Source organism: Euphorbia lathyris, chromosome 6 (assembly GCF_963576675.1).
Source record: "Euphorbia lathyris chromosome 6, ddEupLath1.1, whole genome shotgun sequence".
Lineage (NCBI taxonomy): Eukaryota > Viridiplantae > Streptophyta > Magnoliopsida > Malpighiales > Euphorbiaceae > Euphorbia > Euphorbia lathyris.
The window spans coordinates 24,162,236-24,234,324 of NC_088915.1; the positions used below are offsets into that span (position 1 = coordinate 24,162,236).

At 36.5% G+C, this 72,089-nt stretch overlaps 4 protein-coding genes across 5 annotated transcripts; 3 read left to right on the forward strand and 1 right to left on the reverse strand.

Annotated features, from left to right (window-relative positions):
* Positions 1-24,063: 24,063 nt before the first annotated feature.
* LOC136233480 (uncharacterized) lies at positions 24,064-26,511 on the reverse strand. 2 transcript variants are annotated; one of them, XM_066023150.1, is made up of 3 exons: positions 26,323-26,511; positions 25,904-26,237; positions 24,064-24,869 (listed from the first exon to the last, which is right to left on the reverse strand). In XM_066023150.1, the coding sequence occupies exons 1-3, from the start codon at positions 26,393-26,395 to the stop codon at positions 24,278-24,280; spliced, it is 999 nt and encodes a 332-aa protein (XP_065879222.1). In that variant the 5' UTR covers positions 26,396-26,511; the 3' UTR covers positions 24,064-24,277. The 2 variants fall into 2 exon arrangements, with proteins under 2 accessions (XP_065879222.1, XP_065879221.1); XM_066023149.1 differs by having other exon boundaries at positions 25,904-26,250.
* A 4,663-nt stretch (positions 26,512-31,174) lies between these two features.
* On the forward strand, positions 31,175-34,010 carry LOC136233623 (uncharacterized). The gene is made up of 4 exons (XM_066023351.1): positions 31,175-31,290; positions 31,455-31,915; positions 32,120-32,144; positions 32,952-34,010. The coding sequence occupies exons 1-4, from the start codon at positions 31,204-31,206 to the stop codon at positions 33,987-33,989; spliced, it is 1,611 nt and encodes a 536-aa protein (XP_065879423.1). The 5' UTR covers positions 31,175-31,203; the 3' UTR covers positions 33,990-34,010.
* Positions 34,011-42,600: 8,590 nt separating this feature from the next.
* LOC136233867 (uncharacterized) lies at positions 42,601-44,029 on the forward strand. The gene is made up of 3 exons (XM_066023586.1): positions 42,601-42,857; positions 42,927-43,158; positions 43,292-44,029. The coding sequence occupies exons 1-3, from the start codon at positions 42,606-42,608 to the stop codon at positions 43,924-43,926; spliced, it is 1,119 nt and encodes a 372-aa protein (XP_065879658.1). The 5' UTR covers positions 42,601-42,605; the 3' UTR covers positions 43,927-44,029.
* A 15,428-nt stretch (positions 44,030-59,457) lies between these two features.
* On the forward strand, positions 59,458-61,205 carry LOC136233410 (uncharacterized). Its single transcript, XM_066023055.1, has 4 exons — positions 59,458-59,911; positions 59,988-60,037; positions 60,139-60,370; positions 60,444-61,205. The coding sequence occupies exons 1-4, from the start codon at positions 59,530-59,532 to the stop codon at positions 61,067-61,069; spliced, it is 1,290 nt and encodes a 429-aa protein (XP_065879127.1). The 5' UTR covers positions 59,458-59,529; the 3' UTR covers positions 61,070-61,205.
* The last annotated feature ends 10,884 nt before the right edge of the window (positions 61,206-72,089 follow it).

Here is a 72,089-nt window from a genome sequence, read left to right on the forward strand (position 1 = left end):
TTGTATAAAGTTTTCTCTAAAATGAATCCGATTGGAGTATCCATATATGGTTGAGGAGAAATTGATCCTATTGGACCCTAATACATAAATAATAGGGTAATTAATTTATTAGTCCCTATATTTTGACAAAACACACTGTTTAGTCCCTGTATTTTCAAAAACACATGGTAAGCTCCCTAACCTTTTTATCAATGAACTGTTTAGTCATTCCGTCTGTTTGTTATATTTTTTTTACCGTTTATGACTTCAGAAATGACTAAATTACCCTTTACTATTTACCTTCAAACTTTAGAAGAGAAAGTCTAATTTAAAAGAAGCTATTTGTATGGAGAACAAGAAAAAGAAAAGACCCAATGCATACGAATTTGAACGATTAAGAAGAAAATCAAGAAGAAGAACATTCAAAGTTGATTTCAGATGCATTAGAGTTTAAAGGAAAGAAAAAGAAGAACGCAAATCCAAATTGACTAACAAAATCTTCATGAGAGTCTAACGGTAGGGACTAAACAGTTCACCGAGAAAAATATTAGGGACTAAACAGTTCATTGAGAAAAAAGTTAGGGACTTTATCATGTGTTTTTGAAAATACAAAGACTAAACAGTGTGTTTTGTCAAAATATAGGGACTAATAAATTAATTACCCTAAATAATAAAGAGATGAAAGAAATAGGAGCCAAAATTGAAATATTTATGATCAATAAACACATAATTTAACTTAGTCAAACTCTCATCTTTCTTCAACTTCTTTGTTTATTTGTAGCAATTTCGCGTGCATATGCCTTATCCTTTGGATGCCATCCTTATACATATATAAAAAATTAATTTTTGACCATCAATGGAATGAAAAATGCCCTATTCATTACATATCACATGGCCCCTTTTCATTCTATTGTTTGTCAAATATATATAAAATAAAATGCAAATGTTATTCAACGGGTCTATGATCGAAATCTAGGATTCAGAACATTGTTTATGATAAGTGAAATTATACTCTAATTCGTATTATGAGAGGACTATATTAAAGTTTATGGAATCCCAAGTACACTACACATACTCTTGTCAATCTATTTACTTTATCCGTTCTTGAGAAAGATATTGGCTTAGGCATTAGAGGATGAGCCAGCCTCCGGCAAATTATACTGGAGTATTGAAAAAACTCATATAAGCAAAAAATTTCAAATAGCCTTGATCATGAGACATATAATTATCACTATAAAAAAGAACCATAATTCCAACTGTCATCATAGCAATCTGATACTCTTGGTCATTGGTGGTGCTTCCTTTTTGCCCCTGAAACTGATCCTTCTACGAGCCATTGAGAGAAACCTGATAAAGCTTGCCTAATGCTTGGACACCAGCTTACGAATGCATGAACTCCAAGTGGATTTTTGGAAATGATGAAACTTCCGAAATCACCTTTATTAGGTAATTTCAACAATGCCTTTCCTTTTTTTTTTTATTTCAGCATATTGATTAAGTCAATCTAAGAAGAACCGAAGGGCGAGTAGAGCAGTTACCAAAGAAGAAAAGCAAGAATGACTGCCTTGTGGCGCTGAAAATCTTTCAATTCATTCGGACTATTTGACGGACAAAGCTCCAACCTTGAGGTAAGGATAGTAAATACCTGCATTCCCTCCCGCCTCTGACTTCCATTGCTAGCCATCGAAATGTTGAGAATTTTTCTGGATTGCGATAATTTAGCGGAAGCGATAAAACAATTTTATTGAATTTATGAGGTTTACAAGAGGGTGTTCTCTAAAAACTTTCTAGAGTTACAACGAGATAAAACAAAAATAGTAGCACTCGGGTGTTTTCCAAAAATACCCAAAATAATTATCTTTACTATTTTTATCTCTCCCCAAAATAATTAGACTACCCTCTAAATAAACTCTCAAAACTCACAAGGCACAATTGTGCCTCCTCTCATTATAGCCAATGATCCACGTCGTGAAAGGTGAATGCTTATTAATTTGATGGGCGTATCTTTCAGCATTCTAGTTTCGCCTGAGCATTTCTTGCTGGACTCGTGCTTCCATTGCATCATTGTACCGTCTGGTGAAATCGATCCTTGATCTCGCCCTTTATAGTTGTCATGACGGGGATCTGGCGAGTGCCTTAAACAGTAATGAGATTTATCTCTATATTGATGTGGATCTCGACGATATTCAGGCGAACGCTCTGGGCGTAATTGGGATCTTCTGTGGTTTCCAGGATTCTCAGTTCCTGCAACATGAGCAACATCATCTGCAACCTGTCTGGCTGCCGTATCTTGTGTTTAGGGACCCGCTGCACCACCAAATAAATCTCTTGGTGTAATAGTAGGCCCTGTTGGGATGTAAGTTGCATTAATTCTGCCACGTTTGTATCGGGAAGTTCCTCCTGGCTCCAAAAAGGAAGAATACTCAGCTCCTGTGCCTAAGATATATCCTCAGGATCCTATATTTGTTAAGCCCTCCCATAGATACTAATAATTCCCGAGTACGCCGAATTGTCCTTAATGGCCGTGAGCCGGGGTCTTCCAGTTGTGTTTCCTTCGACGGACGGGTTATGCAACATTTCTCTTGCCCGTTCCACTGATTCTGGTCCCAAATCATGTCTAACATATTCTACGATTTGCTCGAGAAAAAACACCGGTGAGAATTCATGTGCCGGCTGGACCGTTACGTCTTATGGAAGGGAGAAACATCATGTGTAAGTTGTGTTATTTCCAACTGAGATTCCTACGGTAGATGGTGCTACTGAGGTTCCTACAGTAGATGGTGTTGCGGGGTCCCTCTAGTGAGTGCTGGTGTAGAGGTTCCTCTAGTGGAAGGGTTAAGCCCTTCCGATGATATTCTATATTCGTGGTGCAAATTCTATTAATCTTAGAACTCCACGCTCACCGCACCAATTGATAACTTGCAGGTTTTTCTTCACCGAAAAGTGTCCCTGTGAGACGCCGTTAGGATCAGACGGGGACACTCTGATGCCAAAGTCAGTAATATTCTTAGAGGATAAACAATAATCATGAAGTAGAGTTTAGAATAATGTGCCCAGAATACCTCGTAATAGGGGGTATTTATATTTGATTCTGTAACCATCGGAGTAATCCTTCATTTAATGCCATTTAATGTAGTTTAATGCTACATCCTTTATATCTGACTGTTATTGCTTTTAAGGAACCATTTAATGCTATTAACGATAGCAGTTTCCAAGATAACGGTTTGATAACATTTATAGGCGGATCTACCCTGGGATGGTGTGTCCCTACTGCCTGGCGGGCGTGGGTCCTTTAGGTGGAGAATGGTATCCACGTGGCAAGGCTTCCCATGACGTATAACTTCTGACATACGCCGCCGCCTTGTTTTGGCGGATCTTAAAATCTTCGTTTCCATTTGATCCTTTTAGTTGTGGATTATTATAGATTTGCCACATGGATAATATCGAGATGTTATCATTATTTATTGCGAAAAAATGCGAAGAAAGAAAAATTAAGGCTCAAAGTTCGATGAGCTAGCAAATTGAAATTTTATATATGGTTAATAAACAAATAATTAAACTTAGTCTTCAGATTTATTTTATTTCTTTATTTGTTGTAAGCATGCCCATACCTTATCCTCTGTTAAGGTATTTAAGGTTGAATATTATATACATGATGGATTGAATTCTGAGTTCTTTGAAAAACATAAAACCAATCCCAGAAGACAAGTTACCATATATCGTGCTGTGTTGCACTTTCATATATATATATATATATATATATATATATATATATTTCTTTGATTTGTTCCAAGAGGATTTAGATATTTATTGTTCAACTTGTAACCCTAGCTCTACTATATATACACTAAAACGGTAGAGTTGATGTGAAACCAATATATATAGATATAATCATATAACTTATAAGTATAAGCTTTTAAATTGTCAAACATGGCAGCAATCAATTCGAATTTATTAATATTGCAGAAACTGTCAAAGCTAGGGGTGGGCAAAAAAACCGGTCAAACCGGTAACCGAACCGAAAACCGGTAATCTGAATCGGAAAAAGTGGTTAACCGAACCGGTGGTTTTCTTAATGGTTAAAAAAATAGATAGGTACCGGTTTCGGTTTCGGTTTAGGGTTAGAGTGTTCAAAAACCACGGTTAACGGTTAACCGAACCATTTAATAAATATAAATAAAAAAAAATATAGGCCATTTGACGACAAAGGCAAAGAAAATATAAATATAAATACATAGATTATACTGCTTAATATAAATACATAGCTTATAATATAGATTAATATAAATATATAACATAGATTATACTGCTTTATGTTGTAATAAGTACTTTGACAAAATATTATTTACATTTCTTTATGTTTTAAATGTAAACTTGATGAATTGTTTTTTAGTTCGGTACTTATGTTTGAATTCTAAACTTTTATATGAATTCGTTTCGTTTGAATTTTTGAAATTATGTGTATTTTAATATTGTTTAAAAATTTAGGTTTGGGTAAAAATTTAACCGTTGATTTTTGGTTAACTAGTGAGAATTGGTTAAAAACCGTTAACCGAAAAACCTAACCAAAATTAATGGTTAACCGCTTGATGGTTAACCGATTGATAACCGGTTTCGGTTTGGATGATTAAAAAACCGTTGATAACGGTTCGGTTAATTTTTTTGCCTAATGGACCGGTTAACCGAACCGTGCCCACCCCTAGTCAAAGCCAATTGTTTTCTTGAGAAGGAATTTCAGCAAAGCGCGGAGCAAAAGGCACATATCACAACACACCTTTAATTCGTCGCCTTTTGGGATCTCAAGTTTTTTAAAACTTCAGAATTAAATATATTAAATATTTTAGGATAATAGGTATAAAAATTAACCTAAGATTTCGGCCATTTTCAAACACACTATCCTATTTGATGGAAAATTTTAGATTATTCTAGGAAGAGTACTTTCTACCAATCAATTTATATCAGATATAGATATTTTTTCCATTACACTAATCATCTTTCATGTAGTGATAGATAAAATGATTTTAATTGATCAGGTGTATTACTGACACACTATTTTAAAATTTCTCCCTATTTGAGAATTTGATAAACATGTATGTTGTAGGTTATAGAAGTATTTTTATTTTATTTTTATTTTTCTATACTTTAACCAATACTAACAGTTCAATGGAGTAATAATAATTGTTCAACTCATACAAGATTATAAGTAAGATAATATAAAAAAGATGGAAATGTTTTGCCCACGTTAATCACCTAGTAAGAGGTTGAAGAGCTTATATACACTGGGCTGTGTTTTGATTAGATTAACTAGTTTCACGTTATTATAGGGTTGATAGTGCTGATAGGGCTGGTCCTGATAATTTATGGATCCTAAGTAGAATAATAAATAAAGGCACTTTTAATGAAAATATTTTACGTAAAAAAATTTAAAATGTATTTCAATACATGATAAATAAAAATGTATTTTATTAGTAATTATATGGTACATATTATTACGTTGACTAAATACAATTGTTTATAAAAAAAATGTTTCACAATTTCTTTAAATTATGGGATAAATTTCATCAATGATGTACAACTTTTGCCTTATTTTACATTTTGGTGTACAACCTTCAATTTGTCTCACTAATATTACGATCTTATAGGTGACCTCCCACTTTATTATATAGCCGGTAAAAATGACTGGTCAACGCCTGGTCAACACGCCAACTCATCATTTTTATTCAAGTCATTAATAAAATGGGATCCACAAATTATTTTAAAAAATCATTTTTATCCTTTCTCTCTTTTACCCTTATCCCTCTATCTCTTCATCTTCTTCCCTCTATTTCTTTTTCTCTCTTCAAATTTTTTTTCTCTCTCTAACCTCTCTCTTCTTAAATTTCTCTCTAATTTGTTTAAAGCTTCCATGTTCAATAGTTTCTTCATTAGCAACATGCTAAATATATTTTTATTCAGCTATATATTACTATAAAAAAAAACAAAACAAATCCATAAACGTGGCTACTTTACAGTAGTTAGGGAGGTTGAAATTTAGAACGACGACTTGTGTAAAGTTGTATGCTATTGTTGATTACGCAAATGAACACTTAACCATCTGTATCAAGTCCAAAACGCTAGCTATTTTTGCTCCGATTTGATACTTGAATGCCCAATATATTTGTTAATATGGCGTTATCACTGAATCGGACCCATTATTCCTATGTTAACCTTTTTTTTTGAACAAATCAAACTGAAAGCGAATAAAAAATAAAGTTAACCGAGAGCTGCGACGATGACCTAAACCCGCCGACATGATCTCTTCTCCGCCAGCCTCCGGCATCCCCGTAGATTTTGCGATTGCGCACCTGTTTGACAAAACCTCCTTTGCTAAGTTCTCAATTGCAGATAGACAGCCTGCTTCGAGCTCCTTTGCTGATGTCCTCAGAAATTCCATTCTGTCAACTTCTATTCCTTCTCTGAAGCTATCAACGGCCATCCCCAAGCCGACGATACCGATGGTCTCGGTGGAAGGAGGTTTCAAGGCAGTCTGAATCCCTCAATCGATTTATGAGGAGAGGGTCAAAGCAGTTCAATTCTCAGTAATTGGACGGATTTCACTGAATAAAGGGGAAAAACCATGGAAACACGCCGAGCTTAAGCAGAGGCTTAATCAGGTATGGAAGCGAAACCTTGACTGGAAACTAATTTCGCTTGGAAAGGGATTTTACCAGATTGTCATGCCGGATGAAAATGCTCTTCAATGCATTTGGGGACATGGAGCGATCTTCCTTAAGCCGGGAATTATCAGATTCTCAACTTGGACCCCTGGTTTCAATCCGGAGCTTCACAAATCTACCTCGGCGCAGGTTTGGGTAAGACTCTATAATCTTCCTTGGGAATTCTGGTATACCATAATCATTACTGGTATTGCTAGAGCTGTTGGTGTTCCGATTAAATTCGACAATAACACTGTTAATGGTGAATTTGGGCATTATGTCAGGGTGCTTATTGATGTTGAGTTATCTGGGGATATTCAGGATAAAATTTGGGTTGACACTGATAATCATAAACAGTGGGTTTTCCTAGAATATGAAAATCTTCCTTTGTTGTGCACCCATTGCTCTGCCATTGGCCACTCTTCTGAGAATTGTAGGAAAAAAGTTTTTGCTACCAAATTGCACATTCAGGTAAACAAACCCGCCAAACAGACGGTGACAAGGATCTGGCAACGATCTCAAGACGTTGTACCTGCAGACATTGAGAAGAAGGATGATGTGAGTAGTGCTTTGCAGAAGGAGAAAAACTCAAATGATGAGAGCACGAAAGATGAGGGAAATTGGCAAATTGTACTGCACCAGCCAGAATCGAAGGGTTCTGAGGGGGGAGATGACTGGGAAGATAGTAGTGAAGATGACAGGAAGGCTGGGTCTGATTCTGAGAGACTTGAAGCTCGACCTCCTACAAGTCTGCCAAAAGAGTTAAATTTCCTAAATGAGTCTCCTGAATGGGCTAAGCATATGATCAGAACACAAAATAGAGAAAATTCAATGGCCAAAGAATATGCAGCTGAAAGCAGTGACTGGATTACATCTCGGAAAAAATTCAGAGGCAAAAATAGAGATTCTCGCCAGACTGGGCGAACTCGTTCCCAATAATTATGAATATCTTATTCTGGAACTGCAGGGGAATATTAAATTCCGGAACCCAGAGGGCTCTGAAACTAATATGCAGAACTAATCACCTGGATCTTCTATGTTTAGCTGAACCCATGGTTGATTTTGATAGAATCCCGGAACTGTTTTGGAGATCAATTGGCCTGCAATTACTTGCGTGTAATGACATCAATTCGATTTGGGTTTTCTGTAAATCTGGATTCATGAATCGCTGCTCCTCGATCATCTCTCACTCGCAGCATGTATCATTATTGTACAGCCTAAGCAACTCTGTTTTTCAAATCTCTTTTGTTTATGGCAGCAACCAGGCTAGCAGGCGCAGAATTCTTTGGAACTCTTTACTTTCTATTCCAGACTGTGATAAAAGATTGATCATAGGGGACTTTAATGCGGTAACTGGTGCACATGAGAAAACTGGTAGAAGCCCGTCTGAAAGCAGTTGTCGGGATTTTAGAGAATTTATCCGAAACGGAGAGCTAATGGAGGTAGAAAGCTCTGGCCTGCAGTTCACCTGGTCGAATGGCAGAAGGGGTGAAGAGCATGTAGAGTGCAAATTGGACAGAGCTTTGGCTAACAATGGATTCATTGACAGTTGGGACAGGCTAAATTGCTCGATTCTCCCTCATAACAAGTCAGATCACAGTCCTGTCCTTCTCTCCTGTGCTACTGGCATCATTAGAAAAAGCAGATTTAGATTCTTATCGATGTGGACTACGCACAACTCTTTGCGCAGGGTAATTTCTGACCACTGGGATTCTTGCAGCATCTCTCTTCCCCCTGCGCAGCTTTTATGTCATAAGCTTAAGACCCTACGCCCCAAGCTCAGAACATGGAACAAAGAGATCTTTGGTCATGTGGATAGCAACATCACTTCTGCACTTGCAAAACTTAAAGAGATCCAATGCTTGATCTCTAGAGAAGGATCTAATGATGACAGAGTCAATCGAGAAATAAAAGCGCAGCAGAACCTGGACCTTGAGCTATACAGACAGGAAATTCTCCTCAGAGACAAAGGTAAGGAGAAGTGGCTTGCTGCTGGGGACAGGAACACTAATTTCTTTCACCAAGCTGCCAAGATTAGAAAAGTGCAATCCTCCCTTGACTCTCTTATCATTGACAACACATTAGTCAATGATGAGCAGGCAATTACTCAACATGTGGTAACATACTATGAATCTCTTTTCACTAGTGGCTCTCGGCACCTAAATTTTGAGAATATCAGTTCTGTCATCCCCTCCAGTGTCTCAGACACGGACAATGATCTACTTCTTAATCGTCCTTCACGTGAGGAAATTAAAAATGCAGTTTTCAGTATGAATAAGGATAGCTCGCCTGGACCTGACGGATTCGGAGGTATTTTCTATCAACACTTTTGGGTGTGCCAAGCGGTCCTCAGTTTCTTTGACTCTGGACATATGCTTCCCGGAATGAATTCGAGCATAATAGCGCTTATCCCCAACGTCGAAGGAGCAAATGAAATTCACCAGTTTAGACCCGTGGCGATGGGAAATTTCAATTACAAGATTATTTCCAAAATCATCTCAGACAGGTTAGCTCCTATTGCTTCTAGAATAATCTCTGACAACCAATTTGGTTTCATAGCAGGCAGAAATATTCATCATTGCATTGATGCGGCTTCTGAGGGTGTCAATTTACTCAAAAGAAGGGGCTTTGGGGGTAACATGGCTCTGAAAATAGACATTAGAAAGGCATTTGATACTCTTGATTGGAACTTCCTGATTGCGGTTCTTGGATCCTTTGGTTTCTCTCAGAAATTTAGAGGTTGGATTCTAGAAATTCTTAGATCGGCTAGGATCTCAATTGCTCTTGGAGGTGGGATTAAGGGCTTTTTTGGTTGTTCTTGTGGAGTTAGGCAGGGGGATCCTCTCTCTTCAACGCTGTTTGGGCTGGCTGAGGACTTCCTTGGCAGATGGATATCGAAAATGGTTAGTGAAGGCAGGCTTGACCCTATGAGGTACACTAGACGAGCCACATTTCCCTCACATCTCCTGTATGCTGATGACATGATGATTTTTGTTCGAGCCTCGACAAAAAACATGAAATGTATCCTTGATATTTTCAATATGTATGAATCATATTCTGGACATGCAGTCAATTGGAGCAAATCACAGGCTATATTTGGCAATTTCATTACGCCTCTGCGCAGAAACTGTCTTTCTGCACTATTGAACATCAGGCAAGCCACTCTTCCCTTCAACTATCTGGGTGTTCCGCTCTTTCAAGGAGCCCCAAGAGCTAGATTTTTGAATCCGCTGCTTGAAAAGTTTCTCAGTAAATTTATCGGCTTTGATAGGAGCTCTTGTGCACTCATTTCTCATTTATCGTTGGCCTGCTGCTCTTATTTTGAAACTTAACAGGGCTGTGAGAAATTTTCTCTGGACAGGTGACAGAGATTGCAGGAAGCTCATAACGGTCCCTTGGAAAATATGTTGCCAGCAGACTGACAAAGGTGGCCTTGGAATCAAAAACTTGTGTCTGTTTAATCAAGCTCTCCTTGCGAAATTCAATTGGGAACTGATCCAAGGTAAAGGATTTATCATTGATTTGCTTAGGACGAGATTCCTTGAGACCTCAGGCTTAGCCAAAAATTACATTGCATATTCCTCTGTCTGGCTATCTCTGAGAAAGATCTATGATGAAATCAAAATTAACACCGTTTGGTGCATTGGTGGGGATTCAAGGCTAAATTTTTGGGTTGACAAATGGGTGGTACCTTCGGTTGCTGACCAGCTGAATATCCCGAGAAATTTGCAGATTAATCTCCTGGATCCCATTCACAATTTCAGACTCAATGGTGGATGGACGAACATTCATAACTTGCCTAGGAATGTTCAGGCCAATATTCAACAGATTGAGATCCTTAATGGGGAAGATGACTGTATTTGGGAGCCTTCAGATTCAGGAAAGCTAACAGCAAAATTTTTCTATGATTCTCACTGCACAGGAGTTAGAGTGGTTTGGAGCAAATTTCTCTAGAATCCTCATATCCCTCCTAAAAGGGCTGCTACCTGTTGGAAGCTTCTGCACGGGAGGCTGGCGCTGCAATCGCTGCTGCAGGCCCGCAGGATACACCTGGCCCAGCACTGCGAATTATGCAGATCAGGGGATGAAACATTCAATCACCACTTTATCTCCTGTGCTGTTGCAAAGGAATTATGGCTGCTGATTTTTAACATTTTTGGAATACCGAACTGCTGCAATCTGAGTTTTGCAGACTTCTTCTTAACGCTGCGGGTTGCAAGAGTGAGAAAGAGCAGGAGAAAAGAGTGGAATCATGCAATTATGTCGTGCGTTTGGTTGCCATTTTTGAAGCTGAGCTTCCTTCAATCCAAATTCTCAAACATAAAATGATGCTTTTATTAAAGGAGAGATGCGTTAGAGCTGTTGCTGCCACACGGCCACCTCCGGAGCCGGACTTTGCAATTGTTCACTGGCTAGCACCACCGACGCAGTGGATAAAGGTAAACACTGACGGGGCTTCGAGCTCAAGTGGGAATGCAGGGGCCGGAGGTCTATTTCTCAATCATAGAGGCTTCGTTATTGGATGTTTTGCCTTCCCTATTCCTTGCTCGCCCCCTCACATTGCTGAATTGAAAGCAATCTCTTATGCTGTCAAATCGTCTTGGGAGAGAAATTGGAGGAGAATATGGATTGAATCGGATTCGACCTATGCGGTACAGCTTCTAAACAATCAGAGATCAAATGTGCTGTGGAGAATTAGGAGGGAGTGGATCTCGTGCTTAACCCAACTGTCTGAAATGGAATGGAGTGCTATGCATATTTTTAGGGAAGGTAATCAAGCAGCAGATCGACTTGCTAGCCATGGCCAATCTGCTTCGACTACCTGCTGGTGGCATACGGCTCCGTTTTTCTATCAAGCTTTAGTGTTTGATGATTTATGTAATGTTGCTCATTTTTGTTTTTTTTTATTTTCTTCCCTTTTTAACTTTTCTGTTTCTCCCTCTCTGTAATTTTCCTTTTTTTTCAATAAGATTAGGGATGTTGATTGTGTCTGGGGTGCCAGCCTAGCTGGGATGTCGGACCTACCTTCGAGTCCCAACTTTCATTCAAAAAAACCTTTTTCTTTTCTTTGACTATGTTCCTTGCATTCCCTTTTTATACTTTAGAATCCTATACTTTAATATAGTTTATTAATTGTTACCTTTAAAGAACTGAGATTGATTTTACTAGTATCTTCCATATTCAATTTCATCAGGACCTAAGCATGTGAATGATGCGGACATCCTAACTGCGATCACTGATCACGCGCGCTCTGGCGGATCCTCAGACATCAGACCCATGGAGGTTGTACCTAGGAGGGCAACCAGTTCTTTTCAAGCCCTCGACCCGTTCGCTCCGAGTGTTCTGATTAGGGTTCCGATCCACAAGACATACGAGCGGGGCAGATCTAGGAGTACACAAGGAGGCGTATCAACATCTACTCCTGGGCGGATCTCTAGGTTTATTTCCTCCCGAAGGAATTCACCAACAACCCTGACACTCCGTACATGTACCTTTGTACTGATTGTCGGGGCGTATTACCCTTTTACCCTTTTGTTGATAACCTTTTTGTAACCCTAGTAGGGGTAGTCCTTGTCCTTTTGTTATCTTTAGGGGGGGATGTATTTAAACCCCCATTTTGTAAGGATGAGGCAACTTTTATCAATCAAAATCATTCTCTTTGAGAACCTAAGGTTTATACCTTGTTTATTGGGATTCACTCCTTCTAGTTTAGCTAGAGAAGAACCTCTTTGTTGGTTTACGATTAAAACCTTCACTTATCGCTCTGAATATGTATCAGTTGGTATTAGACCTGATCGTTTCCTGACCCGAAACTTCTTTTGGCAATGGTTCAACCCCGATAACCGCAAGATTCCATAGAGACCAGTGACTAGAGGTATGAGGAGCTGAGGGAGCACCTCGCGGAGCTGATCCAAGCCAGCCATGAGCGGCAGAGGCAAACCGAACAACGGTTCCTGGAGCTAGCCACCTCCCTAGAAAACTTCAAACTGGAGGTTCTGGCTCTAATCCGACCAACCGCGGGAGGATCAACCCAGAGAAAGGAAGGAGTCCCTGAACAACAGCTTCCACAAATGGGTCCTAGGGATCCTGAGGTAAGAAGACCCAACTTTGTCCTTGTGCATAATGCTGATAGTGATAGTGATGACTTTGAGGGTATTGGGGATGATGATACCGTTAGAGCTACGAGGGATGTTGGGCCTGTTGACAACCGACGTGTGGATGTTGCTAGAGTATACCCAGGTCTAGGGAACTTTGATAGAGATGATGTCTTTAAGCTAAAATAGACTTACCATCTTTTGGAGGCGAACTGGATATAGAGGGATTCTTAGACTGGTTATCGAAAGTCGAACGTTTCTTTGAGTATGCTGGGATTCCTGATGAGAGGAAAGTGAGGCTGGTGGCGTATCGCTTGAAGGGTGGCGCATCAGTTTGGTGGGATCAGATGAGGTAAGAAAGAAGAAGAGGGGGCAGAGATCCGATTAGATCTTGGCTACGGATGAAGGCGATGTTGAGGGAGCGGTTCTTACCGCCGGATTATGAGCAGTATATTTACAGTTCCTACAGGGGATGCTCTCAAGGGACCCGAAGTGTCTATGAATATACCTCAGAGTTCTTGAGGCTTTCGGCAAGGGCCAACTTGTCAGAAACTGAAAGCCAAAAGACCTCTAGGTATCTAGGATCGTATTGGCACACAGATGGTGGTTCGGGTACAAGATGCCAGGAATTTAGCCCTCAAGGCTGAATCCCAACTAACCGGGAGATCCAGGAGATCCGCCACTACTGAGCATACGCCTGGAGGAAGAGATAACGTGAAGCCCTATGACAAAGGCAAGCAGGTGGCGAGTGCTGGTGGGGCCAAGGTCAACAGTGTGGGAAAGGGATCTGTCGGATATACTAGGCCGTACAAGGAAGCACCTATACCACCTAAGAGCAACAATCCGTACATGAGGCCAGCGCCTTTTAAATGTTTTCGGTGCAATGAGCCAGGCCATAGGTCCAACGAATGTCTTAGGAGGAAGAGCGCCAACATAGTGGAGAGGTATGAGGATGACTATGACGAAGGGGATGAAGTGTTTTGTGAACCCTTAGGAGAAGATGATGATGAGGCGGATGAAGAGAGATACACCATTCATGTGGTACGGCGTTTGTTAGTCTCCAGCCGGATAGAGGGAGATCAGAGGCACCGACTATTCATGACCCACTATCTTGTGAAAGGTGGGCGATGCAATGTGATAATAGATAGTGGGAGCCAAGAGAACATTGTGAGCAGCAGCGCCGTTCGGAAATTCGGGTTATTGGCGAAGGCGCATCCCGACCCCTATAGGGTGGGGTGGATCAAGAACGTGGGTGAACTTAGAGTGAACCAGAGATGCAGGGTACCTATTGAGATTGGTGATTATAGTGATGAAGTCTGTTGTGATGTGGTCGATATGGACGCCTGCCACCTATTGTTGGGCCGACCCTGGCAGTTTGATAACGACGCCATCCACGCGGGAAGAGAGAACACTTACAGATTTGTGAAGAATGGGGTGAAGTTCGTACTTACGCCAATGATGAGAGAACCAAAGGCCGACGAGAAGTCTACCTTGGTAGTCTGTCCTACACACAAATCATTTATCAGCGAATGTGAAGAAAGCCAGATGGTGTATGTGGTAATGGTTAAGGCGAATCACGAAGCCTTCCCAGTGGCGAGTATCCGGATCTCTTCCCTGAGGAATTGCCAAGTGGGTTACCACCTTTGAGGGGCATCCAACATCATATCGATCTTGTGGCCGGGGCTAGTTTACCAAGCCTCCCTCATTATCGAATGAGTCCAAAGGAAAATGACATCATGAGGCAGAAAGTGGAAGAGCTCATTAAAATGGGATACGTTAGAGAAAGTATGAGTCCATGTGCCGTCCCAGCCCTACTTACGCCCAAGAAGGATGGATCTTGGCGGATGTGTGTGGACAGCAGGGCTATTAACAAGATCACTATCAAGTATAAGTTCCCTATTCCAAGGCTGGATGATATGCTAGACCAACTTTCCGGATCCCGAGTTTTCTCTAAGATTGATCTCAGGAGCGGTTATCATCAGATACGAATTCGATCTGGGGATGAGTGGAAGACCGCCTTCAAGACCAGAGATGGATTGTATGAGTGGTTAGTTATGCCATTTGGGATGACTAACGCCCCCAGTACATTCATGAGGCTGATGAATCAGGTGCTTCGCCTGGTGATTGGAAAATTTGTAGTTGTGTATTTTGATGACATCCTGATCCATAGTGAGACCTTGGTGGAGCATGTGGAGCATTTACAGATAGTGTTCGACCTGTTAAGGAAGCACCAGTTATACGCCAATACTAAGAAGTGTGATTTCGTCATGGAAAGCCTGCTTTTCCTTGGGTTCATGGTCAGTGGAGATGGAGTCCAAGTTGATGGGGGAGAAGGTAAGAGCTATCCGAGAATGGCCCACTCCGAGGAACGTGGGGGACATCAGGAGTTTTCATGGGCTAGCAACCTTTTATCGGGGATTCATTAAAAACTTCAGCTCGATAGTCGCCCCGTTGACGTAATGTTTGAAGAAGGGAAGGGGGTTCGAGTGGGCGGATGCCCAAGAGGAGAGCTTCGCCCTGATCAAGGAAAAGTTGAGTACAGTGCCCGTGCTGGCGTATCCCAATTTCGACAAACTATTCGAAGTTGAATGCGATGCTAGTGGAGTTGGGATTGGTGGTGTCTTGATGCAAGAGAAAAGACCCATTGCATATTTCAGTGAGAAGCTCTGTGAGCCAAGGAAAAAGTGGGCAACGTATGATCAAGAATTTTATGCCGTAGTTAGGGCATTAAAAGTGTGGGAGCATTACTTGGTAGGGAAAGAATTCATTCTCTACACCGACCACCAAGCTCTCAAATACCTGGGAAGTCAGAAGCAACTTCGAAGCTCTATGCACGCCCGGTGGTCCGCCTTCATAGATAAATTCCCCTATAAGCTTATCCATAAAGCTAGAAAACAGAACAAGGTGGCGGACGCCTTGAGTCGAAGGGTGTCACTAATAAAAACAGTAAACCTGGAGACCGATTGTTTTGAACACATCAGAGGAGAATACTTAGCGGATCCTGATTTTGGCAGTATCTGGGAAAAGTGTCAGCACCAGCATGGGGATGGGGCGTATCACCTGATGGATGAGTATCTCATGAGGGGCAACCAACTTTGCTTACCCTGCACTTCCATCCGCGAGAAGGTTGTTCATGATCTACATGGTGGATCCTTGGGAGGGCATTTTGGGCGAGACAAGACATATGAAGCAGTGAGTTCCCGTTATTTCTGGCCTAAGATGAGGAGAGATGTTGCCTACTTAGTAGAACGATGCTATATTTGCTAGACCGCCAAGGGACGCACTACAAATGCTGGCTTGCAGCTACCCTTGCCTGTGCCAGAAACCATATGGGAGGATCTGTCCATGGATTTTGTCCTAGGGTTACCCAGAACTCAGAGAGGCATGGATTCCATCTTTTTCGTGGTTGATCGGTTTTCAAAGATGGCCCACTTCATACCATGTCGCAAGACTAATGATGCCTCAGCGACTGCTAATCTATTTTTCAAAGAGATTGTCATGCTACATGGTGTACCTAAGAGCATTGTCTCGGATCGTGATATGAAGTTCCTCAGTCACTTCTGGCGGACGTTGTGGGCTCTGTTTGATACGTCTCTGAAGTTTAGTACCACCGCCCACCCTCAAACAGACGGACAAACAGAGGTGGTCAATAGAACTTTGGGAAACTTACTGCGCAGCAAATGTAAGGATAAGCGCAGGATATGGGATGTGGTTTTAGCCCAAGCTGAGTTCGCCTACAACGGCTCTGTACATTCGGGAACCGGAGATCCCCATTTGAGGTGGTATACACGAAGACCCCGAATCACATCCTTGATATAGCCCATCTTCCTAAGGGAAACGTGACTGCCAACCAGCTGGCCAAGGATTATGTACAGATGCACCAAGAGGTGAGAGAGACTCTTGAGGAGAGAAATCAGAAATTAAAGGCTAAGGCGGATGAGCACCGCAGGGACCTACAGTTTGAAGTTAGGGATGAGGTTATGGTATATTTGGGCAAAGAGAGACTCGCCAACGCCCCAAGCAGCAAGCTTCGGCCTAGGAAATACGGGCCATATAAGGTCACCAAGAAGGTCAATGCCAATGCCTATCATATAGCATTGCCGAATTGGCTTGGTAAAATCTCACCAGCGTTCAACATCCGTGACTTTAGCCCGTGGAAGCCGGATGGTCCTTTGGAGTTCAACAAGGACGAATCAGTGCTGAGATCTTTTAAAGAAGGAGAGAATGATGTGGACATCCTAACTGGGATCACTGATCACGCGCGCTCTGGCGGATCCTCAGGCATCAGACCCACGGAGGTTGTACCTAGGAGGACGGATCCCCAGGACATACGAGCGGGATGGATCTAGGAGTACACAAGGAGGCGTATCAATATCTACTCCTGGGCGGATCTCTAGGTTTACTTCCTCCGGAAGGAATTCACCAACAACCCTGACACTCCGTACGTGTACCTTTGTACTGATTGTTGGGGTGTATTACCCTTTTACCCTTTTGTTGATAACCTTATTGTAACCCTAGTAGGGGTAGTCCTTGTCCTTTTGTTATCTTTAGGGGGGGATGTATTTAAACCCCCATTTTGTAAGGATGAGGCAACTTTTATCAATCAAAATCATTCTCTTTGAGAACCTAAGGTTTATACCTTGTTTATTGGGATTCACTCTTTCTAGTTTAGCTAGAGAAGAACCTCTTTGTTGGTTTACGATTAAAACCTTCACTTGTCGCTCTGAATCTGTATCAGTGAATGCTTATTTAGACTCGTGCATTTCAACAACAAGGAGTTTGTCCGGACATACAACCTACTCGGCATTTAAAAAGAGAAAGGTTAGAGAGGGAAATTTAAAGAGAGAGAGTAGAGAGAGAAATGTTAGAGAGAAAGTAGAGAGAGATAGAAATTTAAAGAGAGAGAAAGAAATAGAGGGAATAAGATAAAGAGAAAGAGGGATAAGAGTAAAAGAGAGAAAGGATAAAATTTGATTTTTTAAAATAATTTGTGGGTTACACTTTACTAATCATTTGAATGAAAATGATGAGGTGGCGCGTTGACCAGAGGTTGACCGGTTATTTTTACCGGCTATACACAAAGTGGAAGGTCACCTATAAGATCGTACATATTAGTGAGACAAATTGAATTTCGTACACTAAAGAAATCGAACACAGGATCTTTGAAATAGAGCATGTATGTTTTACCACTAAACCACTTATTTGACTTTGTTGTAAAATTGTTTTCCCAACTATTTATATATACATTCATAAATAATACAATTTTTGGACCCCTTCCAACCTTGGGTCCTAGGCCAGGGCACTCCTAGCCTAGGCCCAGGGCCGACCCTGAATGCTGATCTTTTTGGGCATATGATGACAAATTCACTATTGATCTTAGCAAATGGTTATAGAAATGGATTAAATAAAAAATTTATGAAGGACAAGTTATGTAATTTGTGAGGATTAATTGGATTTTCGGAATATAATATTCAATGGCACAATACACAAAATCTTACACTCTTACACACTTTTAATTGCATTCAATTCTTCCTAATATTTTTTTCTACATACAAAACCAAATACAACCCTATATTTATAGAGCTGATAAATATAAACCATACACAGCACAATTTTTTGGTCCATATACTAAGACCAATTACAACCACAATTCATATGTATCTATTTTCAAACTTACATACTATATTTTTTTTATTTTCCTTCTAAACAACAAAACATGTCAACCTACATTTATTACTTATGTATTTTGGGTTTTTTTTTATTATTATTTATTTATTTAATTAAGTTTATTTTATTTCAATATACTCTCTTAAACTTAAAATTTCATGACTCCCAATTGAGCTCTCAAGTGACTGAACACATCGTATTTTAACGGCTTCATAAAAATATCTGCAATCTGATCTTCCGTCTTCACGTACTTCATTGTCACCTCCTTTTGTTGAATGCATTCTCTAATAAAATGATACCTCGTATCAATGTGTTTGTTCCGATCATAAAACACTGGACTTTTTGCTAATACCAAAGCCAACTTATTATCAATAAAAATCTCCGTTGGATCTCGTTCTTCCATCTAAAATTCCTTTAACAATCTTCAGAGCCATATTGCATGATAGAGACATGATGATACGACATACTCAGCTTCGCAGGTGGATAACGTCACGATCGGTTGTTTTTTTAACTCAATGTGAATGTCATCTCACTGAGAAAAAGTACAAAACCAGTTGTACTTTTTCGATCATTATCATTGTACCAAACTAATTTGAAATCATCAGATTTTGAATAAAATAAACCCAGTGTGACACTATTGGAGCTTCCATATATCGACTAACCAAACTGACTGCATAAAGGATGTCGGGTCGTGTGTAAGTCAAATGTCTAAAACTTCCGATCAAACTTCGGAATGCCGTATGATTGACCATTTCTCCATCATCATCTTTGGTCAACTTGATTCCGCATTTGACTGGCGTATTCATGGAATTGTAATTTTCCATATTGAATTTCTTCAAAATCTCCTTTGTGAAGCCAGTTTGACAAATGAAAATTTTTTCATCGTTCTGCTTCACTTCAATGCAAAGATAATATGACATTAGACTAACGTCAGTCATTTCAAATACACGATTCATTGTCTCCTTGAACTCCTCGAACATCTTAGGATTGTTCCGTGTAAAAATGAGATCGTCCACATACAAACAAACAAGTAACATATCTCCATTTTTCACTTTAGTATAAATGGAATATTCATGTGGGCATTTGACAAAACCATTTTTTTTTAAATATTTGTCAATATAATTGTTCCAAGCACGTGGTGCTTGCTTTACACCATAAAGTGCAATTTTCAATTTTAACACTTTATTTTCTTGGTGTTCTACAACATACTCATGTGGTTGCTGGATATAAATTTCTTCCTCCAAATATCCGTTGAGAATGCTGACTTGACATCCATTTGATGAATTTTCCACCCATGCCGAGCAGCTACTGAAATCACTAGTCTGATGTTCTGTATTCTTGCAACGGGAGCAAAAACTTCATTATAGTCAATTCTGGATCGTTGACTGAACCCTTTCGCCACCAATCTTTCTTTGTGTCTAACGACTTCACCATTTGCATCATTCTTTGCTTTGAACACCTAACTTCAATGGGTTTTTGACCGGCTGGAAGTGTGGTCAGCTCCCACGTTTTTATTTTTTTCAATTGACCGAATCTCTTCTTCCATGGCTTTTCTCGATTTTTCATGCTTCATGGCTTCTTCTGTATTTGTTGGTTCATCATTAATAAAATGACGATAAAAGGTTATTAGCTCATTATAAAATTCTTCAACAAGTCTGAATTTTTTCGATCTTCCCAAAGGAAAATCATCTGAACTTTCTTCATCATTGGAAGGCAATTTTGAACTGGATGACCTTGCTGATGTCGGACTGGATTTTGAATTTGGTGCTGGTGTTGTGGATGTGATTGTTGCTGGTTCTTCTAGATCATTGTTTTCATCCATGAAAGGATAAAAACTATAGTTGATTTGTCTGTTGACACTCCAGTCCCAAACCGCTTCTTCGTCAATGGTGAAACCTCTGCTGATGATAATTTTCTGTATCTGAGGATCGAACATTTTGTACCCTTTGGAATGTTCTAAGTATCTCATCAATAAGTATTTCTTGCTTTTTTCGTCTAGCTTTTTTCTTTCTTCATCTAGTGCATGGACATGGGCAACACTACCAAAAACACATAAATGATGAATATTGGGCTTGATCCCGCTACATGCTTCTTGTAGTGTTCGATCCTAGACATTGGCAATTGGAGATCGGTTCAATAGGTAGACAACACAGTCTACTGCTTCAGCCCACAACTCCTTCGGCAAATTTTTACTTTTTAGCATGCTCCTCACCATGTTCAGCATAGTTTTATTCTTCCTTTCGACAACACCATTTTATTAAGGTGATCTCGGGACTGAAAGGAAATGACGAATTCCATGTTCTTAAAAAAATTCCTTGAATGAATTGCACATATATTCGCCACCTCGGTCTGATCTGAGCGCCTTAATGAAATGACCGCTATCTTTCTCCACAAACGCTTTGCATTTTTTAAACGCACCAAAAACTTCTGATTTTTCCTTCAAAAAATACACCCAAGTTTTTCTACTATAATCATCAATGAAAAGTAGAAAATAATTATTTTAACCCAGTGACATTGGTGTAATTGGTCCACACACATCTATATGAACAAGCTCAAGTGGCGTCTTTGCTCTTGACATGCACTCATTTGGAAAACTGGTTCTGAATTGTTTTCCAATAAGACATCTTTAACACAGTTGATGAGGTTGATCAATGGGAGGTAAGTCATTCACCATTTTTTTTCTGACCCAACATTTTGAGTCCTCCAAAATTCAGATGCTCGTACCGTAGATGCCAAAGCTAGGGGGAACTTTTGACACAAGCTTTGAAACATTTTGCCACGTCTATCTGGATGTTAATTGTGAACATCTTGTTCTTCGCCATGGGTAATCGTGCAATCAACTCCTTTTTTTCATTCGATGGGAGTAGTCTCCAGTCAACCATATGAACTTCATAATTTTTCTCCAGCAATTGTCCCAAACTAAAAATATTATTTTTCATGTTAGGGATATAATAAACATTTGCAATAAATTGGTGATCGCCATTTTTTAGCCGAATAAGAATGTGATTCATTTACTAGGGATATGAACTTTTGAGGAATCTCCAAATACAACATTTCATCTGAAGGATCCATCGAGCTCCACGAATATCTTTCTATCACCACACATATGGTTACTTGCTCCATTGTCAAAATACCAATTTTCACGATTTTCTTCTCCTTCATAGGTAAGTAACACGGTGCCTGTTACTTCCTCATCATGAATATTGTTGGATGTCTCCTCTACCTTTTTAGGCGGACTCCAACATTCTACTGCATAGTGACGATATTGGGAGAAATTGTAACATAGAACGTTAGATTTATCGCATCATTTATTCGGCTTCCAATTTCCTCTTCCTCATCCACGTCCACGCCCGTGTCCTCTACCTCTTGTGGATTGAATGCTTATTTCGTTGTTATTATAACGGTTGTCACCTCTTCCTTGATTTCTTCCGCGTCCTCTTCCTCTTTCATTTCCTCCTCGGCCTCTGCCACGTCCTCTTCCAAACTGGCTTCTATCTCGGCTACTTTCGTTTTCTTTAAAGGAAGTCTTTATTGCCAAGACTTGTTCTATTGATTCTTCTCTACTCTTCTCGGATCGTTCTTCACGTGCTTGTATGACCATATAACTTCATCCACAGTCATTGTGTCTCTGGATTCTTCCATTGCCACCACTACATAATCAAATTTCGGTAGTAGTGATCGTAAAATTTTCTCAACAATTCTAGACTCTTTAATTTTATCACCATATTGTCGCATTTGATTCACGACAGATTTTACTCGAGATGAGTAGTAAATAATGACTTTTGTCTCTTTCATACCCATCGTCTCAAATTCTCCTCTCAGCATTTGCAAATGAACCATTTTAACTTTTTATTCACCTTGAAGAGATACTCGTAGAATTTTTCACGCTTGTTTGGAGGTGGTAGCTTCACACACCTTCTTGAACATGACTTCATCCAAGCCTTGATGGATAAGAGTAAGTGCCTTTTGATCAGTTCTATGATTTTTCTGTAGATTATCTTTTTCAGCTTGAGATAGTCGTGACTCGTCTTCTAGAACTACATCGCCTTTTTCTACGATGTCCCAAACATCTTGACATCCGAGTAACGCCTTCATTCGAATACACCAACTTGCATAATTATTATTATTTTTTTTGAGATGAGGGTAGTGAAAAGAGATGTTGTTGGATTGCCTGATATTTTTTATAAGGTCTCTCAAACACTCAAATATTATTTCGTGGAAGAATAAACTCTCTCAACCTAGTCTCTGATATCACTTTGTTAGAGAAATGGACTAAATAAAAAAATTCATGAAGGACCCGTTATGTAATTTGAGAACATTGATTGGATTTTCGGAATATAATATTCAATGACACAAGACACAAAGTCTTACACTCTTACACACTTTTAGTTGCACTAAATTCTTCTTATATTTTTTCCTACATACAAAACCAAATACAACTCTATATTTATAGAGCTAATGATAAATATAAACTATACATACCACATTTTTTTTGTCCATGTACTTGGACCAATTACAACCACAATTCATATGTATCTATTTTCAAACTTACATACTATATATTTTTATTTTCCTTCTAAACAACAAAACACGTTAACCTATATTTATTACTTATGTCTTTTCGGTTTCTTATTATTATTTATTTATTTATTTAAATTTATTTTATTTCAACATAGGGATCGAGAAGAGAGATTGAGGAGGGGTCGTAGATTAGAGATTGGTTAAAGTATAACAAAATAAAATAAATGATGATACATGAAAACACAAAAATACGCATGCTATAATTTAACTTTAACTTAACTTACACATAAGTTTTTTTGGACCCTGTTTGCTAACTGAATAAACTGCAAGGTACATATTTATTGTATTTTGAAACATATGACTGTGTTTGAAAATGGCAGAAACCACATGATCTATTTTTATCATTTTCCCAAAATATTATTAACTCTCATTAATCATCTGAACTGAAATCTTTTATAGAAAAGGTGAAGTGAGAATTAACTAAAAACGATAGTTTTCGAATTTCTAGTGCTAGATGTTAAATTAACCTAAAATGAGGGTTACATGCACTATTGGTCACTGAACTTACATGGTTGTTTTAAAATGGTGACTCAGTTTTTAATCTGTCTCGATAAAATCAGTTAATTTTGAGTTTTGTCTCAATTAGATAACTCTGATGATTTTAATAATTAAAAGGCATCAGAATGATGACATGGGTGGCACGTCAACAAAATTTAGTTTTTTTTTCATAAAAATAACTGGCACGTGGCTACCACATGTCGCTTCAGTCAGAGATTTGAGTTGACTCATGCTAACGTGTCGGCTATGACATCATTCCGATGTCTTTTAACTAATGAAATCGCTTGAGTGGCCTAATTGAGATCAAATTCAAAGTTGTGTGATTTTATTGAGACAAATATAAATTGACCGATCATTTTGAGATAACTATTGTAAGTTCAATGACCAATGGTGCAATTAACTCCTAAAGTGATAGTAAAATCTGATTAATGTACAAATTTATTCTGAATAATGAAACAATTAGTTGGAAGGATGGAACTGTTATTAATTAATGAAAAGTATATTACTATTTCTAAGTTACAAGCTAAGAGGGTGTATGGATGAAAAATTAACAACTGAGGGAGAACAATATTTAAGAAATATAAATTAAAAACAAGTAGGTGGAAAAATAGGTGGAGTTCTGGAAAGGAATGTAATGTAACCTCCAATTATGCTATTTCAAGAATAATTTTTCCATGCCTTCAACAATAAATTTATGAATTTTAAGAAACTTCATCAAAGTTTAGATGAAGGTAAATAAAATTTATGCAAAAGGATGCCATACTAAGGGCCCTTCATTATTCCTGAAATTCCACTACTTAATGAACTTACTCTCCACCACATGATTCTTCCAGTGGTGCGATCAATTGCCAAGACAACCCCATCATGGAGAATAGCAACAACTGCATCTCTGTTGCTGTAATTATCAAACGTAAGAAACATCCTCGGCGCTTCTGGAGAAGAATAGCAGCCACCTAAATGCTGATACCACATGATTTCACCAGTGTCAAGATCAAGGGCTATGATTGAGTTGGAGTGATCATCTGGCTCAACACATTTATCACTATTGCTTGGCATAGTTTGATTCTTGTGCATTATTTGACATTGACGAACTCGAAGAGGAGCAGAATAAAGGCTTGATGTTGCAATATAGAGGTGGTTTCTGATGCAGTCAATTGAATTGCTTCCCCACATGGTGTTCCATATGGCTGCTCCTGCATATTCTCCGGGATGCCCATTGTTGTCAGGTAGCATATATCTCGTCCACAATACTTTTCCTGTTTGTGCATCTAATTTTGATACACTTCCCCGGAAACTGCAGCACTCCTCACTCTTTGTAATTTCTTCTACTGATGAAGTTCCTATATAAAAAGCCCTGCCAAAAAATATATTGTTACAAGTAACGGATAAATTAATATACACAATTTCAACTCAATCCAATAGCAACTGACACAGGGAATAAAAACAGATTGTTGCTAAGGGTTTATTCTGCATATAAATACCCTACTAAAAATTTTAAATTTCCCAAAAGAAATAGTAAATCAAAAATCAAGTTTCCATTAATAAAAAAACTGTCTCATCATCAATGGCGAGCCAGGAATTAATATATGGGTTAGTTGGGGAAAAAAATTTAAGTCCAGCCCGTTACGGCTTAGCAAATTTTTTTTGGCATCCATCACACTAAAATTTCATTGTTTTGGTGCGTTGAAATGCTAAAAAATTAAAAGTACTTTTGCATTAAAACATATCTCTTAACCAGTTTAACCATCTTAAAATATTGAAATTACACTACAAAAACGTCAATATAAATTAAATCTAGAGGCTATTAAGTAGCGAAGTAATACTACTTAAGGATGGAGCTAGGAGCCCCCGAGCCCTGGACTAGATCTGTCTCTGCTCATTACAGTGAAATCAACCCCTAATAGACAAAACCCTAAAACAGAAACTAAAAAGGAAACAGCTAATAGAATAGTTAATAAAATAAAAATAAAAATATTAAATAGCTAATAAAATACTAAATTAGAAAGTCTAAAGGTCCGAATTTGACTGAAATATATAGCACAAGGCTCATGAAATAGCCATGATTTTGTTTTTATAAAAACAGGGTCCTAAAACATTAAAATCCGAAACCCCAAATTTGACAGAAATTACAAAATCATGACTTGCATCAACCAAATAAAATACTTAGAATCATCCTATTGTACATTGTATAATTAATTTTCATCAAGCCATTAATGGTTAAAGACACATCTACTGTATTTGCTAATACTATTAGAACAATAACCCTTACCAATCAATCAATACCACTTCAAATTAAATTCCGAAAGTCTAAAGCATCCATAGGTCAAGCTTTCGCAGTTGGTGTGCAAATATGCATTTGTATAATTGCAATAAATGTTAAAAACTAACCCGTTGTGGAACATGCCAGGCATGGAAAGAACCGCGGCAGGGTGAGAATGGAGGTGGGTTGACCAAACAAGTTTCCCAGTAGACATATCCAAAGCAATTACAACAGCAGGACCATATATTCCAACAATAATAAGATCATATGCACATGCTATTGTTGGTGTAGATTTTGATACTATTATCCCATTATAATAACTTGTATTAATCCCAGTTAATTCTTGTAAATTTTGTTTCCAAACAAGAGTTCCACCCACTACTTTGACTGCCGATATGTAACCATCCAAACTTGGAATATAAAGGGTGCCATTAAAAATTGCTGGTATTATCCTCTTCTCATCTTCTTCAATATCCTGACAATTTTAATTAATTCCAATCACCAGAAAACTAGATATGATAATGACAATATCAGAAATTATACTTACATAAGAATCTGATCTGCTTTTCAGGATATCTAAACATAACATCCAAACAACAAGGAAACAGAAATTCATACATCTTCTACCTGCAGAACCTACTGCAATGATCAAATCAGATCACTGCAATCTCTAAAATTGTTTCATTTTTTCTGTATTTTTAATTTCTGAGATGCTCTAAATAAAAAAATCATTTAATGTCGACTATTCTAATATTATTCCTTATTAGTGTGGCTAATTTGTTTAATTAATTTGTTTATACTTTTTAGTACGTGTCATTAATAGGTTGACTTGGTATTCTTAAAATGTCAAATTGGTGTAATTTTTTCAATTTATCTATTTATTTTTGTGTAATATGCATGTGATCATCACTTCATTTATAGTTGACTTTAGCCATTAACCTGTACTCTGCAGAAGCACATAAACTACAATTAATTTACACTATAAAAATATTAATTAGAGATGAAAATTATGTATAGGATATGAAAACATGACATGAATCTCATCTCAAATAGTTTAGTCTTTAATTATATAGTTAAAACTAATATAGGGATTATATTTAGAGTAAACGATTTATCTACTACAAGAAAAATCAGTATCACCGACGAGAAATTTTGTCGCTTGTGCGACGAACTCAAAATATTCATATGTGTCGGTGAAAGCCTCCTACGTAAACAGTTGCGATAATATTTTACTGACACAATTTTCGATTGTGATTTTTGTCCGACATTTCGACTACTTGAAGTCGCGGCGACTTCCATTGGACATTTTGACATTATCACCGACCAATATATGTCGGCGATTTATTTTTCAGAATATTTATTCAAATAATTTACCGAAAAACATTGCATTGAAATTGCATCAGTAAGTATAAATTATTTTTATATATTAATTTTAATCAATTTATTTGGATTGAAGGGAACTCAAATTGCATGAGAAAGATGCATATTATTCTCTCTCACCGGTTCAAATGTAGATAAGCTCTGTACCCAAATGACCAAAAATGATTGGAAGAAAATTTGGATCTCAAGCCGCTACCATTTAAATTATTTATTAATCAGTAATACTAATTTTCAAATTTATTTTACATTAATTAATGAATATTTATTAGTATTTAAGATAATTAAAATTTTAATTACAATAAACAATGAAAGATTGTAAATTATAAGTAAAAAACAAAGTAAGCTTAGCCTCTACCTATATTTTGATTTGAAATACAATGTTACATTAAAAAAAAAAAGTCAAATATTTTTTATATTTATCTTCTCGAATTTTATGTAAAATTACATTAATGTGTACGTATTAAAATAAAATTCGACTCATATTACATAAGATATATAAGAAATAAAAACATGCTAAAAGATATGCCAAGCATTTTTTATTACTATAATAATATGAAAGATTATTTATTACTAGTAAATAATATTATGATTTTTTACAGAATTAATCAATAATTTAACACTGCCGTAACAATAAAAAAGTTACAAATTAATATAATATTTAAATCAATCATAAAATTTATTAAATAGTATGATACATCTCGTGCAATGTATGAGTCTTCGATTAGTATATATATAATTTAGGAGCAGAGAAAAAATAATAACAATGATTCTAAAGATGTTTTTTATGAGGTGAATTTTCAGCACAAAAAATTAAATGAACAATTCTAAATAAAATAAACAGCCTAAAACATTTACGTGGTTGGACCAAATCATGCTTCCACATGAGAGGATAAGCTTCTATTATTGACCAACTAAGAACAACTTACAATACAAATTTATAAAACTTAAATTCAAAAAAATTTCTAGAAATTCTATGTCTAAGTGTTTTCCAACCCCTCTAAATTTTTTTTATCTCAATGATGATTTAAATCAAAGATTAAATGTCTATTTATAAGCCTTAAAGGATTAATAGTATGTCTTCCCACTATTCAAAAATCAAGCTTGTCTCGATGATTTCATCGAGAATTAGTTTTGATTTTCCTCGCCTAGCCCCATCTAAGCATTTTTTGGCGGCAGACCGTTTTTTGGCCGCTTGGGCGGCAGTTAGTACAAAAAAAAATGTTATTTTCTTTATTCTTTTATTTCTTTATTACTTAACATTATCTCATGGTAGTAAATTGTGTTTATTATTTCAGATATTTTTGTTTAATTCTAGTACTTGTGTTCATGATATGATTTAATACTATAAGGACATTGTTTCATAGTTTTTAGTGAATTATATTACTTATGTGCATGATTTTGTACTTATTTTAGTTGTTTCAATAATATTGTTATTTAAATGTTGTTGTTGACATATTTTTAATAATATATCTTACAAATATACATATTCTTTTATATTAAATAATTTTATATTATTATTTTTCAAATAGTATGATACATATTTCAATTGTATTTGTATAACGAATTGTTTATGAATAAATATAAAATACGAAAATACAAATTCGATTAATCTCCAACTAATAAGAAGCGTCATTTTCATTCTATTGTTTGTCCAAATTGAATATTTTATATATGAATGAGCACTTGGGCATTTAAAAGATAAGGCATGCACATGGTCATTACTTACACTACAAACTAATAAACAAGTTGAACAAAGCTGAGAGTTTGACTTAAGTTAAATTATGTGCTTGTTGATCATAAAAAAAATCAATTTTGGCTGCTATTTCTTTCCTCTCTTTAATATTTATGTATCAGTGTCCAATAGGATCAATTTTTCCTCAACCATTTATGAATACTCCAATAGATCTTGACTTTGATTCAATTTGATACAAATTACTCTCTTTTCTTATTAGTAGAACTAATTAATGGCACCCAATATTTCAGCAATTTTTTTTTTTGCATACATCCTATGAATTTGTTCAAATAGTTTGATTGGTATCTGAATTTCAAAGTATTTTAATAACCGTTTCGACTTACGTAAAATGTTTAATTGATCCTTTCAACTTACATAAAATGTAATCAATTAATCACTAAGTTGCATAAGTATAAGTTAAATGCAGAAAATGTGTTGCACACATCTTTTAAAAAAAAGTAAAACGGCCAAGATGTGGTTCTAATATTAAAGACGACAAGTCTTACAGTTGTGCAAGTAATAACTTCTTTTTTAATCTATTATGTGAATCATGTAATAAAATTCTAAAGCGTGTATAACACATCTTTCGCATGCAGTTTTTTTTTTTTTTTTTTTTGCAATTGAGTGATTAATTGATTACATTTTACGTAAGTTTAAAGGATTGACTGAACATTTTATACAAATTGAAAGAACTATCGAGACATTTTGAAAGTTTAAGAGTCCAATCAAACTTTTTGGATAAATCAAAGGCAAATGATGTATTAAGTTTTTTTTTTCCTAATTTTGCATATATGGTGGAAACGCAAATGCCATCGTTAGTTTCAAACGTTGGTACATAAGAGTTTTGGCTAAGATTATATATTTCTAACTATTTAAACTTTTATATATAAAACTAATCCAAAATATATTATTGAGATTAATATAAAGTCCTCTTTGGTTTGTTAGAAGTTGAAGTTAATATAATGTAACGATTCGGTCCGAAGTGGGTGGCATCGGGGTAGAAAGTTTAGTAAGGAGCGGTCGTAATGGATGGCGATGGGGTAGGAATGAACTGAATTTCACGTCGAAAACGAAGAGAGAGAGTGGATGAGGCCATTAGTAAGGTGAGAATCTAGTACATGCAAACGCGTTTTAAAGCCTTGAGGTCCAAGGTGTTGGATTTGGCCAAAACGGACAATATCTACATGGTTTTGGACAAGGGTGTTACAATTGGTATCAAAGCTGATAGCTAAGGTTCAAGAATAGTTTTATTATACTCTCTGACTCACCCCTCACGCAATTAATGCCCTTTGGGCTTGAAACGTGCACAACACAGTCTTATCCTACCATGTGTTTAAATTCATCAATAAATAGGGTTGTCAAGATAAGAACCCTCTATCGTTTGCTTCAAGAAGCTCTAATATCATGTCATGCAACCAATTGAACCAATCATAATTCTTATATTAATTTTTGACACACCCCACACATAAATGCCCCATGGGCTTGCAGCGTGTACAATACAGATCCATCTCACCATGTGTTTTTTTAATTCCACCAATTAATAAGGTTGTCAAGACTCGAACTCTCGACTGTTCAATCCTAGATGCTCTGATACCATTGTCATAGAACTGTTTGAACCAAAAGCTCAAGGTCCACATTAATACCTAACACTCCCACAAGCAAATGTCCACTAGGTTTGAAGTGTGCACAACACATACCCACCTTACCATATATTGAAATTAAATCAATAAATGATGTTGTGAAGATTACCATGTTATGGAACCAATTGAACTAAGAGTTTAAGCCGATTGTTAAGGTCTAAGAATAGTTTTATTATAACTTCCGCTAGATACCATAGGCTAAGTTTGTAGAAAAATATCTCATTTTCGATTTCCACTAAATACATCCACAGTGAAAAGTGATGAGTCTTAACCTTAACTAAAGCCCGAACAAAATTATGTCAATAAGAATACACATGGTTTAGAACAAAAATACAATATTTTATGATAAATAGCAAAATAAACTAGCTTGGCAAACAAGAAATTTTGACAAACTACACCGACCAACTTGCAGAATACTGGTTAAATATATATACTGTATGTATTATAAGTAACCAATTAATGGCATTAAGTTGTAAGGTCATCAATAGCTTAAGATAATGCTCAATTTGATTCCAGATCAGTATACTTTTCTTAAACGATACTTAGACTATAATATTATTAATTTAAAATCTGAACCAACCTTAAACGAAAAAGAATTATTAAGAATAAAATATAGATGTATTGTGTATATAAGTACGAGGAAGAGATGTTACACCTTGCAATATCTTTTGTAATCATGGCACTTTCTGTCTGTAAAAGGTGTTTCAACCTTGTTCTACTCATATTATGTCTGCAATCTATGATCCACCCAGCAGATTCTCATGTTAGTGTAACATCTTATTCTCTTCATTTATATTTGCATATTCATTTTCTTATGGGGGTAAAACTCAATTTATTCCCCTTGGTTTTACATGTTAGCGTCAAATTAGTCAATCCTAATCCAGCTCAAAAAAATGGTAATTTGTGACGATTTCTTTTAATTTATAGGAAAAGCGTGGAGGAAAACAAAACTGGTTAAATCATGGTGGAGATATATACAACAGAAGATATGCAAAAAACGAAATAAAGATAAGCAGGAAAACAGTATCTCAGTTAAAATTGAAGTGGAAATTCTTCACAGGAAGCAATGTATCAGCAACACCAGCAATTTATGATGGTGTTGTTTATTTCCCGAGTTGGAATGGTTATGTGTATGCTGTTAATGCATTTGATGGTTCTCAAGTTTGGAATAAAAGTGTCCATGACTTATTGGGTCCTGAATTGAGTACAAACACAAGTTTGTCTAGATCAACCCCTACAATTGCAGGTCCTGATTTGCTTATTATTGGAATATATGGTCCTGCTTTTGTTGTTGCTGTTCGAAGATCTTCTGGAAAGCTTGTTTGGTCAACCCGCCTTGATGCTCATCCTAAGAGTTTAATTACCATGTCTGGGACTTACTTCAAAGGGTTAGCCATTCATACTCCCTATTTCTGATTTTGGTGCATTATCTTTTGTCATATTAAGCTTTTACTTATCAAATTAGTAGTTGTGATTATAAAAAATATCAGTAGTATTCACCTCGATCCTAAATGATCAAGTGAATTTGGTTATTTATACTTAGATCCAGACTTATTAAATCTAAGCATGTGAATGTTTTAAATACACTTTAGGATTCTAATAAACCTCCATATAAAGGTAAATATGATTAACAGAAGATTACTCATTTCATCTATACCTAAAAATTGTATGTTTTATAATTCCATATTAGGTTTTTATATGCTTAAAACAGTTTTTATATTTTTTCTATATATCTACATCACATGTATGGGAAGTTATTATGTTAGAAAATAAATATTTTTCAGTGTTTGGTTACAACACCGAAAAATGGAAAAAAAGTTGTCGGTGTGACTGCTAATTTCAAAATGATTAGAAATAACAGGATAGGGTTCAAATATTTTACTCTTCTCAAAGAAGGTAGTTACTTAAAACATTTTTCTCACTTTCTTAGTATATTTTTTTTGTTGACTAATCTAAAATTTTTCATTAACTTATTTTCCTATGTAAATAAATATCAGAAAATTAAGAAAATATTTTCATGCACAATATTTTTATGCAAACAAATGGAACCTAATATGTAGAAATGAAAGCTCATGAATTGAATGCACTGAATCCATAATGATCAAATGCATCAGTATGCATTTTACCAAAAAAAAAATTACCAGTTTAAAAATACATGTTGTATTATAAAATCAACATAATATATAGTATTCATACGGATCTTGATATTAATGTTAAATCTACACTCATTAAATCTAAAACTTTTGGAATTACAAACATTATTACATCTATGAGTTACAATAGTATGAAGATATTAATCAGTTGATTATATATTTCATTTTTCTATAATAAAATTTATAAGTCAAATAAAATAATTTAAGATGAATTAAGGTATTAATATTTTATTGTTATTTTGAAACCCTTAAATGAAATATTGAATGGCAGGGCATTGTAATTGGTACATCTTCGCTAGAAGAAACATCAAGCATTGAACAGTGCTGCACATTTAGGGGAAGCTTCTTGAAATTGAATGCAAAAACAGGCAAAATAATATGGAGAACTTATATGCTGCCGGACAATTTCGGTAATCATGGAGAATATGCAGGAGCAGCTATATGGGGAAGCAGCCCATCAATCGATAGTTCTAGAAACCATGTTTATATTGCAACAGGAAACATGTATTCAGCTCCTCCTCGTATAGAAGAATGTCAAGAAAAGCAAAACAATCAAACAACACCTCCAACAGATCCTGATGCTTGTATCGAGCCTGAAAACCATTCAAATTCAATCCTAGCTCTTGATCTTGACAACGGAGAAATCAAATGGTACAAACAATTAGGAGGTTATGACCTTTGGTTTTTTGCTTGTATAGATCCTTCAACACCTGGTTGTCCTCCTGGTCCCAATCCAGATGCTGATTTTTCAGCAGCACCAATGATGTTGAGTGTCCATGTTAATGGAACTAAGAAAGATATAGTTTCAGCTGTGCAGAAAAGTGGGTTTGCTTGGTCACTTGATCGTGACACAGGCGATATTCTCTGGTTCACAGAAGCTGGGCCTGGGGGGTTCGGCGGGGGAGGGTTTTGGGGGGCAGCTACAGAAGGAAGGAGAGTGTACACAAACATTAATAATTCAGAGAGAAAGAATTTTACTCTAAAGCCCTCAAATGTAAGTGTAATAAGTGGGGGGTGGGTTGCAATGGATGGTGCAGATGGTAGAATTATATGGTCAACAGGTGATCCAGTCAATTGGTCAGCCAGTGGTCCTGTTACTATAGCAAATGGGGTTCTTTTTGGGGGATCAACATCACCAACTGGGCCATTTTATGCAATGGATGCAAGGAATGGTAAGATTTTATGGACATTTAATACAGGAGCTACTATATTTGGAGAAGCTTCTGTGAGTGATGGATGTGTTTATGTTGGGAATGGTTATAGATTCTTTTCACCTGGAACTTCTCTCTTTGCTTTCTGTATCTCTTAATTCCTTGTACTTCTATCCCAATTTCAGTTCACCTAATAAATAAATAAGTTTTTGTTTTCATATCCCAATTTTCTGTCAATCTCTTTATAATTATTGTTTATACAATTCAACTCCTCGGTTATCACATCTTTCATATATTAAAAGAAAAGACATAATAAGTTTTTATTTTAATACTAATTAAAAGCTCAATAAAATCATTTTGGCTATAAATACAAAATGCTTCAGAATATGTATTAATCTAATTATAAGGTGCAATGCCGCCTAAATGCTTGCTAAAAACACATGTAATTTCTACATTAAAAAAAAAATTAAGGAGAAATAACATATATTAGCCAAAAAAAAATCAACTTTCTTATACAAAGCACTCTCCAATCAAAACAGAATGGAGAAATAAGCTTGCGTCAGCGAATGGAGAAATAAGCTTTCAGCCAAGGGGCTTTTTTCTTAGTGTTATCATGTTTTTTTAATAGAAACCATCATTAGATCTATCTTATTGAAAGATTATGAAGTCATTTCTAAAGAAAAATATTATGAAATCGATTTTAGGTGGAGTATGTTTGTCGTCGTTGTGCCAAAAAAAAATTCAATAACTGTCTACTATTGCTCTATCACGACCTATGATATTGATGATTCAAGCTTCTTTGATGTAGTTTTTTATTGTAATTTTTTAGGGTTAGTTACAAATAGATGTCTTATAGTTTCACGGATTTGCAGATGCATACTTGTGGTATTTTTTGTTACAAACGCAAACCTATGGTTTGTAAAATTTTATTTTTTATTGACCTTGCCAAATTTGACCCATAACGACCTCAAAATGAAAATTTTGAAGAATTAATCTATTTGCAACGTGAAACCACAAGACATCTATTTGTAATTAACCCATTTTTTAATTACTTGGGCTTACATGTACCATTTTTCCTATGAAAGGAAACAATTATACTTCATCTAAACAAAATACTAACTAAACCTTTTTTTTTTCCTTTAATAGTCAATGAAGCTTAGACTAAACACTGTGTATATTCGAGCTTGAGGGAAGAATTGGGAGATTACAATTAATATTAGTTAAGTGTTTTAGCCAGTAGTTTATTTCAGTGGCTGATTTAGTGCCTGTTTGTTTCCATTTTTCGAAACTGCCTTTTGCTTTTCAATACTAAACAGGAGATAGAAAGTATTTGGTAAAATTCTGAAACAGATGCTTTTTGCAAAAAAAAAAACAACTAATATCTAATGTCTATCAGCAACACAACAAATAGCAAACAGCAGCAATAAACAGCAAACAAGAACAGCTGAAACAAACGGACCCTTAGCCCAAAGCTCGGGAGCTCTGACCCTTTGTCTGTCGATTTCACCCCTGAGTAGTGGTGGTTTCGGTATCTGATAGGCCCCTCTAATATTAGTTTATGGTGGTGGTGTATTTGTCGTAATATTTTAAGCAGATTAGATTGGTTAAGAAATATGTTTTTAATACAAGAGATCATGAGTTCAAATCTGTTTAATAATTTGAATGAGGTAAAAGCAAGGCTTTTGAATTAATTCTCATTAAAAATTAAAGAAATGATATTTACATTCTTATATTGTTGCTAGGTGTGCTCAACAAGAAAAGGAAAATAAAGGACAGGAGCCAAGTGGCATAAGGAGAGCCTTTGATCAGAAAGTACTATGATCAATATGGTTGTGATGAAAAGGGACTTTGTTCCTCCATCGTGTGGTGCAGCTTGTGTAGATGGACTCCTTCTAGAATTCTTTATTGCTGGTGAAAAGTCGGAAATGCCCCTAAGGCATTTAAAGTGATCCTTAACGTGGGGATTTGGAGAAAGACTTAAAGTCTTCTAGCTGTACTTCTACTGTTATCAAAAGCACTTATTCGAACTCTTCCATCTTCCTTCTTGACTCTTCATTTTCTTCTTCCTTCATCTTATGCTTCCTGTTCGTGGTAGTTATGAGAAAGAACTCCATTGTTGTCATTGAGTTTTCCTCTGTATTAGCCTCCCTCAAACTAGATTTGCATAAGGGTTGTGCAAACCTAGTTTGCGAAGAAGAAAACGAAGATGAGGAGCGTGTTGGGGCTTTGTAAAGAGGTCGGCGAGCTGTAAGGCAGAGGAAATAGGCATGAGGCGAATGAACCCAGACTGAACTCACTCACGGATCACATGACAATCAATGTCGATGTGCTTCGTCCGTTCGTGGAAGATGGGATTTTGGGCGATGTGCAAGGCGGATGTGTTGTCGGAGAAGAGGAGGGATGATGTGTGTGGGGAAAACTGCAGATCGCGAAGGAGATTTATGAATCTAGTGAAGCTTGTAGGACGTCGAAGCCATGGCGCGATATTCGGCCTCAGATGACGATCTAGAGATGGTGCTCTGCTTTTTAGAGCGCCAGGAGACGACGGTGGAGCCGATAAAGACAACGTAGCCGGTGACTGATTTGCGGGTGGTGGGGCTAGTAGCCCAATCAAAGTCGGAAATGGCCTGAACTATGAGGGTGTTGCATGCAGGGAAAAAGAGGCTGAGTCCAATTGTTCCTTTGAGGTAACGTAAGATTCGATGAGCTTTTTGCATGTCTTCTATGGTGGGTTGAGTGAGGGATTGGGATAAGTGATTTATAATGTAAGAGAGGTCGGGCCTGGTGTGAATGAGGTATAGCAATTTTCTAATTAATTGTCTGTATGGTGTGATGTTAGGGAGATATGGAGAGTGAAGATTGTGTTTTTGATTGGGTAAAGCTAGGGAGGAAGCTGGTTTACAGTCTAGAAACTGCATGTCATGTAGGAGCTCAAACACATATTTGTGTTGTGACATGTGCAGGCCCTGTGTATCACGGGAGAACTCAAAACCCATAAAAGAGTTCAGATCGTCGAGGTCCTTTATACTGAAGGAGGTGTGAAGATGGCGTTTGGTCGAAGAGATGGTGGGAAGGTGATTCCCAGTGACAATGATGTCATTGACGTAGATGAGCAGAACTGTGGTGTTGGTATCCCTAGTCAGGAAAAACATGGAAGGATCGGCGGTGGATTGTCGAAAGCCTAATTCTTGGACAGTGGTGGTGAACTTGGCGTTCCATTGGTGACCAACCTAACGAAGGCCATAAAGGGACTTGCGCAACTTACAGACCTGGTTGGGAGTGTCTCTGGGAAAGCCGGGAGGCAAGTGTTGAAACATCTTTCCACAATGATTTTGATTTGACAAAATTATTTAAATTAGATTTAAATTCCTGTGATTAAATATTCCAACACATTAAATTTAAATGTTTTGATTTAATTACTACTAATGTGTTTGTTCAATATTGAGTATTTAAATTAATAAGATTAGAAGACATTAAAAGACCAAGGCCCAAAAGCCCATAAGAGAAGGTCAAAGCCCAAGTCAACAGATCCAACTCAGCACCAGAATGCGGCCCAGCAAATGGAAGGATCTAGAAGGAGTTTCCAATGACTTCATGCCGAAGTTGTTGAGTCGAATGGATAGAAGACAGGTCAGTAGTTGACCTGAATAACTTTGAGACAAAGTCGTTCCACTTTGGGAAAGTTTCAGAAGACGTAGGAAGTTGTCTGGAAGACTTTGCCATAAGTAGAGGGACAATCTGACGCCTACTGACCAGAAGTACCTGACAACTGAAGAAGACAGAAAAGGCAACGTTCTCATTGGCCTAAGACACTGAGTACTGATGAAGTGAAAGCGACAACAAGCTGTTTTCCTCCAACGGTTATTTCGAAATTTGAAATAACCGGTGCCTCAGATGTCACTATAAATAGGTCTCTCAATTGCTTCATTCGATGCAGATCTTCACCAAGTCGAAACGCTGACCAAATCGCAACTTGAAGTTCTGTGCCAAAGCAAAGCAAAGAAATCTTACACTCATTCATATTCTATGTAAAAGCCTAGATTGTTAATCATCTAAAGTGTTTTTTGTATTTAGAACAAAACATTTATCAATTTCTAGAGAATAGAAGGAGATACTGAGTTCCTCGGTTATAGCACTCAGTGGTAGAATAGTATTGAGTATAGGATATAGAGGAAGGTACTCTATATACTCACTGACTATTGTAAGAGGTTTGTGCTCTATCTGAAAGAGCTCGGTAGTGGATTAAAAAGCTCGGAAGGATTTCGGGGACTGGACGTAGGCAGTAGGCAGGAGGCCGAACCAGGATAAGTCTGATGAGTAAAACTTTCTAACTCTTACTCCTTATATACTTGCTTTATACTGTGCCTAGTAAAATGTAAAATCTATATACTGAGTTGTGTGACCTGAGCACTGAGTTCAGGAATAGACCTAAGTGTTATCTCCCGACTCAACGATAGAAGTAGTTTTAGTTACTAGTTAACTAAACTTGCCTCTGATCTCACTCAGCACCACTATGCTAAAAGACTAAGTAAAAGTCTTAACTTAAAAAGAAGTCAGCCTTAACGTGAAAATTTTAAATAGTTCCTAACTCCCCCCCCCCCCTCTTGGAACTAATCTTGTCACGTTACACGGGACCAACAGTAAGGTCATGTAGACATCCTCGTAAAGATCCCCATGTAAGTATGCATTATTTATATCCAACTGTTGTAAGTGCCACTATTTAGAAATTGTCAATGCTAGAACAACTCTGATGGTTATGAATTTGGCTATAGGGGCGAAAGTAGCAGTGAAGTCAACATCTTGCCGTTGTGCGTAGCCCTTTGCGATGAGGCACGCCTTAAAGCGAGAAATGCTGCCGTCCGTTTTGTGTTTGAGCTTATAGACCCACTGGCAACCAATGGGCTGTTTCCCCTTAGGTAAGATCACTAAATCCCATGTGTGATTAGCTTCTAGGGCAAGAAGTTCTATGTTCATTGATTATTTCTAGTTTTCATCTAATTGAGCTTCCTTGTATATGGTAGGTTCTTTATGGCAAGTGACATTGATGGAGAAAGTTCATTTGGCTGGTGACAATGCAGAGTAGGATAAGTGTTTAGACAAGGCATGGGGAGAGTTTGTAAGGCAAGGCAATGAGGAACCAGCGGCTAAGGCTACATGGTAGTCTTAAAGGTATATAGGCATTCTCCTTGTCCGAGTGGGCCTGTTTGTGGCTGGAATTGCTGGTTGGTTTGTTTGTGGTTGGTTTGTTTGTTCATCTTCACTGTCATGTCCTGTTTGTGTGGTATCCACGTCTTGTATGATGTTATGTGTTTGTTGATTGTCTGGTATGATTGGCTGTGGTTCTTCATCATCTTCAAAATTTTCATGTATAGTGTCTAGGGCATCTTCACTATAGAATGATGTGTCTGTCGTGGAATTGGTTCCTGAGAAAGGAAAATGTTCTTCGAAGAACTTGACATTCCTGGAAAAAAAATCATCTTAATGGTCAGATTCAAAAGCTTAAACCCTTTTATGCCATTCCTGTAGCCGAGGAAGGCGCATCTCATAGCCTTGTCTATGAACTTTGTCTTGTGTCTGTCGAGGGTGGTGGCATATGCTAAGCACCCGAACACTTTTAGATCATCAAGACTGCTTGTTTCACTATATAGTCGTTCATAGGGCGTTTGTTTTTGAATTGGCTGTGAGGGCAATCTGTTGATGAGGTACACGGCATGACTGACTGCTTTAGGCCAGTAGATTTAGGCAATGAACTCTGAAACATGATAGCACGAGTGGTGTTTAGGATGTCTAGGTGCTTCCTTTCGACCCGACCATTCTGTTGTGGTGTCTCAGGGCACGATGTTTGGTGTATTATGCCGTTTGTTGCATAGAAGTCACGCATAATGAATTCTGGGCCATTATCTGATCGTATGACTTTAACCCTTTTGTTGAATTATCTATAAACATAGCTGCAGAATTGTTGCACAATAAGGCTGGTATCTGCCTTTGTGCTCATGAGTGAAACCCACGTGTACCTGCTCGAGTATGGTTAAGAATTAGTGTTTGCAGAATAAGATTCCTTGACTGGGCCCCAAATATCTACGTGAATAATGTCAAAAATGTCTTTAGCAATGCTACTACTTAGTGGGAAAGATGCGTTTTTCTGTTTAGCTCGTTGGCATATGTGACAAGGTGCATTTTTTATTGAATTGAAATCATTACATGATAGATAAAGGCCTTACAACTTCTCATGAGAGGGATGGCCAAAACGCAAATGCCATAAATTGGCCTTGATTGAAAAAGTAGAATGAGCATTCACTGTGTTAGGGGTAGGATGTTCTAAGTAGTATAGGCCCTCATGTTCCTTAGCCCAGCCAATCTTCGTCCAATTTCTGGTATCATGTATCACACACATTGACCTGGTTATAAACATGCACATTGTGCTAGTGTCGAGTAGTTTACTAGTTGATATCAAGTTATAATCAAAGTTTGGAATGCACAATGCATGATATAAAATGAGTTCTGATTAGTGGTACTGTGTCAATGTATTCTGCCTTGACTCTGTCTCCATTGGGTAAATTTATCCAGCAGTTGTCAAATTTGGTGTATGAATCATAAAATTTGACATTGCATATGATGTGGTCAGTTGCTCCAGTGTCTATTATCCAGTATGGTTTGGGGAAGTTACCAAAAATAGTGTTCAGAGCCATACCAGAGTTGTTACCCTTTGCAAAGGTATTTATGTTGCTGTTGGTTGCTGGGGATTTTCCTGGGCAAGGCTGTGGAAGTAAGGCAACTAGTGTCTAACATTGCTCCTTGGTGAGTGTGAATGGATCTGGTCCTGTTTGTCTGTTATCTTCTTCACCTGAGTCGCCATTATCCCTGCTTTGACTTGTCGTTGTGTTTGCCTTGTGTTGGGTGGTACTGTAGTTGTTGCCTTTGTTTCTGTTGCCATAACTTGGAGGGTAGTCGTGTTTCTTGAAACAAATGTCCTCTGTATGTCATGTATTTCCACAGAAAGTGCATAATGATGAGCTTTTGTTTGCATTTTTACAGTTTGTATACCTCAGGTTGTTGTTTCGATTGTTGCTGGGTCTATTTTGTGTGTTGGTGAATCCAACAAATGGTATGCTTTCACTTCCGTCTCCATTTTTGACAGGCGCAAGGCCTATCTGTCATTCGTGCTGAATGGACAAAGCAAAGACTTTGTTGAGTGAGGGCAGCGGCTTGATGAGGAGGATCTGAGAGCATACGGTGGAATAGGACTCGTTCAGTCCCTGTAGGAAGGTGATCACTTGATCCGCATCCTGTTGATCTCTCAAGATCTTGAAAGCACCATAATTGCAAGCAAGCCGACAGGTACACTTGGGCATGGGCCTCAAGTTTAGTAGTTCATCATAGAGTATCTTCAGACTCGTATAATACTCAGTAACATTTCCATTTCCCTGTTTCAGGCTATGAATCTCTCTTCGGAGTTCCAAGATCCTTAACGAATCTGCTTGGGTGAAGCGTTCCTTCAAGTCGGCCCAGATTTGATCCGCCTTATCCAGCCACATAATGCTTCGAGCTATGGAAGGAGAGATGGCATGGTGTATCCATGATATGACCATATTGTTGCATCTCTCTCATTGGTTATACATGGCATTGCCCAAGGCGGGTGCTTTGATGGTTCCGTCGACAAAAGAGAATTTGTTTTTAGACATGAGAGCCACCTTGACGGCACACGACCATTGATGGTAATTAGGTCTGGTAAGTGCTTATGAAACAAGGGATAAGGCTGGAGTCTCATTTGGTGGAAGATGATAGGGGCTACTGGAATTGATTATAGGAGTAGCCATTAATGCTCACTTGAAGCAGAAAAGAAATTCAGAGATGCTTTGATACCATAATAATTTGAATGAGGTAAAAGCAAGGCTTTTGAATTAATTCTCATTAAAAATTAAAAAAAAAAAGATATTTACATTCTTATATTGTTGCTAGGTGTGCTCAACAAGAAAAGGAAAACAAAGGACACGAGCCAAGTGGCATTAGGAGAGCCTTTGATCAGAAAGTACTATGATCAATGGTTGTGATGAAAATGGACTTTGTTCCTCCATCGTGTGGTGCAGCTTGTGTAGATGGACTCCTTCTAGAATTCTCTATTGCTGGTGAAAAGTCGGAAATGCCCCTAAGGCATTTAAAGTGATCCTTAACGTGGGGATTTGGAGAAAGACTTAAAGTCTTCTAGCTATACTTCTACTGTTACCAAAAGCATTTATTCGAACTCTTCCATCTTCCTTCTTGACTCTTCATTTTCTTCTTCCTTCATCTTGTGCTTCCTCTTCGTGGTAGTTAGGAGCAAGAACTCCGTTGTTGTCACTGAGTTTTGCTCCGTATGACTGTTCTTTTTGAAATGGTTAGGCCTAATTAAGCTTGCCTAAACATTTTTGTCACAACAAAAAAAAAGTGGTGGAAAAAATTTAAATTAGTATCTGAGCAAAAAAAAAATTGCTTAACTAAAATTTTAAGACAATTATTCAAGACTATTTGACATTTTGAAAAAATAGAAAAATAAACAATCAGTGATGATTAGTTCTTTTTTCAGGCTAGCGTAACGTACGCCTGCATAATTGCTGAAATAAAAAAAAATAGGAAAAAGTTTATGGACAGTGTAATAGAAAAATTAACTCTGTTTATTTCAAATATCAACTAAAATTAGTGGTATATAATGTGTTTATGAATATCTATATTTAGCTTTCCTAAATCTATATATTCTTCCTCTAATTAAGAACAATTCACTCATCATTAACTTAAACATGGAAACATTAGGAAAAATGTCCATGCTTTTTGTGTTCTGCACATTTCTAGTGCTTGGTTTAGCCAATGCCCAAGCAAAACCTGCTGCAGATGCCAAAGCTGACGCAGTTGGCTTTTATGAACTCAAGAAGGGAAATATGTCTTTGAAGTTTACCAACTATGGTGCTGCCCTTGTCTCTTTCAAAATTAATGACAAGACGGGAAAGCCAATTGATATTGTTCTTGGATATGATACTGTTAAGGAGTATGAGGTATATATGATTTTACATTGATTCTTTTTAATTGATTTGTGATGTAATTGAATAAGATAAAAACTGCAGGAGGGGAAAGCATATTTCGGAGCAGTGGTGGGACGTGTCGCGAATAGAATCGCCGGAGCTGAATTTAAGTTGAAAGGGCAAACCTATAAACTGCCTGCTAATGACGGGAAAAACACACTTCATGGTGGTCCAAAAGGATACTCTCATAAAGTCTGGAAAGTTACCAAACATAAACAAGATGGCCCTACCCCTTTCATTACTTTCACCTATCGCAGTAACGATGGCGACGAAGGTTACTATTTATTTATTTATTGTTTGTTGTTACTGCTAGCTTGTAGATGTACTCTGTATTTTACTTATTGTTTGTTGTTACTGGTAGCTTGTAGATGTTAGCTGTTAGCTGATACGTACTCTTTGTATTGCAGGATTTCCTGGTGCACTCAGAGTTGTAACAACGTACACACTTCTTGAAAACAATCAATTCAACGTATACTTCAAAGCAAGGAGTTTGGACAAAAAGGCAACACCGGTCTCACTTGCTCAACACGCATACTGGAACTTGGGTGGACACAACAGCGGCGATGTCCTAGAACAGAAAGTCCGAATCTTCGGAGAATTCTACACCGCGGTGAATGATCAGCTGATCCCGACCGGACAAACTTTGTACGCAAGAGGAACGGCCTATGATTTCACAGAAGAATTTCTAGAAATGAAGCCTATAGGGAAAAGGATTGCCCTACTACCAAAAGGGTATGACATCAATTTCATACTAAGCGATTTTGATGTGACTAAATCAAGATTGGTGGCAAGAGTTCAGAATGAGAAAACAGGAATTAAAATGGAAATATCAAGCAATGCGCCTGGATTGCAATTTTACACCGCAGAATTGTTGAATAATGAGAAAGGAAAGGAAGGAGCTGTTTATAATAAACATGCTGGAATGTGCTTAGAGACTCAATGGTATCCTGATTTTGTTAATCGCCCTTCTTTTCCTCAATCTATTGTGGAGGAAGGCAAGCTTTACAAGCATCATATGCTCTTTAACTTCACCTATGTTTGATCATTTTCTTTTTTTCTCTTTTTGATTATGATGTACCTCTGCAATTCATTCTTGTAATTGGTTGATCATTATTATTATTGTTATTTTAATCTACATAAATATACTTTCTAGTGGACAATTTGTGTCCCTTCACTCCCTTCCTCTCAAAAACATAGTTCAATTTGTGATTTTATGGTAGTTAGGTAAAAAGAATATAATAATAAAGAACACAAAGCTAAAAACAAACAATACTGCTATAGCAAGACCCACATCGATTATCAAATAAAACATCATGGATATCTAGTGGAGATATAACACATTCGTGATGATAAAAAAAAACAGTTCTTATGAAATTCGTCACTCAAATAGCACACTTACTCTTACCATAAGACTGAACAAGCTTAACATTCTAAGTCTTATTCTTCATATATTGGCATCTTATAATAAGCCAAGTAAAAGGATGAGTAACCTCCACCACGACCGTCGTGAACCCTAGAACGACTCCACAATAACATGCCTAACATCCATATGGAAGCCCAAAAAAACCCTAAAACTCGGCTAAAAAACATGTGCAAAGCCCATATTAGCATGGGGTGTATCTGTCTTTGGCGGAATAGGTGAACGTACTTGTGAGGGAAATGATCTTGACATAGAAATAAAAGAAATTTGGAGTCTAAGTGGCTATAGAGGAGTTCCTGATATAGCTGAACACGAGGGAAATATAATTTATACCCCACTTTTCCTAGTCATACCTTACATAATGAATATAATAGCTTTGATAGGCATAATCACAATCTTTTTAGCAGCTACTTTAGCCCTCCAACTCAAGCATAACCAAGATTCTCTTTATAAGTAGTTCATATTTAACTTAATTCAACCTGCATCCGAAGGATACCATTTAATCCGCAGAGTATGGCTTCCATGAATTAGATCACACTCATTAGAATTATAAAGGCATTCATAAACTCTTTAGCCTTCGAAATCAGGAACAAGTGTTTCTCTTGTCTAAGGGTTATGCCATTAAAAACATCATTGCTCATCCGTTTTCATGAACCCCGTAAAATAGTAGAAAAAAAGAATCAGATGCTCAATTAAAAAGGACTGCAAATGCAAACATATAAAAAAAAATCACAAGCCTCTTGATGCGCAAAGACATCAAGGCTTATTTTACTCGAGAACACGCTCTATTGCAACTAAGGGATAAGTGTAGCATGTGGTTATCAAGTAATAAATCCGGTTTAGTCCAGGTATCAAATCCACGGGATCTATACCTACAAGTATCAAACTACTCGATCGGTTTTACAGCGTTATCTACGCGATGAATACTTTTGGTTTGGTTTGTGTAACAACTATGAACTATTCCTAAGCTATATGTGAGACAGTTTTTAGCATACAAGCCCTTATGGGATGATACATATTGCGTTAAATTACAACACGTAATAAACAACATTTCAGATTATACACAATTAACAATTTACTCTTACAAAGATGATTATATATAAACTGACCAACTCCATTAAGTACTTAGATCATGATTTCCTCTTAAGGCGATTCTAGTTCTAATAGATTCAGAAAATAGGGCCCGTAAGTGTCGTGGCTGTCAATTCCTACGGTTTCTAGGTTGTCAATTTCGGTGAGGCAACACTTATATGAATCCTAATGGATTTCGGAGTTTGTAATCAACCTACACAATAATCAATTAAGAGAATCAAAGCAAGGAATAAATATCAACGAGTATAGTGAAATTGAAAATCGTAAATTATATATTGAAACTGTGAAAATAGTTAAAGCAGAATACTACTAAATCTAGCACATAGAAAGAGTACAAACTGCTTAACAAGATAAAAGAGAGTAAGAATCAACCCTTAGAACTAGCTAACCGGACTCAAAGTCTTCGTTTCGGATACAGGTGGAACTTTCCAGCTTGGGGAAAGATGATGGAACCATAAATTCGTTGGGACGATTGAGGAATTTTGCTATAACAAGCTCTCAATATGTAAGGTCCTTTTATTGCATAAAAACAGCATGCCTAATTAGGTGCCAAGTACCCCTATTTATACAAAAACCAAGTTCGAGACATGATCGTAAATTACATTTGTCTTTCATTCGATCACATATAGATGTTGAAATTGGGTCACACAGGGTGTGGATACCTCATATGCCATATGGACTTGCCTCCATGGTAGATCAGGATGAAATCCATGTCTCACACGCTGTTTAGGGGTATTTTTTCTCGTGTCAATGCATTCCACACATCGTGTGGTGTGTTTGTTGACTAAGGTACAATGACTTTATTGACTTAGTTTACTGCCGAAATTCCATCGATATTGTCTCATTCACACTCCACATGTCGTGTGGACATCTTACATGTCGTGTGGCAACTTGGAAGAGGAATTTCTTCCATTCACATGGCGTGTGGTGAGTTCTTTCTATACTTTTCATCTGTCTCTTGCATTTTGTGTATGTTCCTTAAGCATGTAAAATAAAAACATTAAACCTGAGATTACTTGATTTATTTATAACAAAAAGTGGTTTAGAATGACTAAAATTACATATTTTATTAGTTAGGTTGATTTATTGAAATATGAGTGAAATTAAACATTAAACTTGATTATTATCTCAAGAATAAACTGTAAATTATCCTAAAAGATAGGGATAGAACGTCCATATCACCTTTTCACCATAAATCAGTCCTCATAACATGTAATTTGGTTTCCTCCTGTAACACCAATAGCAACAAGAACCTACTGCCAAATGACTTACGTTAGTGTATATCCTAGTCCTTTGATGTTGTAAAACTGATTGTTATTAATAAAAACCATAATATATTCAATTCATTTTATATTATGAAAATTTACTTAGAGTATCCTAATATAGTGATTTGCACATGTTTGGATGGTTAAGGGCCTGGACAAGTGAAACCATGATGCGATTAGATACTATACTAAAATGTCCCTAGTTTGTTGTTATCATGGGAACGATAATGAATATGTGTCTTGGTTATGATGATGTTTCACAGGTCATAAACATTGGATGTCAAACCAAGGGAATAAGGGCTTCTGAAACAGTAAGCACTTGACTGGTCCGCTTGGGAACACCAAATGGTTTTGTGTCATTAGGTGTATCTCATGTAACGCTTGTAGTGGATTCCTTAGACCTGAAATCATTATTCAAGCTAGATGAGACACATCATACTTTTGTTATAGCCTAACCTGCTAGTAAATTGGTGCCAAGTATGGGTTAACCATTTCTTTTGAATCGATTAATTTGTAACATCCCTAAAACCCTAACATATGAGTCTTCCCACATTCATATATGTTTTCATAATTGAATACATACATTTTAGATTCATCTCATTGGCATTGGAAGTTTTGTATGCATAATGCGATTAGCGTGCGATTAGTAGGCGATTAGCGTGTCGTTAAGATGTAACGATTGGTTAATTGAGTTAGGACTTAAATGAATGAAAAAACATGTCCTTAATTGATTAAATTAGACTTGTTGAGGGCTGGAAATGAAGTTTAGTAAGTAAGCACCTCACAAAGCATGATGTCACCCAATAGTAAGACAAAGTATGCCTCTTCACTTTTAAAAAGATGTACACAACTCATTCTTTATCTATTCCATCCACAATTTCGACCAAAACTTCAGAAAACCTTCCTCTTACATAACCTAAACCTTTCCAAAGAAAAATCTTCCAATTTCTTCCATTTTCAAGCCAAACAAGTCAAGTTAAGAAGCATTCTAGGTGATTGACACAAGTTGAAGGTTAGTATGCTGTTTTAGCTTCTTTTCTATGGGTTTGAGATTCTGAAATACCTAGGTATGATCATAGGATTTGTTTTGGATGAGTTGTGATTGAGTTTGTTGAGTTTTGGTGTTGTTTAAAGTGGTTATAAGCTGTCCAAATGAAAGATATGTATCAAGTGCCCTAAACAAAAATCTAGGGTACTGCTTTCAGTCATCTTGGAGCATGTTTTTCATCTTGATATTGTTCGAATTTGAAGATACATAAAGAATAAACTATGTTCCTATATGTGTTATGAAACCCTCTGTAAAATATGGGACTTTAATTCCATATATAGATGAAGCAAACCTAGATGGAACATGACTACCTCGAAATTGAATGTCATGTGAGGCAGCCATGTTGATGTAGGATTTTGAGGACCTTAGAATCATAATTTGAGAAAGTTTATTTATACAAACGTGTTCCTAACTACTTGAAGTATATGTCTGTAAAGGGATTTGGAAATCCATTGTGTTTATTGTGAGCTAGGTTGAGTGCATTATGGTAGATGCAAATCTGGGTAGTCTGTTTCTTGGCTAGAAACATGACAGAATCATTTTGCATGTCATATATTGTGTAGAAGTGATGTTAATGTGACTTTTGGATATGTTATACCCATATATGTCTAGTTTCAGTAGGTTCTAGAAACAGGGCATTTGGATTCATATAGAGAAAGTTATGGCAGAATGTGTGCAAGTAGGTCATGTGATGATCTAAGATAAAAAGATTAGATTGCATGAACTTTGTGGAGTTAGTGTCTTGAAAATCATATAGCATTCATTAGTTTATATTTTAATTAAGTTTATGTTAAGGCTAATTTTATAAATGTTATGTGACATTAGGAGGGCAAGGTGCAATTGAACGCACACCCGATCATGTTGAATAGATCGAACCAAGTGCGACGGTAAGCATATTGCTTATATATATGTATGAATGTATTGTGCCTTGTGACTTGTGGAGTGTGAGATGTGGTTGAATCTGATGTGAATGATGTGAATAATGTTTGAGTGTTTGTGATACGTTATGATTGATAAGAACATGATATGATTGTGTATGTTGCAGTGTTATGAGTAAATACGGCATGTTGAGCCTTGTGCACATACTGGAACTGAATAATGGTTGGATAAGATATGAATATGAGCTTGCTTAGATGGATATGTGAAATGGTCCAAGTTGAGAGTGCTATCCGAATATTGTGAGCCGGAAGCACATGTGTTGAGATATATGAGTACGTGAGTTGAGTTTAACTCCTCCGTAGTACAGATGATTGTATTCCGAATTTAGTGAGCCAGAATACAGATTGGGCCCAAGGACCATTTTATATATATTGTCTAAGTATAGCAAGGCCTTTCTAACATAAGTATCACTATACTAAGATAATCAAGTGAATATCTTTCTATTGAAAATTCTAACTTGGTACTGATGATATATTTTGATTTGTGCTCTTTACATTACTTTTTTATATACATATATGCGTAATATGTTTATTGAGTAGGCAGCTCACCCCTTGCCAACAGATTTTACATGTTAGGTGGAGTTCTTCTTGCTTAAGGTCGCACCGGCAGTGTCAGTCTATTCTCATCTAGGCATTTTGTGGTCTTGTGATGTACTTTTGTTTTGTAAATCCTCCATGTAGGATAATGACTTAAACGTGTATTGTAAATTGTAAATGCTTTCTCTTATGTATAATATGTAAAGTTTATATGAGATTGAAGTTTATATGATTGAGAATTGAAAGCATGTCTATAACTGATATTGTGTAAGATATCATGTGATCCAAGTGAGGGGGTTACATTTAGTGGTATCAGAGCGGGTCTACTTTCCTATGGATTAGGCTGTGTATGACTTGTTTTGGATTCCTAGGTTAAGACCACATAATCATGTTTTCTTATTATAAAGCATGTTGACATGGTCATGTTTCATGTAGGGTTATGGAGTCTGATGGTGAGAATGGACAATCCGGTAATGTGTCTAGTCATGGTTCAGTTGGTCATGTTCATGTGTCTGGGAGCTCAGAACATATAGGAGCTTCAGAACATGCAGGTTATCCTCAGGGTTACAACCAGTTTGAACAGATGATGGTAATCTATTTGGCTCAAGGTCAGCCTCAGCCACGTGTTCAAGCTCGTCGAGATGCGCCAATCTTTGATAAAAAATTTGAAAGGCTTAAAAAGATGGGTGCAATAGAGTTTGGGGGTAGTACAGATCATGATATAGCTGATAAATGGTGGGCCAAGATTGAAGATATACTTGAGAACACAGAATGTCGACTAGACTCAATGGTCAAATATGTTTCTAATCTTTTCACTGGAGAAGCTTTAGAATGGTGGAGATCTATTAAAAGGACAAGAATTAGAACTGAAATGACATGGGATATTTTCAAGAAGTTGTTCACTAATAAATACATGACAATGATATATAAAGATAGGAAACAAACAGAGTTTTTAACCCTTATGCAGGAGGATATGTCTGTGGTTGAATACGAGCTTAAGTTTAACACTTTAGCCAAATATGCACCTGCAAATGTGGCTACAGAAGAAGCAAAATGTCGTAGGTTTGAACATGGTCTACACCCAGATGTTAGAATGGGGATTCATGCACATGAAACTAGCTTTAGATTATTAGTAGAATCTGCACTCAGAGCTGAGGAAATTGTGAAAGATAGAAAACAACGTTTTGTAACCAAAAGGGCTAGATTTGATACAGAGGGCCAGTCTAGCAGGCCATCAAAGAGAGGTGGATTCTCAGTTTCTTCTAGAGGCTATTCTCAACAATTTATAGGTAGTAGTAGTATCCATCATGGTGGGACTAGATCACGGGGCGGATTTGGAGATGTTTTGAGTAGTGCTCCATCTGTTGGTAGTAACAGATTTTCAGGTGGTTGGTTTAATAGTGGGTATAGAGGAGGAGCGAGAACAACATCTTTTCCTGCTTGTTAGATATGTGGACGGGTACACAGAGGTGAGTGTTGGGGACCTTCCCTGGTTTATGGCAGATGTGGCCGATATCACACAGGAGAGTGTTATGGTTCATTTAAGAAGGGTACATGTTTTGAGTGTGGAGAAACAGGTCATTATCATAATGATTGTCCCTTATTAGTTGATAGAGGAGAGAGAGTTCAACCTCAGTCTAATATAGGAGGTGGTGCAGCTAGAGTGGATAGAGGCAGAGGCAGAGGTCGAGGAGGAGGTAGAGGGGGTAGACATGATGCTCCTATGGGTGGACAGACACAAAATTTACCAAGAAATAGAGCCTTCAATATGACGAGGGGTGAAGCTCAAATAGCACCAGAGGTTATATCCGGTACAATTTCTATCCTTGATACCTTAGCTTTTGTTTTGATTGATCCTGGATCCACTCATTCATACATAACACCTGAGTTTATATTGAAAATAAATGGGAAGGTAGAACCATTAGGATATGATGTGGGAGTCATCCTACCAGTTGGGAATAATGTTATTGTAAATCAGGTTTTGAGAGATTGTCCTATAAAAGTGAGGGAAAGTGAGTTCCCTATAGATTTAGTAGTTATGGGGTTTAGAGAATTTGATATTATTTTGGGGATGGATTGGCTGTGTAAATATGAAGCTAAAGTTGATTGTTGTTCAAAGGAAGTTGTGTTACATTTTAATTCAGAATCAACTGTGTTATTTGTTGGGGAGAGAAAGGTTGTGCCGTCTTGTTTAATATCTGCAATTCAAGCTATCAGATGGATTAGAAATGGGTGTGAGGCATATTTAGCTCATGTTGTGGACACTAGGGAGGATGGAGGCAAATTGGAGAATATTCTAGTGGTGAGATATTTTGCAGATGTATTCGTAGATGAACTACCAGGATTACCACCTCATAGGGAGATTGATTTTCCTATTGAGACCATGCCAGGAGTATCTCCTATATCAATTGCTCCATATAGAATGGCTCCAATGGAATTACAAGAATTGAAGAAACAAATAGAAGAACTACTTGAGAAGGGGTTTATACGACCTAGTACTTCACCGTGGGGAGCACCTGTATTATTTGTGAAGAAGAAAGATGGTAGTATGTGACTATGTATCGATTACAGACAATTAAACAGAATGACAGTGAAAAACAAGTATCCATTGCCTCGGATTGATGATTTGCTAGATCGGCTTAGAGGAGCTCGTCATTTTTCAAAGATTGATCTAAGATCGGGCTATTGGCAGTTGAGAGTTGCAGAAGCTGACATACCTAAAACTGCTTTTCGTACAAGGTATGGTCATTTTCAGTTTCTTGTGATGCCTTTTGGCTTGACTAATGCTCCTGCAGCTTTCATGGCATTAATGAACAAGACTTTTCAGCCATATCTAGATAAGTTTATTGTGGTTTTCATTGATGATATCCTAGTGTACTCAAGAACTGTGGGTGAGCATGAACAACATTTGAGAATTGTTTTGAAAATTTTAAGAGATAATTAGATGTATGCAAAACTGAGCAAATGTGAATTTTGGATGGATGAAGTTGTATTCCTTGGTCATGTGGTGTCAGGTGAAGGGGTTCAACCCGACCCTTCCAAAATTAAAGCTATTGATGAGTGGGAACCGCCAAAGAACGTTACCGAGCTTAGGAGTTTTCTTGGGTTAGCTGGTTATTACAGGAGATTTGTAGAGGGGTTTTCTCTGATTGCAGGTTCATTAACTAAATTGCTAAGAAAAGGAGTTGTATTCCAATGGAATGATAAATGTCACCAAAGCTTTGAGGAACTAAAGAAGAGATTGACTTCTGCACCAGTGTTAGTGTTACCTTCTGAAGGTGGTGGCTTTGTTGTTTATACAGATGCCTCGGGACAAGGTTTGGGATGTGTTCTAATACAAAATGGGAAAGTCATTGCATATGCTTCTAGGCAACTGAGACCTTATGAGATGAATTACCCCACACACGACTTAGAGTTGGCAGCAGTCATCCATGCATTAAAGGTATGGAGACATTACCTATATGGGGAGACATTTCAGATTCTCATTGATCACAAGAGTTTGAAGTACATCTTTACACAAAAGGAGCTGAACCTAAGACAAAGGAGATGGATTGAGCTATTAAAAGATTATGATTGTACAATAGATTACCATCCAGGAAAGGCTAATATGGTTGCAGATGCTTTGAGTAGAAAGAGTGTTGATATTGTGGCTAGTATGAAGAATTATAGTTTGAATTCACTAGTGGAGATGCGAGCCATGGATGTGCAGTTAGAAGTAAATGAAGTAACAGGTTTGATGGCTACACTACGGGTAAAACCAGATTTGAAAGAAAGGATCCAAGAAGCACAATGGCATGATCCTTATTTACAGAAAATGTGAGATCGTGTACAGCAAGGTAAAAGACCTGATATTTCTGTGGAAGATGATGGGACTATGATGATAGGTAGTCGATTATGTGTTCCAGATGTAGCAGATTTAAGATCAGAAATTCTACAGGAAGCACATAATTCTCCTTATGCTATGCACCAAAGAATGACAAAGATGTACAGAAATTTGAGATCTTTTTACTGGTGGCCTACAATGAAGAAAGATGTATCTGATTTTGTTTCCAAATGTTTGACATGTCAACAGGTTAAAGCTGAGCATCAAGCTCCTGTGGGAAAACTAAAACCTTTAACCATACCAGAGTGGAAATGGGAGAGGATCACTATGGATTTTGTGATGGGATTACCAAGAACAAGGCGTAGACACGATAGTATATGGGTGATAGTGGATAGACTTACGAAATCTGCTCACTTTCTATCGGTTCAACAGACAGACTCGATGGATAAATTGGCTAGACTTTATGTGGAACAAATTGTGAGACTGTATGGAGTACCTATATCTATTGTTTCAGATCGTGATCCTAGATTTACATCTACATTTTAGGGCAGTTTACAACACTCCTTGGGAACAAAATTGCATTTCAGTACAGCTTTTCATCCACAGACAGATGGACAATCAGAAAGAACTATTCAAACCTTAGAGGATATGATGAGAGCTTGTGTTCTTAATTTCCAAGGTGAGTGGGATATACATTTACCTCTTATGGAGTTTGCTTATAATAATGGTTATCATTCGAGTATAGGCATGGCACCTTATGAGGCATTATATGGAAGACCGTGTAGAAGCCCTATATGTTGGGATGTTGAAGGAATGAGGCAATTAGAAGGACCTGAGTTAGTCCAGGAAACTATTGAGAAGATCAATGTCATAAAGAAGTATTTAAAAGCTGCACAGGAACGTCAGAAAGCTTGTGTGGATCAGCACCGAAGGGAGATGGAATATAAAGTTGGAGATAAAGTATTTTTAAAAATATCCCCATAGAAAGGAATAGTTCGTTTTGGCAGAAGAGGGAAGTTGAATCTAAGATAGATCGGGCCTTATGAGATCATTGAGAGAGTTGGACCATTGTCTTATAGGTTAGCTCTACCACCAGAATTTTCTTTAATACATGATGTATTTCACGTGTCAGTATTAAGAAGATATAGATCAGACCCAAGTCATATGATTCCTGAACCTGAGATTGCAATAGTGAACACAGACTAGACTATTCGTGAGCAACCTTTAGAGATTTTGGGACGAGAAATGAAATGACTCTGAAACCGTGAAATTCCGATGGTTAAAGTGAGATGGAGTCATAATCAAACACTTGATGAGGCAACTTGGGAGGTAGAAGAAAATATGCGGACACAATATCCTTACCTATTTGAAGCTTCTGGTAAGTGAATTTCGGGGACGAAATTCTTTAAGGGGGGAAGAACTGTAACATCCCTAAAACCCTAACATATTAGTCTTCCCACATTCATATATGTTTTCATAATTGAATACATATAGTTTAGATTCATCTCATTGGCATTGGAAGTTTTGTATGCATAATGAGATTAGCGTGCGATTAGTAGGCGATTAGTGTGTCGTTAAGATGTAACGATTGGTTAATTGAGTTAGGACTTAAATGAATGAACAAACATGTCCTTAATTGATTAAATTAGACTTGTTGAGGGCTGGAAATGAAGTTTAGTAAGTAAGCACCTCACAAAGCATGATGTCACCCAATAGTAAGACAAAGTATGCCTCTTCACTTTTAAAAAGATGTACACAACTCATTCTTTATCTATTGCATCCACAATTTCGACCAAAACTTTAGAAAACCTTCCTCTTACATAACATAAACCTTTCCGAAGAAAAATCTTCCAATTTCTTCCATTTTCAAGCCAAACAAGTCAAGTTAAGAAGCATTCTAGGTGATTGACACAAGTTGAAGGTTAGTATGCTGTTTTAGCTTCTTTTCTATGGGTTTGAGATTCTGAAATACCTAGGTATGATCATAGGATTTGTTTTGGATGAGTTGTGATTGAGTTTGTTGAGTTTTGGTGTTGTTTAAAGTGGTTATAGGCTGTCCAAATGAAAGATATGTATCAAGTGCCCTAAACAAAAATCTAGGGTACTGCTTTCAGTCATTTTGGAGCATGTTTTTCATCTTGATATTGTTCGAATTTGAAGATACATAAAGAATAAACTATGTTCCTATATGTGTTATGAAACCCTCTGTAAAATATGGGACTTTAATTCCATATATAGATGAAGCAAACCTAGATGGAACATGACTACCTCGAAATTGAATGTCATGTGAGGCAGCCATGTTGATGTAGGATTTTGAGGACCTTAGAATCATAATTTGAGAAAGTTTATTTATACAAACGTGTTCCTAACTACTTGAAGTATATGTCTGTAAAGGGATTTGGAAATCCATTGTGTTTATTGTGAGCTAGGTTGAGTGCATTATGGTAGATGCAAATCTGGGTAGTCTGTTTCTTGGCTAGAAACAGGACAGAATCATTTTGCATGTCATATATTGTGTAGAAGTGATGTTAATGTGACTTTTGGATATGTTATACCCATATATGTCTAGTTTCATTAGGTTCTAGAAACAGGGCATTTGGATTCATATAGAGAAAGTTATAGCAGAATGTGTGCAAGTAGGTCATGTGATGATCTAAGATAAAAAGATTAGATTGCATGAACTTTGTGGAGTTAGTGTCTTGAAAATCATATAGCATTCATTAGTTTATATTTTAATTAAGTTTATGTTAAGGCTAATTGTATAAATGTTATGTGACATTAGGAGGGCAAGGTGCAATTGAACGCACACCCGATCGTGTTGAATAGATCGAACCAAGTGCGACGGTAAGCATATTGCTTATATATATGTATGAATGTATTGTGCCTTGTGACTTGTGGAGTGTGAGATGTGGTTGAATCTGATATGAATGATGTGAATAATGTTTGAGTGTTTGTGATACGTTATGATTGATAAGAACGTGATATGATTGTGTATGTTGCAGTGTTATGAGTAAATACAGCATGTTGAGCCTTGTGCACATACTGGAACTGAATAATGGTTGGATAAGATATGAATATGAGCTTGCTTAGATGGATATGTGAAATGGTCCAAGTTGAGAGTGATATCCGAATATTGTGAGCCAGAAGCACATGTGTTGAGATATATGAGTATGTGAGTTGAGTTTAACTCCTCCGTAGTACAGATGATTGTATTCCGAATTTAGTGAGCCGGAATACAGATTGGGCCCAATGACCATTTTATATATATTGTCTAAGTATAGCAAGGCCTACTAAGTGAAACAAGTGAATATCTTTCTATTGAAAATTCTAACTTGGTACTGATGATATATTTTGATTTGTGCTCTTTACATTACTTTTGTATATACATATATGCGTAATATGTTTATTGAGTAGGCAACTCACCCCTTGCCAACAGATTTTACAGGTTAGGTGGAGTTCTTCTTGTTTAAGGTCGCACCGGCAGTGTCAGTCCATTCTCATCTAGGCATTTTGGCGTCTTGTGATGTACTTTTGTTTTGTAAATCCTCCATGTAGGATAATGACTTAAACGTGTATTGTAAATTGTAAATGCTTTCTCTTATGTATATTATGTAAAGTTTATATGAGATTGAAGTTTATATGATTGAGAATTGAAAGCATGTCTATAACTGATATTGTGTGAGATATCAAGTGATCCAAGTGAGGGGGTTACATAATTAGTCAAAATTTATGCGCTTAAAAGTCCCTAGCAGAATCACCACTATGATCGGTGTGAAAACTTCCTTTCGACGGGATTCACATCACCGGAGAAAAGCTTTCATTTTTCTTAGTTTTAGAATATTCCTAACCGACGTTCGCGATCAGCTATTTTCTTATGGTTTAGTTTTAGCATGACGAACGTCCATTTTTAAAGAATAATGAGAGTCGTCACCCGGTGTTTCCACTATTAAACAGGAATAATCGGTATAGTAGATGCCACATTGGGACTATCATACCCTTAGAGAATGAGTCTTTGGACTTTCTATCTACTCAATCGTAATTCAGAATATTTTAAATATTATTTAATCAGTTTATCTTATGAATTCTATTTCACTTTCAACCCTAAAAGTTTCTACAATGCTAGCGCAATAGATGAATTATAAACAACTCGAGAAGTCGGGATTTTCTCTGATTTTCGGATTTATTCAAGTATTTATGAGATTATGACAAGATAATGTACAAATGAATGAATAACAATGAAAATGTATAATGAATGAAATATATTCACAAATGAAAATCAAATGTTAGGACAACTATAAATATAATATAAATCTTCATAGAATAAAATAATGAAATCTTATTCTCGATTATTTATTCACAAAATATATACGAATCGGCATATCATCATTTACACAAACAGAAGAATAATTTAATGGCATCATGTCTATTAGCCACTAAAGTAATTGTACTTTACTGCAGAGTGTTATCACCATATCAGATTATTTTCGCTTTAAATTTCATTCATGTGAGGAATTGTTGGAAAATTTGAGTTATTAATTATTATTATTTGTCAACTTGAGGCTTAAAATATAATGGATACGTGGAGATTCAACATATGATATGTCATTATATTCTACTCCGTGAGATCTTTCTAGCATTAAATTATAAGCCTAGAATGAATAAATAATGAATGAGAACGGATGTTAAAACTAAACCACATGAAATGATTTTGTTGAGAGTTTTGCATCCTATCCCACAATTCTAGTTTGAGAGAAATTTTGTGGTTTATAAACTAATGTGATTTACAAGACATTAACAATTTACTAACTAGAAGCCTCTCTCATGCACAGGTGGAGCAAATAAAGTTCTAATGGGCTTGGGGGTGCACCGGCATCGTGAGCAACACGAATGTCGGACTAAAATGGGCCCTCTCAGGCCAGACTCTTTTTGGCCTAGTCTGAATTTTTTTTTAATTCGAGTCATTATTGTTTTCAATTCTAAAACTAAAAATGGTTAATTAGCATTATCGGAAAATAAATTTGTGACTGATGGACGAATTAATTTCCATACGTTTTCTTTCTGTCCCTATTTGAAATGTATTTCAAATACACTGAGAGACAAATCAGACAACGGACTATACACACACAAAAAAAGTGTTCATCTTTTTGCTCTTATATGCCTTTATGATCGTTTGTTCCTTTTTTGCTTCCGAGGATAATCACTCTATGAACGGTAGTTGACCAACGTGCTTGATTGTCTCATCAACGAAATTTTTTATCTTAATGAAACTGACTTGTTTAGGCCTTAGCTTCCTCTTCTTTTGTTCTTTTAGTTGATCCGAAAGTTGAATATATATTATGTATTCTGTAATTCTTTTATTTTGTAATTCATTTTATTTTTGTTATTTCATATTACTTACATTATTGGTTGTGTTATTTTATTATGTTCGTTTTTCTTTTAGGGTGATATCAACTCTCTCTCTCTCTCCACTTATTCCCATTCTATATTCATTGAGATTCAACTAATTTAATCATCGAAGTCCATATATAAGGGGTCACCCCGATAAAGTTCTGATAACCAGAAAAAGTCTCTCAAACTTCATATAGGCTACCAATTAATTTAAGGATAAGATCTCAATTTGTCCTAACTTTTCTGAGGAAGTGCTTATATATCCCTAACATAAGAAAAGTAAAATTTTATTACAATGTGTGGTAATTGTGAGCCCACATAACGATATATGAAGTAATTTTGGACTAAGATGTAAGGGGCATGGGAGTGCCAATGCACCCCGACTGTTGGAACCACACCTTTTACAATGATGGTGCTCTCTCTGCCTATCCTTCAATTTCATCTACGAGATGATTGCACCTTAGTGGACAAAAGGTTGCGCATTTTTTTCTTTTTAGCGTGAGTATGAGAAAATAAAAATAAAAAATAAAGCTCATTCCGTATAGATTGAGCTTATTTTTTGCACTCTAACAAAAATTTATTATTTCTTACGTTAAGTGTGTATCTATATTTGTCTAAACACACTAGGCACCGATTTGGAATTTAGTTATATAATAAAATTTATCTCTTAATTTAAAGTTATATGATAAAATTTAGTTACTTTTGAACTTCACCATTAAATTCACATGACTTGGCATATATAGTTTTTTAATAGAGGGGGAGGGATTAACAAAGGTTCCACCTAGAGTCTTTATTTGTAGTTATTTTTTTGGTGAACTTTTATTTGTACTTATTAGTTAGAACCCAAAATTCCCAAGTCAACTATAAATAGATAAATTGAAACAAAAATGTCAAAGATAATCATTTGTAATTAATTGACAACCATATAGCTATAAATATAGTGAATGAGCTAATGCTACTAAATTTGTAAAAAAATAAATCCCACAAATTTCTATAGATATCCAAAGTTAGCAATTGGCAGGTTTAGAGTTAAGTGGTTGAGATTATTTTTAGGGAGTAATATTGGGGTAAAAAAGAAGAAGAGAATTGAAAAAGAAGAATCCCATTTTGATATTGGGATCAGAAGAAAAGAAAATGGGAAAGATATGTTTGTGCATATTGGTAGCATTCTTATTAGGGTATGAAAATGGGATTGGTCATGAGGAAAAACCACTTCCACATAATCCTCTTCCTCATCCAGAGAATCTTCCTCATCCTCCTCATCCAGAGCATCTTCCTCATCTTCCCCATCTTCCTCATCCAGGACATATCCCTCATCCAGAGCATCTTCCTCATCCAGAGAATCATAATGAGAAAGTAGCACATGGTCATCCTCTTTCACCAGAGAAGCATGTTAAGGAAATAGACATTTCCAAAAAAAAAATGCGTTTTTTTCAACTTATGAAAGGAAATACAACCCTCAGATTCACCAATTTGGGTGCTGCTATGACCTCTTTTATGATTTCTGATTCAAGAGGTCTGCTCTCTCTTTTATTTCTCTTCTCTTATTTCATCTTTTTCTTGCCTCATTTCTTTTGCTTTTTCTTTTCTAGGAAATCCAATTGACATCATTCTTGGTTATGATACCCTTGAGGAGTACAAGGTGAGATTTATTTTACCCTTTAACTTCAATTAAATAAAATTGGGAAGTCATTATCATTATCATTATCATCATCATTATTATATATATGAATTGGAGTGCAGAATGATACGAGTTATATTGGAGCAATTGTGGGAAGAGTTTCAAACAGGATAAGAAATGCAGAATTTAAGCTAGGCGAAAAAGTATATAAACTATGTGCAAATGATGGAAAAAATTCCTTTCATGGAGGTCCTATAGGTTTTTCTAAAGTTTTATGGAGAGTTACCAGCTACAAGACCAAAGGTAGAACCCCCTATATTGTCTTCACCTATCATAGCCCTGACGGTGATCAAGGTAATTTCTAACCTCTTGATCATTTATGTTAGTATTGGCTAAATTGATAAAAAATTATGACTACTTGATTTAGGGTTTCCGGGGAAATTAGTTGTGAGTGTGATGTACAGCCTGATAGGAGAAAGTGATTTGACAGTTGTTATGAAAGCAAAAAATGTAGGTGACAAGCCAAGTCCAGTGAGTATGTCACAAAATAATTATTGGAATCTGGGAGGCCAAGACACAGGGAATGTTCTAAGTGAAGAAATTCAGATATTTGCTGAAAACTACACTCCAATAGGCCCAGACATGCTTCCAGTTGGAATAATCTATCCAGTACACGGAACACTTTTTGATTTCAGAACTCCAGAAATAATTGGAATCAGAATAGCACAACTTCCTACAGGTTATGATATAAATTATGCACTTAATGCGCCTCCTAATGGGAAAAAAATGAGGCTAGCAGCAAGAGTCTCAGATAGCAGGTCTGGTTTGAGAATGGATTTGTTCACAAATGCACCTGGAATGCAATTTTACACAGCCAATCATTTCAATAATATGAAAGGAAAAGCTGGACTTATTTATCAGCCTGCAGCAGGTTTATGCCTTAACACTCAGCATTTTCCAGACTTTGTTAATCAACCTACTTTCCCTCAATCTATTATTCATCCAGGAGAGACATACAGGCACCATGTGATCTTTAAGTTTTCATATCATTAGATCCCTTTTTTTTTCTTCTTATTTGTTAATCCTTGTCAATGTCATAAATATAATTAATGACTTTGTGTTCCTTGCTGCTCTACATTCTAAATGTATACATTCAATTGCTAATGTACAGTTTTTAAATTACCTACCTATACCCATGTGTAATTAATTACATTGAGTTATAGACAAGCAAGTGCTTAAATACTATATTGATAAAGACTAGAAATGGTCAACAACATCCTTTGTTTTTTTCTTTATCTTCTATCCTAAAATCAAATCAATCTTTAAGTTTTCCTTAAGGTGTTAAAAAAAACAATTTTAAGAATCCATTAAATATGATGGTCACGTACAAGCGTAGAAATCAGAAGATCGGGGAGTGATTGTGATATTAACCTTCAATTTCAGTTTTCTGTTATTTGTTATTTTGTTGTTTTATGAGGATGGAATTCCATCATTCCTCATTATTCTTTAGTTTGTCATTTTGCTATTTTAGTGATCCTGCAAGGTTACTGCCAGCCTGTTTTTGTCCTCACTCTATTTAGAGGAGGTTGTATCCTATTGAAGAGTATCAAATGAATTAATTGAAATTCTTCTCTTATCTCTCTCTTCCTCTTCTCTCTGCTCTCTTTCTCTTTCTCGTCTCATCTTCTCTTCTAGAATTTCTTCTCAATTTCTTAGATCGGATTCTAAATCTGACATTGGTATATCAAAGCTCTGATCCTTACATATTATAGAAGAGCAAGAGAAGAAAATAGAAGAGCTCGAGAAGCCATGGAAGAATTACAGCAAAAACTCGATGATCTTACAACTCAATTTCATAGGCGATCAAAATCTACCGCCGAGCAACTGGATACCATCAAAGCTCAACGGCTTTCTCAACAACAGAGATATGAGAGTCTGCTAGCTAAGTAGAACAATCTTCGTCGAGCTCAAATGGAGTCTCAACAATCCCTGGAAAAATCTATACACTCTCTCTCCCTGATGATGCAGAATCAACATGGAAATTCTTCCCCAACACCACCACCAGTTAACATTGTCACTTCCTCTGTCAATGCTTAGTCATTCGTGACACCAACAAGGGTGCAGTCCTCCTGGTTTCTATGCGGGAGACACCTCTGGTGCTAAACCTTTCGCTTACAATAAGCTACTTCCAAAGTGTGATCTTCTAGCCTTTGATGGCACAAATGTGGAGTTGTGGGTAAGCAAATGCAATCATTATTTCGAGTTGTTTGAAGTGGAGAGGGACAGGAAGATCCACCTTGTGGGGTTATACTTGCAAGGGAAGGCAGAGAAATGGTTCCGGAATTGGAGACCTGGCCATGTTCTAGCTACTTGGCCCGTGAATTTGTGGAGGAGATTGAGAAGAGGTTCCAGGAGACTGAGGTTGTAGATGCAGTTGAACAGCTCACACTATTGAAGCAAACAGGGTCTGTGGTGGAATACCAAGATCAGTTTGAATCTATCAAGTTAAAAATGGAGAAGGTACATCCTGAAAACACTGAATCCTTCTATTTATCTGCGTTTACTACAAGTTTAAAGCCAGAAATCCGATCAACAATTAGATATAATCCTCTTAAGAATTTGTATGATGCCATTAAACAAGCTAAACTGGTTGAAATTCATCTCAAACATGTAGTGGATTTATGTAAACCAAAAGCAGCCTTCCGATCTCCAACCATAGCCAAACCTTACACACCCTATACTAATACTAGCCAAAAACCTTATACTACCTTCACTCAAAATTCAAACTCACTACCTAAACCCACAGAACCTAAGCTTGCACCTAACAATTCCACTTTTAAGAAAATCCCTAGGGCGTGTTGGAGGTGTGGTGATAAATATTATCCAGGACATCAGTGTAATGAGAAGAAACTCAATATGATCAACATGGAAACTGAAGGAGATGAGGGGGAGATTGTGGAAGAAGAACTGAAACAACTAGAGGAGGAATTACCTATTGACAACATTGAACCTATATCTCTCTATGTGAATGCCTTGGATGGAGGAGTAACTCACAATACTATCAGGCTCATAGGCATATCAAACAAGAGAACTCTAATGATTCTAATATATTCGGGCAGTACTCACAGCTTTGTGGATCAAAAACTTGCTACTGAAGCTAAATTCCCACTCATACAAGTCAAACCAGCCACTATTATAGTTGTTGATGGGCGTCAAATGGCTGTAAGTATAATGTGTGATAGTTTTGAATAGTCCATGAAGAGCACTAAATTCCAATTCCCTGTGAGAGTTCTGGAATTGGGAGATTATGACTTGATTCTAGGGGTAGATTGGATGAGAAGTCACACCCATGTTACTTTCAATTTCGATCATAACAAACTTATTATACAAAAAAGATAAGCAATCAATAGAATTGCATGGGCTGACTGGAGAAATGAAACTTAAGGCCATCACCCTTAAATCAGTGAATCAATTGGTGGCTAAAGGATGGAAAGGAGTTACATCCAGGCTATTTCTCATCACTAAACAAGGGAAAGAAGAAGAAACTATTGCTTTTGATCCTTTCCTACCTAAGGTTTCCCCACCTTGCCATGCCCTAATTCAAACTTATGTCAATCTTTTCAAGCCACCCATTACACTGCCTCCCACAAGATCCCATGATCATGCCATACCCTTAAAACATGGTACAAAACCTATCAATGTTTGACCATATAGATATTCCCATCACCAAAAAAAATGAAATCGAAAGACTAATAACTGAAATGCTAGAAAATGGTGTCATACAGCCTAGTCACTTTGCCTCTCCAGTCTTACTGGTTAAAAATAAGGAGGGAACCTGGTGGTTCTGTGTGGAGTACAATGAGCATATAATAAAGATACTATTAAGCACAAGTTCCCAGTTTCTGTTATCCAGGAACTGCTTGATGAGTTACATGGTGCTAAGGTTTTTTCTAAAATCGATTTGAGGGTAGGTTATCATCAGATTCGAATGAAATCTGAAGATGTTCACAAGACAGCCTTTCGCACACACACATACCACTATGATTTCATAGTCATGCCTTTTGGACTTACTAATTCCCCTGCTACATTTCAATCTCTAATGAACACCATATTTACCCCCCTGCTTAAGACAGTTTGTCTTAGTCTTCTTTAATGATATTCTGATTTACAGTAAATCAGAGGAAGAGCATCTACTTCACCTTGAACTAGTCTTCCAGTTACTTCAACAGCATCAGTTATTTCCTAAGGATTCCAAAGGTGATTTTGGGGTGTCCCAGATGGCCTATCTAGGTCATGTCATATCTGCTGAAAGGGTGGCAACAAATCCTACTACGATTGAGGTTGTTCAACAGTGACCTGTCCCAACTACCATAAAACAGTTGAAGGGATTCATAGGTCTTATAGGCTATTACAAAAGGTTCATTAAAGTCTATGGAGTGGTGAGTAAGCCTCTAACTGAATTACTAAAGAAGGATAATTTCCACTAGACCTCAGAGGCCAGGCTACCTTTGAAGCACTAAAATCCCCCATGGTTCAACCTCCTGTGTTAGGGTTGCTAGACTTTTCTAAACCATTTGTCCTCGAGTGTGATGCAAGTGGTATAGGCATTGGGGCAGTATTGATGCAATAGGGGCACCCACTGTGTTTCCTCTCTAAGAATTTTATTCCTCAAAATCAGCAGCTATCACCATATGAGAGGGAGCTCCTCGCAATATTACAAGCATGCACTGCTTGGAGGCATTATTTGGAACATTATGTATTCATTATTAAGACTGATCATGAAAACATCAAACATTTGCTAGAGCAAAAGTTCCATACCTACCTCTAATTTAAGGGAATTTCAAAGTTACTTGGGTTGGATTACACTATCTAGTATAAAAAAAAAGGGAAGGGAAAACAGGGTCGTGGATGCCCTCTCTATACTCAATGAAAAAGAGGCACTCACTGTTTAGAGTTACAAGCCATTATAATGGTAGTTCCAACCTGGTTAAAAGAAGTATAAGCTTCTTATAAAGGGGGCAGCACTGCTGAATCACTCATGCTATAGTTGCTCATCAATCCTACTCCTCAGTTTGTTCCTTCCTCAAAAAAAATCCTACTCCTCAGTCTGGATTCTCCTATGTCAATGGCTTACTCAGGTATAATTCCAAGCTATATAATTACTCTGCAACTGAGTTAAGAAGTCGGGTGATACAAGAATGCCACAATTCTCCTATAGGTGGACATTCTGGAATAAGGGTAACACTTACAAGAGTACAACAGCATTTTTATTGGCCTCACTTGTCTAAGACAGACACAGTCTGGGTTACTAATTTTGATACTTGTCAGATATGCAAGGCAGATCATTCAGCCTATCCATGCTTATTACAGCCACTTCTAATTCATGTAGGATCATGGCAGGACATAGCCATGGGCTTCATTGAAAAGTTACCTAAGTCACTTGGGTATGATACTATTTTAGTAGTGGTGGACAGGTTCTCTAAGGGTGGCGACTTCATTAAACTCTCTCATCATTTCTCTGCAGCCAAAGTAGCTTCAGTATTCCTAGATAAATAGAACTAGTCTAAATTTAAAACGGATCAGCCGGTCGGGTCTACGAATCTATTCTAACTATCAAAAAATTCCTAGAATTTTGGGTAGGATGTGCATATATTTAAGCTACATCGAATGCTTGAAATGTGGTTTCAGGTAGGGATCGCATCTTTACAGGAGTTTTCTGGAAGGAACTCATGAAATTATTGGGCACTCAACTTTATTTTAGCAGTGTTTATCATCCCCAAACCGATGGACAGTCTGAATGCCTAAATCAATGCTTCGAAAACTATCTACGAAACATGTGTTTCTTGAAACCAAATGATTGGTCGAAATGGCTCGGCTTGGTAGAATTCTGGTATAATTCTTCTTACCACAACAGCATTAAGATGTCCCCTTTTGAGGCCTTGTATGGTACAGCACCTCATATGCCTAACCTACCATTTCCTGAATCTAAGGTTGATGTAGTGGATACATTGCTTAAAGAACATGATTCCATAAATTGTCTGGCCTAAGATCACTTTAGGAGTATATTAACTTAAATACAACCATCAATATATCTTTCCACTGCCTAGATAACATTAGAAGCCTAGTAGTTTGGTACTTACGGTATAAATCATATGGATTCGATACCTAGACTTGTTCAGATTTAGTACTTGATAACGACGGGGTACACTTATCCCTTAGTGAGACCTTGAGCAACAGCTTGGGGCGCATCATATGCTGCAACTAAATAAAGGGTCATATATATGTTTCATTCACTTGAATAAGTATGCTGCAACTAAATAAAGGGTCATATCTGTTTCATTCACTTGAATAAGTATGTTACAACTAAATAAAATGTGATATATCTATTTCATTCACACATCATGCAGGCCTCCTTGCATGCTATTCTCATATCATGCCCCCTTGCTTGCTCTTCTGTCCATCTCCTTGAGTGTTAGCTTTCGGTTCTCCTTGAAATTCCAAATCTCCTTTACTACGTACCTTTCACTTGGATTGTACTCGTTAATTTCCTTCAAACTTGTGGTGACAGCATCATAAACTTCATCACCATGTTCACTTTTCAATTCTTTCAGTCTTTCTACATGGGGGTTGCATATTACCATTAAGATTGGTGTTAACTGATTAAGCATTAATATGTATGAAACATGAACTGGTGTGAATATGTGAATATGTATGTGTATGAAGCATGAATATGTATGCTGCCAAATGTGAGTTATACTGGTATGAACTTATTAAGCTTTTGTGTTTGCTTGACATATATGTACAAATAAATATGAATGAATTGATTAAGCTTATTTGTTTGTTTGGAGGTTGCATATACTACTCTTATACTTTACTCTTAATCAGACAAACAAGCTTGAATATACCATACTCTTATACGTTAGATGTTCATTTAGCATGTAGTTTAGGGTCACCGTTTATAAGTGATTGATTGTTATCTTATTATCATGATATAGTTGGTTATTGTGATTTGGTTTAGGGTCACCATTTATACAAAGTCATATATGCACGAGTTAGATAAAAAAATCTAGCTAATTATCATGATCTGGTTTCACTTGCATTAGATAAACAAGTATGCTGCAAAATTTGAGCTATATTAGCATGAACTGACTAAGCTTACATATATATGCACAAGCTAAACAAACATCTTCTCCATTTTCACTTGTTCAACATCCAATTATAATGTTTGTTTAGCATAATAGTTAGAGAAAAAAAAAAGTTTAGCAGCAAACACTTCAAAACCAAGGGGAACTTAATCTTCGAGTTGTGGAACTACTTAGTGCTTTCCTCATGCCCCCCTTGCATGCTCTTCAGTCCATCTCCTGACAGTTGAATCATAATCTGCCTTGTTGCTGAGGTATTGCTCAGCAACTTGTTCTTTCTCAGGAAATGGCTCCTCAATGAGGGGTTGTTTAGCAGTGCATATATATGTCACATCAGCTACAAAATGTGTAGATAAATTAGACCCCAAACATGGTTAATTGTGTATCAAAAAAATAGATAAATTGTGGAAAATCTAACTATATCAGTGGGATAGACAGGGCGAGAAAGGAGATAGGGAAGAGAAATCATCTCCTGAGGAGCCACATTAGGATGATAAATTCTAGTCCTGAAATAAAACTGAGAATAGGAAGATAATTTGATTAATGTATATATATATATATATTATTTAGTAATAATATCTTAATTGTTATTACTATTGGAGGTCTGGCTGGGAACTCCAAAGGGTAGCGGATTCTGATTCCAAATACACCCCATTCATAGGGGGTGTAGTGGGGGCCTCTTATCTTGACTCCCTATTTTAATATGTAATATGTTTTCATCCAGAGGACCTGCTAGCATCAAAGAGAAGAAGAATCATTACATGAAGAAAGATGAAATCAAGAAGAAAGAAGAAAATATGAATGACAGTGATACTTTCGATGGCGATAAGCCACCTCGGGTCCTCATAGTAGAATCTGCAGAGATCCAATAAGATCAGTCTTTGTACACGTCCAAGGGAAGCCATTATAATGTAAGTTTTCTTGGTTTGAATGTACAGAATGTGGTAAAACTTAACGAGTAAAAAGCTTAATATATATATACTAGTTTGAGAGTGGCTAAGTGAAAGGTCGTGGAAGGGGAAAGGGTAGTGCGTTTAGGGTTTTGTGAAATGATATCCTGTAATCAATGACCTAGTTTTGGTTTTGCAGATATCAAGACTTGAGGATTACTTGCAATAATGACTTTTCGATATGCAGATACATCAAGATCGATTTTATTCCCATTGGATATGTATTGCTTATATTTTTTATATTACATTCAGAAATTTATTTGAACTCGTGTAAACAGGTTATGAGCATTGGTCTCCAATTAATTTAAAATCATTGATATTCCATATTCATTTGAGCATGTTTCATTATTCAGGTAAAAACCAGAAATTCATTCGAAGAAGAAAGTAAAGAGTCACATTTAATTAAAAAAATATCATCTAAACAACAATAGAAAGACACAAAAAAAACGAATATGTCATCTGAAAACAAATTCATTAATATAATTTATTAAGACATATGTCATCTGAAACAAGCTATAACGATATAAATTATTATATAAATTGTTATAGCAAATAACAATATACCAATTTCTCATATATCTATTTGACGCTTTTAATTATTAAGATATCATTCAATGACCATATAGGTGACGGTAATAATAAATAAGTAGTCAATGTAACACCTGTAATATAACAGCCTACCAATAGGCTTATGGCATATGACGTGTCTTCAAATGACAGAACACAACCATCGTCCGAAGGTCCATCAGATGGCAGCGAGCCCCGTGACAGTTTTATTTCTTACGGGACAACGGTTTTGAACTGTCTTCTAAAGGGTTTACGACGTAGTGCGGAGACTGGTAAGGAAACCATGAGAAGGGTGACGCATGCGCCACAGACTACGTCATTGCTGGATTGAGATTTTAATAATCGAGCTGTATAAATTTTGGATTCAATTATCAACAAGTTTGCAAAATTTAATTAACTGAAAAACACAATCGAAAAAATTGCTTTTCGAAATATATGGGATTGCACATATGTTGCCGAAAAGAAAAGGAAAATTACTGTCACAAGTGCTTTTTGCAATTGCATCCAAGGTTATAAAAAATGCAGAGCGATAGTCGGACGAACAAGGCTCTCGGAGATTAATCGGGGATTAATCTGATTTGTATTTTTGTATTTCTTATTTGTTAATTAACAAATTGTTGTACAAATTCAATTAGAATATGCATTATACTATCTAAAATTAATAATATAAAATTATTTAATATAGAAAAACATGTACATTCGTAACATATATCTTTAAAAATGTCTGGAACTCTACGGTGGAGCTGCAGATTTTGGAGATGCTTAATATATTGCCTCGTCGTCATTAGCTCCTCGGATTCTGCCTATTTGTTGGTCTGCGCCTCCGCATGGTTGGATTAAGGCCAATTCTGATGCATCAGTTACCCTGGTGAATTCTGGTTGTGGGGGTGTTTTCAGAAATCATTCTGGCCACGCAGTTGGTTCTTTTGCTTTCCCTTCGTCTTAGCGTTTGGTGCACATGGCGGAGCTTTATGCTGCCCTTTACGCGATCCGAACGGCTTTCAACCTTGGTTGGTGGCGCCTCTGGTTGGAGAGTGATTCCAGGTACGTGGTTGCTCTTCTTCGTGACACGGGTATCACGGTTCCTTGGGAATTATGTTAGGATTGGTTTGACTATCGACGTATGATTTCTGAAATGCATTTTGCGGTTTCGCACGTCTATCACGAAGGGAATCAGGTTGTTGACGCCCTGGCAAACTTTGGTAGGACTTGCTCTGATGTTATGTGGTGGGACTCTTTTCCGATTTTTTGTTCTAGCTTTCTTTGGGACAATTTTAACGGTCGAGCTTTGTATCGATTCGCTTAGCTTGTGGGTTGTTTCTTTCATTCTATTGCATTTTTGTGACTTTTTCTATCTTTTAATATATTCGGGTTTGGGTTTGGAGGCTTAGGTGATGCCAACCTTGTTGGGATTCCTGGGTCTTCTTCCTTTGTCCCCCCACTTTCAGTAAAAAAAAACAACGATATCATTGAAACAACTTAAAAGTGATTTCTAATAAACCAAAAACATAAATTTACAATAAAAAAATGTTTTTGTTCATTGTCGCTTAAACAGTACCTAGGCGGTCTAGACGGCTTTCTTTTGAACAGTGGTTGCAGCATTACAATTGCTTTAGACAATTTGTTGTCTTTCACAATTTAATTGTTAACAACATGATTTAACCACATCGGTAGATCTCTAAAGAAGTAGGAATTCATGACTTAAGAAAGATGGAATGGAAGGAAAACCTTGTTGTCTTTACCATTCTCAATGAACAAGGTTTCTCTTTTCAGTATTGAACTTTATACAAAGGCACAATGAAAAAATAAAATTTCTATTCCTGAAACTCTTGAATCTCGTTTCCATTAATTGATAAAACAAACTAAATTAGCCGAATAACTTTTTCATGTTTACCTCTTATAGAACGTCATTTTAAACATTCACATTTTTGTAAGTTTTTTTTTTTTTTACATTTTTCGTTTTTTACATTTTTCTCTTTTTTTTTCATTTTTTACACTTTTTCACACAAAAAAAAAAAATCCATTTTAGGATCAATCCGATGAAGGATCTGTTTTTCTTTGCCGGAATTAAGTAAACTGAACTGAAATAATAAATTTTATATATAAATAAGGGTAAAGTACGAAAAAATGTTCGTGGTTTGCCTTATTTGCAAATAGAGATCTGTGGTTTAAAAGTTTGTAAATAGAGATATGTGGTATGCTTTTTTTGCAAAACAAAGTATTTGAAATTAAACTTTTAAGTAATTGATGACAATAAGAGTATTTTTTTTCAATTATATTTATATATTGACAAAACACAGATCCCAAAATCAAATTGAAACGGTGTAAAATGAATTTAAATATCAATTTAGTTCATAAACTGTCAGATTAGTAAAAAACGTAAAATTTCACCATATTATTTATTGTTTCGATTTAAGAAGTTGTTTTTTTCGGGAGTTATGTTTTGCTGATATGTAAGAATTTTTTTTTTAAGATAAAAATGCATTTAGTTGTAATCAGAACTTAACTGTGCAATTGTAATACTTTGTTTTGTAAATAAAACATACCACATACATTTATTTGTAAACTTTTAAACTACATACCTCTGTTTGCAAAGTGGACAAACCACAAGCATTTTTTTCGTACTTTTTCCTATAAATAATTATAATTATAATAAATAATTATAAATTATAAATATAATATAAATAATTATAAATATAATAAATAATAATGAATTGTAATAAATAATGATGAATTATACATAAAAATGTTAAATTACAAATAATATATAAATTATATATGTAAAAAATAATAAATTATATATAACTAATTATAATTTTAATAAATTATGATAAATTATATATATAATAAATTATATATTGTATATAATTTATTATAATTATTATAAATAATGATGAATTATATATAAAAAATGCTAAATTATAAATAATATATATAAATAATTATAATTATAATATAAATAATGATGAATTATATGTGGTGAAGCTCTTAGCTTGTTGGTTGAGAGCTTACCTATGACTGTAGAAGTCAGGGTTTGAATACTGAAATTACTAATACTGAAATTAAATAACAAACAACATAACCTAACTTAATACCCGAATTGTTTAGGTTAAATAATTATAAAGTTCCTATATTTTTATGTAATATACTAGTTAGTTCCTATGTTTTTAGAAACGATTATACAGTCCCTCAGTTTTTATTTTCGTCAATTCTTTAGTCCTTATATTTGAGTGAATGGTCAAATTAGACTAAATAAAATTTAAAATATCAAAATTACCATTTACTATATGTTTTAATAATAAAATATCTATTTTTCCTATTTTATATTTTTTTTTCTTCATAGTATCTTCATAGTAATAATCTTTGCAATACTAGTTAATTGTTTTATTAATTTTCATATAACTATAAATCATA

What these genes read in the sequence shown, in the direction of transcription:
- LOC136233480 (XM_066023149.1), bottom strand. Translation starts at nt 26,391, where the DNA reads ATGAATTTCTGTTTCCTTGTTGTTTGGATGTTATGTTTAGATATCCTG. An exon ending in AAAGCAGATCAGATTCTTAT is followed by an intron (nt 26,251 to 26,322) that starts GTAAGTATAATT and finishes TAAAATTGTCAG; the next exon opens with GATATTGAAGAAGATGAGAA. An exon ending in CCTGGCATGTTCCACAACGG is followed by an intron (nt 24,870 to 25,903) that starts GTTAGTTTTTAA and finishes ATTTTTTGGCAG; the next exon opens with GGCTTTTTATATAGGAACTT.
- LOC136233623 (XM_066023351.1), top strand. Translation starts at nt 31,204, where the DNA reads ATGGCACTTTCTGTCTGTAAAAGGTGTTTCAACCTTGTTCTACTCATA. An exon ending in TCTGGGACTTACTTCAAAGG is followed by an intron (nt 31,916 to 32,119) that starts GTTAGCCATTCA and finishes AATACACTTTAG; the next exon opens with GATTCTAATAAACCTCCATA. An exon ending in TAATAAACCTCCATATAAAG is followed by an intron (nt 32,145 to 32,951) that starts GTAAATATGATT and finishes ATTGAATGGCAG; the next exon opens with GGCATTGTAATTGGTACATC.
- LOC136233867 (XM_066023586.1), top strand. Translation starts at nt 42,606, where the DNA reads ATGGAAACATTAGGAAAAATGTCCATGCTTTTTGTGTTCTGCACATTT. An exon ending in ATACTGTTAAGGAGTATGAG is followed by an intron (nt 42,858 to 42,926) that starts GTATATATGATT and finishes TAAAAACTGCAG; the next exon opens with GAGGGGAAAGCATATTTCGG. An exon ending in CAGTAACGATGGCGACGAAG is followed by an intron (nt 43,159 to 43,291) that starts GTTACTATTTAT and finishes TTTGTATTGCAG; the next exon opens with GATTTCCTGGTGCACTCAGA.
- LOC136233410 (XM_066023055.1), top strand. Translation starts at nt 59,530, where the DNA reads ATGGGAAAGATATGTTTGTGCATATTGGTAGCATTCTTATTAGGGTAT. An exon ending in TATGATTTCTGATTCAAGAG is followed by an intron (nt 59,912 to 59,987) that starts GTCTGCTCTCTC and finishes TTTCTTTTCTAG; the next exon opens with GAAATCCAATTGACATCATT. An exon ending in ATACCCTTGAGGAGTACAAG is followed by an intron (nt 60,038 to 60,138) that starts GTGAGATTTATT and finishes ATTGGAGTGCAG; the next exon opens with AATGATACGAGTTATATTGG.